General features: G+C 37.8%; 4 protein-coding genes, 1 long non-coding RNA gene and 1 other non-coding gene across 9 annotated transcripts; all 6 read right to left on the bottom strand.

The window, feature by feature from the left end:
• Window positions 1–30,418: 30,418 nt before the first annotated feature.
• On the bottom strand, window positions 30,419–31,181 carry LOC113323969 (floral homeotic protein PMADS 1-like). Its single transcript, XM_026572313.1, has 4 exons — window positions 30,994–31,181; window positions 30,844–30,910; window positions 30,676–30,737; window positions 30,419–30,554 (listed from the first exon to the last, which is right to left on the bottom strand). The coding sequence occupies exons 1-4, from the start codon at window positions 31,179–31,181 to the stop codon at window positions 30,419–30,421; spliced, it is 453 nt and encodes a 150-aa protein (XP_026428098.1).
• A 7,163-nt stretch (window positions 31,182–38,344) lies between these two features.
• LOC113323968 lies at window positions 38,345–40,196 on the bottom strand. Its single transcript, XM_026572312.1, has 4 exons — window positions 39,456–40,196; window positions 39,248–39,390; window positions 38,717–39,050; window positions 38,345–38,638 (listed from the first exon to the last, which is right to left on the bottom strand). Exons 1-4 carry the CDS (start codon window positions 40,194–40,196, stop codon window positions 38,345–38,347), a joined length of 1,512 nt encoding a protein of 503 aa, XP_026428097.1.
• Window positions 40,197–46,120: 5,924 nt separating this feature from the next.
• LOC113321614 lies at window positions 46,121–49,699 on the bottom strand. 4 transcript variants are annotated; one of them, XR_003346798.1, is made up of 5 exons: window positions 49,670–49,699; window positions 48,231–49,530; window positions 48,026–48,115; window positions 47,190–47,805; window positions 46,121–46,467 (listed from the first exon to the last, which is right to left on the bottom strand). XR_003346798.1 is itself a non-coding variant. In XM_026569513.1 (3 exons), exon 2 carries the CDS (start codon window positions 49,497–49,499, stop codon window positions 48,261–48,263), a length of 1,239 nt encoding a protein of 412 aa, XP_026425298.1. In that variant the 5' UTR covers window positions 49,500–49,530; window positions 49,670–49,699; the 3' UTR covers window positions 47,813–48,115; window positions 48,231–48,260. The 4 variants fall into 4 exon arrangements, 1 of the variants encoding a protein (XP_026425298.1); XR_003346799.1 differs by lacking the exon at window positions 47,190–47,805; XR_003346797.1 differs by lacking the exon at window positions 46,121–46,467 and having other exon boundaries at window positions 47,108–47,805.
• On the bottom strand, window positions 49,615–49,686 carry TRNAD-GUC. The gene has a single exon. It is a non-coding gene; the product is annotated as a tRNA-Asp (tRNA).
• Window positions 49,700–50,311: 612 nt separating the features above from the next.
• On the bottom strand, window positions 50,312–51,880 carry LOC113320617. Its single transcript, XR_003346204.1, has 5 exons — window positions 51,552–51,880; window positions 51,360–51,450; window positions 51,170–51,231; window positions 50,970–51,072; window positions 50,312–50,813 (listed from the first exon to the last, which is right to left on the bottom strand). It is a non-coding gene; the product is annotated as an uncharacterized LOC113320617 (long non-coding RNA).
• Window positions 51,881–52,326: 446 nt separating this feature from the next.
• Window positions 52,327–55,748, bottom strand: LOC113323299. Its single transcript, XM_026571587.1, has 3 exons — window positions 55,181–55,748; window positions 53,673–53,774; window positions 52,327–52,925 (listed from the first exon to the last, which is right to left on the bottom strand). The coding sequence occupies exon 1, from the start codon at window positions 55,595–55,597 to the stop codon at window positions 55,202–55,204; it is 396 nt and encodes a 131-aa protein (XP_026427372.1). The 5' UTR covers window positions 55,598–55,748; the 3' UTR covers window positions 52,327–52,925; window positions 53,673–53,774; window positions 55,181–55,201.
• Window positions 55,749–72,089: the final 16,341 nt, after the last annotated feature.

Here is a 72,089-nt window from a genome sequence, read left to right as displayed (position 1 = left end):
TTTTATGTCTTTGTAGGTGTTTTTGGAGAAATAAGCTTTTGCGGCGAAATTGGCTAAAAAGTGGTTTTTGCGCTCGTGGGAGAAAATTACTATACGGACTCTCACTTTGGATAAGGGGTAACCTAATTACTAAGGGGCACCCCATTTCAGGGTATGTACTAAAGAGACGCCAGAACTGGATAGGGGGAGATCATCTTCAAAGTTTCAAAACTGGATTTTGGCGGAAAAAAAGGCAGCAGCGTCAACAGTTTTGGATCAAGGATTTGAGCGACCTAGGAGGCGATTCAATGGGCAAATTTGGTACCCACGGACTCTACAAGACATAAGGGACCTGTTAGAAGCGATTAGACCCATCTAATTGGGCTGGATAAGTCAGAAAATCCACACAAAGTCAAGACAGTGCACACGGTTTCTGTTTAGGGTTTGAGATTAGTTTGAGAGATTTATGGGATATCTTGCGTGGGATATACATCAAAACAGTTGGGTAAAAGTCCTAGAAGATATTTGAGACGAGAGAATAGCTAGAAACAGCCTGTAACGCAACAAGAAGAAGATTATTCTTCAAACAACCCGTAAAGAATAATGGAGATTTCCAAGGGGTTTGATCGAGTTTCAAGGGGATTTAAAGCCTATAAATAGTTGGTTTTATGTCAGAGAAGGGGGATGAAGAGTTTGGGGGTCTATACAGAGCCAGGAGGAGCGAAGAAGAAGGAGTAGCAGCAATGTTCACCTGCTGCTGCTGCTGCCATTAAAAAGCTTCAAGAACACGAAGAACAGACTCTCCAGGACAGTCTTATTTTCAGCAACTTCAGAACAGTCTTATTTTCAGCAGCTCAACAGCAGAAGGTAGGTGTCGCAGTGCGCTTCAGTTTTCCGTTGTCGTTCTTTTCTGGACGTGTTTTGTGAGTCTCAGAACTACTATTTTATAACTTTTGACTCTTTTAATCACACTTTGAGCTTTGAATTAATATGTTGAGTGTGTGATTGATATGAATAGCTAAACCCCAATACTGGGATGATGGATGAAGCCATATTTTACACATATAAAAATTATATTTAATTCTTTTATGACTTCTTGCATTTTTATTAAATGTTTTATGATTTTTTCTTAATTGATTGTCATTTCTTTTGATGGTTTATGCTTGGTCTTAGTACTTTTGATATGCCATGCTTTCGATTTACAGTTAATCTTCTAAAAATCTACCTTGGCAAGAATTAGAGTCCCTATTTTTATGTGAGCTATAATTGTTTTGGAAATAAATATATTAATTATATGAATGATTATGGTGGAATCCTGAGTCCTAGTGTCTCTTGATCCTGTGAAAATTTTGTATATATTTTTGCTTTAAAAATCTTTTCAAGTCCGAGCATCGAATCCTTATTTACCGCAATCTTAATACTACAACAGATGGGTAGATGGTTTCTCTTTTGAAATAATACATTGGAACATAAATATGATAAATGTTCTTGTTCAAACTAATTCTGAATCTAAGAAATGGTTGTCTAAAGATGGGTAGATGGTTTCTCTTTTTTACCCTATAAAAAAACTGATAGTCAATACCATCAAAATATTTTGTCTAAAGATGGTCTTTTAGATTTAGGCTTTAAAGGTTATGAATTTACTTGGAATAATCATAGAGAGGATGTGGATAATATCTAAGAGAGACTTGACAGAGTTTTTGCTAACTTAGAATGGAATACTAATTTCCCTAATAGTGAACTCTCTTATCTTGTGGAAGCTGTTTCTGACCACTGCCCTATAGCCTTAAACTTAGATACTAATTGCACCAAAATTACTTATACCTTTAAATTCTATGACACTTGTCAAAAGGAAAGCTCTTGTGTCCAAACTATTAAAGAGTCTTGGAACCATGTTATTATGGAGAATCCTACTAATTCCTTGAGTATGAATCTCCAATCTTTGCAAACCAACTTAGATTTTCGGAAGAAAAATATCTTTTGTCTCCCTTCTAAACAAATCAAAAGAATCCTGTACCAAATTGATAATCTGAACAATTCCAGTTATGTGTACCAAAAAGAAGATAAAATTAAGGATAAGCTCTCTCAACTAGAAAACCTATATGCAACTCAAGAAGCCATAGTAAAACAACAATGTAGAGATAATTTGGTCCAACTAGGAGAAAAAATACTAAATTTTCATACTAAGACTATGAAAAGAAGAAAATGGAATAACATAGAATATCTCAAGAGGAGTGATAATGAAATAACTTTCAAAAGATCTGAAATTCAAGAAACTCTGTCAGACTATTTCTTGAATCTTTTTTCAGCTCCTTCTCCTCCTCCCTCTCTTAATCATTTACTTTTCAGAATATTCATCCTTGCATCTCTTCTGAAGAGAATACTACTTTAAACTATGTTGCTTCTGCTGAGAAAATTTGGTTAGTTATAAAAAAACTTAAGCAAAACAAATCACCAGGACCAGATCACAAGTAGTTTCTACCATTCAACATTTCTTTGAATCTGGTGTGCTTCACCCCGAATTCAATAAAACTTTTCTTTTCCTTATTCCTAAAAGCAGGCATCCTAAAGATCCTAGTGGTTTTATACCGATTGGTCTTTGAAATACAATGTATAAAATCATAGAAAAATTTTTAGCCAATAGGATGAAACCGTTACTTAATTCTATAATTTCCCCTTTCCAGGATGCCTTCCTCTCAAAAAGGCAAATCTTTGACAATATTATTATTGCTCAAGAGATAATTCACTCCTTTAAGAAAAAAGAAAGTGAAACATGCTGGAATGGGAATCAAAATTGATATGTCCAAGGCCTTTGATAGAGTAGATTGGGATTTCTTGATCACTACAATGAAGGCTTTTGGGTTTGACAACAGTTTTTGCAAACTTATCCATCAATGCATATCAACTTCCTCCATAGTAGTTTTGCTCAATGGGAGCCCAGGGGAGTATTTCAATCCATTTAGGGGGCTTAGGCAAGGGGACCCTTTATCCCCTTATTTGTTCATCATCTGCATGGAGATTTTCTCCAGATTACTTTTAACTAGTGAAGATGAGAAACTAATCAATGGTATCAAAATTACCCCTAAGAACAGTCTTACATGTCACCTTTTTTTTGCTGATGACTGTCTCCTCTTCATTAGAGCTGATCTCAGAGAGTGTCATAACTTTCTTGCTCTGATTGAATATTTTGGTAAAGCTTCAGGGCAGTTAATAAACTTTGATAAATCAGGGGTTTTCTTTAGTAAACAATTTCAACCAAAACTTCAGAGAATAATTAGGAAACTACTGAAAATAAAAAAAATGAACCCTCAAGACTCTTATTTAGGAACTCCCCTTTTTATTAGTAAGGCAAAAATAAAAGTCTTTGAAGGAATGGTTGAAAAGATGGAACATAAAATACAAGGATGGATGGACAAAATCTTAGCTCAGACTAGTAAAATGGTACTTAATAAGGAAACTTTGGCAAGCATGGCCAGCTATCAAATGAGCTGTTTTATCTTACCAAAGAAAATTACAAAAATAGATGATCTACAAAGAGATTTCTCATGGGGTAAGGAATCTGATTACAAGGGATATTACCCTAAATCCTACTCTTGTCTTTGTAAACCTATAAATAAAGGTGGACTAGGATTCAGAAATGCTCAAAAATTTAACTTAGTAATGATAATTAAATTATCCTGGAGGTTGTTAACTGAACAGAACCCCTTTGGGTGTCCAAATTAAAGCCTGGATACTTCAGAAACTCCTCTGTTTTTAAGGCTAAAACCCCAACAACTGGTTCTTGGATTTGGAAATGCATAAGTAGGTGATGGTAACAACACTAATATTTGGGATGATATATGGATACCCACAATAGAAAATAATCTTAGTAGTTTTAGGACAACTACTAGCAATATAACACTTGTGAAGGATCTAATTGATCCAATCACTAAGAAGTGGAACTCAGTCTTAATTTTTGAAATGTTTTCCGAACGAATTGCTAGGAAAATCAACAATGCTAGAATATCCAGAGACAAATCAGATACTCTTAGATGGCTTCTTACAAAATCTGGTGTTTTCACTGTGAAGTCCATGTATAACAAACTTACTGAAAGAACTGTGAACCATTACAACTTAGGACAGCCCGATTCCTTTTGGAACAATTTATGGAATCTAAATGTGTCTCAAAGAATTAAAAAAATTTCTTGGAAGTGTTTACATAATGCTATTTCTACAAATCTGAAACTATCTAAATCTATGGAGGATATTCATCCTAACTGCTCTTATGGCTGTAATGTAGTAGAATCCATATAACATTTATTGCTATTTTGTCCATTTTCCAAGTCTGTCTGGGTTGCAGAGCCTTTCCATGTAGAGCTAGACTTTGACAGATCCATAACTTTCTTGGACATCTGTAAGGCTAAGTAATATGGGATAGATTGAGCTGCTAGATTGGCAGCTAGATTAGCAATCCACGTCATCTAGGGAAACCTCGTAAGTCCTAAGGGAGTGCTAATCTAACAGCTAGATTAGCAGTCCACGTCAACTTGTACCACTGTCTAGCGTTGTTTGGTTCAGCGTTTTAAATTTCAGCCGTCAGATCAAATTTTGTGATTTTTGTGAGCGGTGAACCATTCAGCGTTATGGTCACTTTTTGAGCGTTGAACCATTCAACGCTTTAAATTTCAGTCGTCAGATCAAATTTTGTGATTTTTTTGATCCGTGTGATTTTTGTGAGCGCTGAACCATTAATATTCAGCGCTTCAATCTCACTTCTAGTTCAACTGCGAGCAAATGCTAGGAGAGAGAACTAGTGTTAACTTTTAGACCACATTTTTTTTTATTTGCAACACTTAACTGCCAATCTAGCAGCTCAATCTAGCCCATAGGACTTAGCCTAAGGAATGGATAGGGAAAAAAGACCCTACTATACCCATAGAAATAATCTTGACAAAAGCATGATTCATATGGAAGGAAAGATGTAACAGAGTCTTTGAAAAAAACAGCAGACTAGTGCTCAATTAAGTTAAGAAATACAAAGATTTTTAGATTTTTGGCATAAGGATAATATCTCAATTAGACAAATATCAACAGACAGATATGAAACTCACAAATGGTCCCCTCCTAAGGGAGAACAGTTGAAACTCAATATAGATGCTGCTTGGATTTTTGTGGATATACCTGCAGGTTTCTCTTTAATTCTCAGGAATGATGCAGGAGTTTTGAACAAGGCAGAGCAGGACCATTCACGGCTTCTACCTCTGAAGAAGCGGAAGCCGTATGACAATTGCAGGGAGCTAAATGGGCAGTAGAAAGAGGATTGTCCAACTTTGCAGTGGAAGGTGACTGCAAGAACCTTTTTGATTATCTGAATGGGAAAGCGTCTCAAATTTCCTGGCAAAATCAGACTATCACTACACCATTTTAAGGGATTAGCAACTCAGATTAGCAACAACACTAGCGCCTATGCGAATTTTCTGTTGCTAATGTTTTGCAACGACGAGTCCCTATTGCTAATTTCGCAACCGCGAACATTCTGTTGCTACTAGCAAGTGCGGAGTATTTATGCGTGCGGTCAGACCGTGTGGCTGGTAACACCTGGTTTGATACTTTGACTTGACTTTAACATGTGTAAGATATGTGTGTGAGAATACTTAAAACCCTAATTCTAATATTCATTTACCGGTTAGACCGTGTGGCTGGTAACACCTGGTTTGATACTTTGACTTGACTTTAACATGTGTAAGATATGTGTGTGAGGATACTTAAAACCCTAATTCTGATATTCATTTACCCTCTCTCTGTCTAGTCTTGTCCCTCTATCAATCCCTGCCGCTGCTTCTTCTTCTTCTTCTTTTACTGCTATTCTTCTTCATCAAAAAAAATATAAAAAACACGAAGATTCGTTAATGAAATCCATAAAAAACATAAGTTCTTCCCTATTCTATTCATCAATACCAACTGATAACGAAGATTCACCAACAAAATCCATCAACAACATCATTTCTTTAAGATTTGTTTTGAATCGATGAAGAACAGTCGATGAGGATCATCAACGATAATCACATTACGTCTCTTCTTTGGTATGTCGTTGGTGAGGAAAACCCTAGTTTTGTTTCTGCTTTAATTGATGCTGTTGGTGATGTTTATTTTAGGGATTTTATCAAATAAGAAAATTTTTGTAGTTTACATCTTTTTTTTCGATAAACCAAGATCTCTAGAAATCAAACTCAGTCTCTCAAAATTGAGAGATATCTTTTCTAAACGCTCATCTAATAAATCGAAACCCAAATGTGAGAAGTCAAACCTAGGTTTACAACTTTGGGATGTTGTGTTTTATTTCTCTTCCTATGGAAATACTATCTTCAAAGACGATGTTGGTAGCGATCTTTCTGGTAAAGATTTGTGTTATTTGTAATTTAAAAGCATGGGTAAATTTTAATTTCAGTTCTATGAATTCTTAGGTTTGAGGTTTTGCTACTTCAGTGGGTGGAGATTTTGTTGATGGAGGTTGGATTCCGGTATTAGTGGCTTTCTTTTTTTGTTGTTTGTGGTGTAGTTTTATGGTGCAACTGGTGGTTCTACAGTTGTTGGCGTTATGGGTGGCTGAATGGATTGAATGATTTGAGTTAGTCTATTTATTTATTTCACTTCATTATTCTCTTTATTGTCCCTCTTTACTGTCCTTTCGATCCTTGTTCTGCCTCTCTCAATTTTATAATGTCTTGTACCGAAGAAAGTCCCTTATAGCTCTGGGAATGCTGTATGAGACATTTGGTTTTAGTTGTGGTCTGCAGGCACTGCCGCACTGATGCAAGGCTGCTTTTTTCGTGCTAAATTTAAATTGGAATACATCACATTTACAGGTATACCTTTTATTTTCATCTTATCTAGATAATAACTTCAGCACTGTTTAAAGTTAAGTTACTAATGACATTTATTCATCCAGGCACTCGACAAAAAATACTAGCTCTGTGTGTGGTTAATGTGTATGCATCGGCACTATAAATTCTTTGAGGTTGTTACAGGAGCAGCAAAGAAACAACTATATGACACAACAAGTTGTCAATTTTTAATAACAAAAATGACAAAATCCAAGACGATTTCCAACAAGGTAAACCTCAATTTCAATTTGTGTTGTCAAATTCGATCGACGAATGTTTTTTTTTTGGTAGGTAATGGTAAATGTCCTGGGAGTCAAATAGTTCACTTATTTGTATTGGTTAGTGTTAAAGGGAACAAAATCATAAAATATCTCAGATATCAATTTCCTTAAATGAATTGTGATTTCTCAAAATATTCTTGTTTGATAAAAGAATGCAACGTCTTTGTTATGAAATATAAATAGATTTATATGGACAAAACCTGTAGTTTTACATTATTTGAATGCCTTTATACAATTATATGCAGAACATGGTTGTTTATTGTTATCTGTTATGTACATTGTCGTTAGGGTTCAAAAGTTGTAGGGTGATGATATTATAATGTGTTGAATGCGTATAGTGTCATTCGGAATTACCTGGCATGTAGACTTCAGGTTCGAGAGGTCTTAGGACACCTTTTGTCTTGTTCCTGTTTTGTAATATATAATAGCCGTAACACCAGAATGTATGTGTAAGTTTTTAAGATTAGCATATAGGTCTAATAGAAAAGGGATTTTAAGAAAAGGAAAAAACTACGACTATTCGGTGGTACCAGGGCTCCAATGGCTGCGGTAATTCCAACAGTGACATCCATGGCTATAGTAGTTTTCCCATTCTTAATCCTTCCAAATTCCAATAGAGAGGATTGATGCTTTTTTGTCGGCCATATGGAAATTCTATCTCCACTTCATGATGCAAAAGCACCATGCTGATTCATCATAGGACTTCAGGCGCAGGCAGGTTATGTAAAATGCACTATGGCAGGAAACATGGATTTCAGTTTGTTAATGAAGTCCCAAAAACCTGATCAATCATGAATTAGTATGTCAGTGGCACCATCTAGGAGCTACTTAAGTTAGCAGTGATACCGAGTTTTGAATAATAACTATAAAGAAGAGAAATGATAAGAAAATGTCTAAATGAAATTTGACGTGGTCTCTATAGTTTTGGCTGCACAAGCTCTTTCTTTGTTTCTTGTGGTAGCTTCGGTGTTACTGGAGGTGAAGGTGGTGTGCTACCTAGGCTTGCCAAGTTTTTATTTTTGTTTTGCAGGTCTTTCACAAATCCACCCTTATCAAATCCCCTCCTTACCTTATCTTCTTACTTTTAAGATTTTCATAGTTACCTCTTATATTCTCTGATATCCTTTCTTGTTTTTGTCTCTGTGTTGTGTCAGGTAGTTGTTGATGATGCTAGACAGAGATGAAATTTGCATACTACTGGAGAGGTTAGTTTTCATAGATAATGTTTTCATTTACTTTATTATTCAACCTAGTTCGTTCTGGTTTTATGGGTTTCGTATAAGTTTTTTGTTCTTTGTTTGTTTTCCTGAAACTAATTTTTGGTCTGATCTTCTCTTGGGTTTCACTTCACAGGTTGGTTACTACTGGGAAGAAACCCATGGTATGACATGGAAAACTCTACCCTGGATTTTGATTTCTAGATTTCTACTACCACTAATAGTCTGCCGCGACCATCTTACCATATTCTTTCAGTATTCTCTTAAACAATTGGGCCAATGGTTTCTTGTTTTGTGTTCTATAATGTAATTTCAGATTCTTGATGATGATGATGATATGCATAGATGAGGATTACTACAACTTTGAGGTTAGTTTTTGATTGACATTTTCATAAACATCTAATCTATGGACTGAATCTCTTATATCTTGATTTTTTTTTTGTTTAGTTGTGCAATGATATTCAGCCTAAGGAGGATGGGGTTTTCAGTTCCAAGAGCAGCTGGTTTTACTTAATTCTTCAAGGATTTTGTGGGTAATTGCTAATTTTTCCTTTCCTTGTCAATATTTATACAACCAATATATGTTATAATTTTTTATGCTATAGTTAACTCTGTAGTTTTGTTGCTTATTCATTTTGACCAGTCTTACTTTTACTGTACTCTCTCTCTTTTTTATGTAAAACCAAAATTTGGGGTTTCTTTTTTATCATCTTCTCCCTCTCTCCCACTAATTCTTCTTCTTATGTTTTGGTTTTTGCAGAACAGAGATAGATAGATTGAGTTGGTGTTGTTAATCTACCTATGATTTGTGGAGGAAATTGGTTAAGCAAGCGGAGTCTTGTGATACTTCTGGTGGGTTTCAATCTTCCTACTCATTTATTAGTCTTTCTTTCCCTGTTTTTCAATGCCTCTGTCAGTTGGCACAAACTAGGTTACCCATCCATTTATGAACATCAACATAGATCGAATATTTTATGTCAGTTACAAAATTGTAGGTTCAGTAAGTTTACTTGTGTACATTTGTAGCAATTGAAGAATCCTTTCTTTTATAATATTATCTGGTGGTGATTCTCAACAATACAGTTTTCCATCGCCATTGTACTTTCTGTGTCTGTGTGGATGTTGAATATGGGGAACTGGGTAATTGCAGGGGGAAAATAAATTTGACTAAGTCAATAAACATAGACTTGATCTTTTTTTGCTGTTGCAAAAAATTAGCAACGTTTTATTTCTGTTGCTAAACTGGAACCAGAACCAATAAATTAAAACCAGTACCAACAGTTTCTAGTTCTGGGTGAGGGTATTCCTTTAGTAGCAACAGATTAGCAACAGAGTGCCGTTGTTGCTAATAAAAAGATTCGCAACGGTGTTTTGTTGCTGACCGAGATTAGCAACAGATCCAGTGCCGTTACTAAAACTTGCGACACCGTATTTAGCAACGCCAAAGCCTGTTGCGACCCAGTTTAGCAACACCTACAACCGGTTGCTAATACCTTGAAATGGTGTAGTGTACAATGGATGAAGTGAAAAAGAAAGTTTGATCTCTGTCACAATTTTTTGGGTTTTTATTATTTGCCAAGAACAGCAAACAATGTAGCTAATGTATTGGCAAAGGAAGCCAAATCTTTCAGAAACATCCTTAATTGGAGGAATGAACCTCCATCCTGTATTAATTTTGCTTTAGAAGTAGATAAATCAAATGTTAGGATTGAATCTAATAGCCCAACATTTGATGGCTCTACTGATATTGATGCAAGGATTACTAACTCGCTAAGTTAGTCTTTTGAATGCATTTAACTTACCAAAAAAAAAATACAACCCATGTATTAACTATTTACTATCCTTGAGTAAAAATCAAAATATTTAGTAACCTTGGTTGTGTTGGTGATAAAACCCACATATATACTTACATTTATCAATGGCCGAGTTTCTTCACCTTCTCCTAGCTTTTCCAAAAAAAAAATTGAGGCGTCTGGTTATTGATCTTGCCTATCGGGTTAGTGATGGAATAATTTGCAACTATTTTTTCATCTTGTTAAAGCTATAAAAACATATCATTCAAAGGATAAAAATCAAAACCAACCGAAACCCTAACAAATCATATTTATTTATGCGTTTGGCCCATTTATTGCAGGTTTAGGATTTTTCTACAGAAATCAGATTGATGTCATTTCACATTTGAATAACTCTTTTTTTTTTGCTTTAATCATTGAAAATCATATTAGTATTAGATAATCTTAAGTTGTCAAAATTAAACTTTATTTGTGCATGATGGCGATTGTGAAAGAGATAACCTCGTGTGGTTGTTTTTCCCAATGGTGGCCAACCCAAGTGACTCCACCAGCTGCAGTATTCCACCATCCCCCTCTATAGAGAGGTTTCTTCAGATCAACTTTGACTCTAGCCATAATCATACTTCCACCTCCTGGTCTACAATTTTCAGGGTTAGTCCATACTTTTGGACCTAGTTCTATGAGAGCTTCATCAATGACTTGAACAGAATGTTCAAGGAGAAGATTCTTGAATTGAACCTTCCAATCCTTCTGAGTAAATTGTTGATCTTTAACAACAATAGTCGCATCATATTTTTTCAGATTTAACACACTTATTAACATTCCAAGGACTTTTCCTTATGATAGCGTCAACCACTTCCACCGAGTTGACTTTGAAGATAAAAATATGTTTATCTAGTGCTCTGACTTCTTTTATCCTGTACTGCTTCCACAGAAGGGTGACTTCCTTTCTTACAACATCGGTTTCAGTTGGTTCTTTGCAGAAAAGCTTGCCAAAAAGGGTATTCCTCCATTCATCTATAGCAACTGAGATTGCTGTCGGAGTACCAACTTGACGACGAATCTGTCTAGCACTGAAGTCTCGGATCTTAGCATTCTTCATTTGAGAGGTGATTTCAGAGACTTGATTGGTTGAAGAAGATGCCATGGGTTTAGGGTTTAGATGAAACAGATATGATGTAGAAAGGCTTGACTCTGGAGATTTTAGTATTTGTTTCTTATAGGGAAGAGAATATCTTTTGTAACTATAATTAGTTACACCCGAGTAAAAATGGTTGGATATAAGAGGAAAGAATATATGTTGATAATTAAGAGAATTATTCATGCGAGAGATTGACGACATAGTCAACTGAAACATAATTGAATAAAACTGCATGGCCACCAATTACGCTTCATTCTAGGGAGAAAGTTTGATTTTTGAAATTTAAATAATGCTCTTCAATGTACTGAATCGTCGTCTCTGAGCCTTGACTAGTTAACTCAAAATTAACATAGCGATCAAATATATCATCAAAACCGTAATACTGGAACATACTGTTAAGGACTACCATATTGGTAGTTTGCAATACTTCTTCAAAAAGTGTTGTTGAGACAACATGAGGCTGCAGCAAAACCATTTACAGAAGAAAATAAGATTGGACAAAAGTCCAAAACTGAATGCCTTCCATGGTAGGATTTAGGCCCTACACAAAGAATTAGCAGATCATTATAAGACTATATATCAAAGAATATATGTGTGCAAGAAGGCATAAGAGAAACTGAAAAAAACTAAATCTAGTTAGAAAAAATTCGAGGCAAGAATAAAAACTAGGAAAAAAATTTTAGGCGGAATAGAACTTTGAAAGGATCATAATTAACATTTCAGAAATTAAAAAAACATGAACAGAGATGGAGAATATATTGGAAAATGGAAGAACTTAATTAAAGAATCATGGAAAACCTAAGAAAGATTTTCTACTGAGTTAACTCAGTAATCTCCGATTTGCAGAGCTTCCATATATACCGAATTACCGAGCCCTTCCATTAAATGATGGGTTTTTAATACATAAAAAAAAGCTGAATGGGCTACAAATATTTTTTCCCAGTAATAAATCGAATTAAGGTGTTGATTTAAATGATATGATCTAAATATATTTCAATTCTAATAATATTAGAGATGTTGTAATTGCAAAAAAAAAAAGAGTCATTTAAAAAAAATGATATGGTTATGCTATCCTAATACGCGTCAAACCTCTAAAGTAATATTTATTCCACTTCTACACATCGTTCAAACTTATTGGTCAAGATCATTTGGTCCTCCTTTCGGTTTTTAAAACCGATGCACAAATCGTCAGAAATCCCTGATTTGTTTAAGAGTTTAAAGACCTCTTCAGTTTGTAAATTTTTTAATTTAGATACCGGATCCCATTTATGAGGAGTGTGTCAGATCAGGTTGAAATTTTGTAACCACGACTGTGCATAAAATCGATTTCCACCAACATCTCAATTATCTATTTCCTATCAAGCATGTACATGTACCCATACGTGTTATTGAAGATCAAAATTAGATACACTTTATAAGCCTTTTTACATCTAGAGGAGGATCCGGAAACAAACAAAATCAGAATGAGAAGCAAGTGATGTTTATCCATAAATCAAACGAAACGAAAATGTGTATCACATTTATTAAACGAGCTTACAGAAGTCCATGATAGCTGAGCCAGCAACATGCACACCATGCACGCTGCAGCATACATCGTATACAAGACCGACGGTAAGATTTTCCTGCCCTGAAGGCGGCACCAAAATTGTTGCCCCATTTCACAGCTCTTAAAGCATGAGCAAGTTCACCATATTATTGTTTTTTTAACAAAAGAGGTTATATTAATCAAAAAAGGATGAGTACAGCCAAGGAGCTAAGCTTCCAATACGAGAAAAGGAACAACCGAGGTGATAACAAAGACAAGGCAGATTATCACGTGGGACAATAAGAAGATAACTGACTGCAGAGACCGCAGATAATAGGTACCAATAAATTATTATTGGAAGTATTATTAGAAAGATTAAACGAAACCAAATCCATATTGGGAAAAACTGTTAGACATTTGAGAAAATTACAAACAAATATCATTCAGTCTAATGGAGTTTCTAGGCGTGCAGTAGTGAAATAAAAATGATGCCTAACTTTCGATAGTCCGCTCTTTGTTACAAGATTTAACCTCAGCTGCACAGGGAATATGATACATGATATCCATTTTCCTCTGTACTCTTGATGTTTCTGAATTTGTTAATGAAAAATGAGATCTTCCTAAAATTAAAATTAGTGCACTTTGGGTTCTGCTAACTAACAGTCTCACATAACTGTTTTCAATAATTATACTTGCCCTTTTGATGGTATTACTCGATTTTGATTAGTTGTGTAACATTAACATGACGATTAATCACGATGACATAACAAATGCAATTACTTTTGTATGAAACATTTTGGTACCACGGAGTAGGAAAACATTTTTGGAATTGGAACAATGGTGAATGATTTTTACACTGCTGTATTGGTTTACAATAACAAAGTTGGTTATGGAATATTTATAAACAGAACAACTACTTTTTGTAGGAGCCCTTAATTCATCAAAGCTCTTTATTTACTATCTTTTTAGTAGTTGGTCGATTGGCAAAGCAGGCAACAACTGCATTGGCTGTTAATTCTAACGCAACAGCTAACTCCAATTTTCAGGATTATCCTCCTACTTATATTTTTAATATGCTGAACAAAGATAGGTTGTGCAACCATCCTCAAAGGACCAACATGATGTTTATTTTGCCTTTTAATTTTATAATATTTGTGAACACACGGATCAGTATCATCTGAGTACTCACAAACAATGCGTGCAGACTCATGACAATACAGTAAATAGGCTGTGCCTGAAGGGAATGAATTGGTTATGTCGAATCCTTGACTCAGAGTTCTATACTCTTCCTCGTCTCATCAACTACAATCATTGTCCTTAGCTCATACAATAAGATAAATAGTGGATGAAGTATAAAATATACGAACATGATATATCATAAGTATCAAATTGTACATATAAAGTATAAATGTATGAACATAGACGAAAATAATAACTTATATGATTCTCACTCAGATCTCTGTCACCGGGATTGGGTTTTTCATTATATGTGTGAGGGTTACAGAAATAGTCGAATGACTTTGAGACCAATATAAGCCTGCGTAGCAGGAGGAACCTCACTTACACTTTCTCCATCTCTCTGTCTCTCTCCTATTCTCTTCTCAATGTTTTCTGCCCCCTCTTCACTTGGAAGAGAGGGGTATTTATAGGGTGGTTACGTGAGGTCCACTTCTGAAGCCCGTTTATAACCTTATCCTCTTGTGCCGCTTACGCAGAGGTCTTCGTGTTCTCGGTTCTCTCTGCGTGTTCCGCTTGAATATTCAGTGCTATCTGCGCTTCCTCCACAGGCTGACTGACACGTATGCTGTTTGAGGGTATTTAATGCGGGTAGTTGAGATGTCTGTCCGCGGTAGACAGCTGTCCTCTGCCCCTGTCTTGTCTGTGTCAGTCTGACTACCCCCAGCTGTAGATCTTAGATCTTTCTGGGGATAGGATAAAGTGACTCTTGGGTTATTCTCCAGCGCTTCGCAGTGTTCTAGTATTTCTGTCTTCCTCGATCCTCTACCGTTGGATCTGGTGGGTGGCGACGCTATCTTGACAGGGCGCGTCTCTTGGTTGTCCACGTGTGATATCATATCTTGATGGTCTCAGCCGCATGTCCTCCACGTGTGTCTTTGTGGACACGTGGCGGAAGATGAAATGTGTACCTACAATTTGCCCCTTTTCATCCTACTGGGCGGTTAGTCGAAGTGGGAAGAAAAAACGTGTTACTCTCTTCATCTTCTCTTTATTATTTTCCCAGATTTTAGGGCACATTCCCCACTATTTGCAATAACTTCTTCTTGGGTAGTGGGGCGGTTTTATTTCTCTTTGTTACTCTCTTCATCTTCTCTTTATTATTTTCCTAGATTTTAGGGTACGTTCCCCACTATTTGCAATAACTTCTTCTTGGGTAGTGGGGCGGTTTTATTTCTCTTTGTACATATATATGAGAAGGAATATGAAAATTCTCTAGTCATAAATTTCATTCCTTCTCTTTCCTCAGAACTTTTGTTCTCTGCTTTTGTTTCCTTGTTATTAATTGTTGCTGCTGCTACTGTTGTTTTTGTCTTTGTTGCTGCAGATGTTGTCGTTCCTCGGAGCTTTTCTGATGTTGTTGTTGTTGTTCCTCGAAGCTTTCTTTACGACCCTGATTTTTCCTTTATAGGTAAGTGGTTCTACTATGTTTGATTATCTTTTGAAAAATATATTCGTTTTCTGTTGTTGCTATATGTGTTTGTGATGAAGAACATATATATAGATATGTGTATGATTGCCCCTGTTCGTCATTATAAACAGTAATGATATCTTCCTTCGTGCATGGTTGCCCCTATTTGTTATTTCCCCTTTTTATTTAGGTTTTGTTCTTATTTTCCATCTGGTTCATGATTATGAAGAACTGGATGAAATTGAGTTTTTTGATTTTTGTTTTGTATCCGTGGAAATCTGAAACTTGTTTGTGTACTACGCAGACATGGCTGACCATCCGTGGGTTTCTTATCAAACTCCACCGCCTAGTCCGCGTAGATCTCCTCCGCGTAAGGATCCTGATGTTTCTCTGCCTGGTGGAGGTTCGTCTAAATCTTCCGAAGGTGATGCCCGCGTTCATAGGGTTTCGTCTTCTGCTGGTCAGAGGCGCTTAACTTCTAAGTGGGGTGAGTCGCATAGAGGGAATACGCAGAAGGGAGACCGGCCAAAAGAGGCTCCTGGCTCCCGGTATGCCGTTTCTCGTCCCTTAGTTAATCCGCGTGATGATCCTAAGAGAACGCGAGATGTCCTACCTCTTCGGTCCGTGGCGCCTCCTTCCGCGTCTCATCAACATCCTTTACCTCCCCCTCCAGTTTCTCAACCCAAGGGGAGGTCTTCGAAAGAAGTGGTTTCAAATACTGATGTATCTAAGATTCATCTTAAGAGAAAAGCTTTCGATAGAAACCCTTCGAAGGATTCTGCGCCTGATCCCGTGGAGGAGGAGGATATTTCTCAGGAGATACGCAGCGTCGTTGTTGGGGATAAGAAAGTGACCTTCAAACATATTGATCTGGAGGTTTTCAAGGAAAAGCATGGTCTTCAGCTATTCGATGTTCGTTTTTACGCTGCTGATGATGATATTACTTATGAGATGATATCGACGTATAAGTTTGATGAATTTCATCTGCTGACCACGGTGGGGGCCTTTGAAGCGGGTCTTATGTTGCCTTTGTACAAGTCTGGGAATTCTTTTTATTATGATGTGCCGACTGGTCGAGAGGGTTCTTCGAAGAACACACACTGTCGCTCTATTTCCCAACTTCATGGGAATTATCTTCGTGCACTGAGGGAGTGTTATCTTCGGAGCAAAGGAGAGACAATGATGACTCTTTATGTTCCCAACCCTGAGGAAAGGGAGTGGTATACGCCTGAGAATTTTAACAAGTCTTTCGGTGACTATGTTAACAGTAGGAATCGTAAACCGTGGAGTATGAGTCTTCGGAATATTTCCGCTCCTCGTGGTGAGGTCCGCCTTCTGAGTGAAGCAAGTGGTGCTAAGGTGAAGTACGTCCCGGGTACAGAGAATTCTACTAACAAACTGGTGTTTCATACTCGTGAGCGGATCAAGCGTGATCATGACTATGAATGGCACACAACTGTTATTGAGGTTGTTGGTCCCTGGGTTTGGGGGTGGGTTCCAGGTCCGCAAGGATGGCATCCTACCGCAGATAGCCAGATACGTACGTCTCCTCCTGCTCGTTATGGGAATTTACGTCCTTGGAATTTGAATTTTGAGGGAATGAATTTCCAATATGCCCTCGATGTTGTTGATGGAGATGACGAAGAGAGTTCCGATGCTGATATTCAGGCGAAAAGTGCTTCGGTTGTCAAGGTAAGATTTCCATATGCCTTGTCCTTTAGTTGAGGCAGTTATAATTCTTTCCTAAGTCAGGGATTTTTAATCTTGTGCCTTGTCTTTTTAGGCGACGAAGAAGAGGAGGATAAATCCCAAGCAGTCCACCTCCGCTACAATCGAGGAGGCGGAGGTTTATGAAGAAGTTAACAGTCCTGTGACTGAGCTTGGCGAGGATGAAGATGTGTCTGACATAGAAGAGCGTACTGATACATCCCCTCCCGGTAATGATGATGATGAATTTGTTGAAGGGAATACTACCGCTGGTGGCAGCGGTATTGGTGGTGAAATTAATCCCGCAGGGTGTCATGATGTTGGTGCCGAAGCTAATCCCGCGGGTTGCAGTGATGCTGGTGATGATAGAACTGGCCTTGGTGATGAGGGTGTTGGTGGTGAAATTCTTGCTATGTCTCAGGAGTTTTCCTTTGGTCGGATTTACTCTGCGGAGGATGGTTTTGACATAAACGCTGCCCTGAGCCTGGCTTCTGAGTTCAACCTGCTTTCCCCCAACGATGATTGGGATGTGCTTGGTAATTCTAACAAGGTTGACGGGAAGGGCAAGGGAGTCGTGGATGCTAGTGATGTTCCAGAGGGGAGCGGTGCTAGAGACCTTCCAGATTTGGACGTGGGAGTAGCCTCGAACTCTCCGGGTGCTAAATTCACGGACATGGATAAGGCCTCGGTTAGGTCTTATGGAGATGATCTTCCTCAGTCACTGATCCTTGGGGGTGATGATGCCATATTAGCTTGGTTTAAGAAGAAGAACTTGATGTTCGTACCCAATCCAGCTCTTGTGGTGGAGGGTGAGAAGAAATCTGATGCCTATACCCGTAAGATGATGCAATTGTCTCCCGATGACCAGGTTGCAGTAGCGTGGGATAAGAATCTTCGGGCCTCGAAGGCTTCTCTAGTAGTCGACGCTCCCTCGACTGTTGCTGATATGATGGCGTTGGCTGATGGCTATCAGTATGGATTTACCCAACAGCGGATGTTAGAGGTGAGTTCTCTTATCATTTTGCATGGTATCAGTTTTTAGCAATTTTTAGAGTTAGGGTGTTCTAATCTTCTGATTCGCAGATGATGAGGAGTGAGCATTTAAATCACATGTTGTACCAGGTTTTTAAGGCCAAATCCCTTAAGTTGGAGGCTAAGCTTCATCTTCGGGAAGAGGAGCTTACTGCGGCTGAGACTGTCATTGCTGATAGGGATAGGGAGATATGTGAATTGAAAAGTTTCCTCAAGGCTAAAGAGAAACAAGGCAAGGAGGAGGAGAAGCTTCGCATGGATCTTGATATGGCTCGTAGTGAGTTGGAGGAGGCCAAGAAGAATTCTTCGGCTGTCACAGGTTTGATTATCTGTTCTCTTCCTTGTTGTTGTCCTTTACTGTAATTAGTGTTCTGTCTGAGTCTTCCTCCCCCACCCTATCTTCAGTGGGTGGAGTTCCTGAGTTAGTATGGCTTCGGAAAGAGCGGCAACGTCAGAAATCTCGCATCGCAGAGTTGGTAGAGAAGATAAAGAGCGAGGCTGATAAGTGGAATGCTCGTGCCGACGAACATAATGCTCTGGCAGAGAAGTGGCGGGTCATACGAGTCCAAATGATTGATTTGCAGAACCAATATAACAATGATCGTCGTTTGTTTGATGGAACGTTGTTGTGTACGCGTGATAATCTTCGTGAATCCGGAGAACAGGTCTCATCATTGGAAGCTAAAATCAATCTCTTGGAAGAAGAATTGCGTCAAGCTCGTTCTTCTCAGTCTACTGATGTTAAAGATTATCTTCAGCGTCTTGCTAGGGAGAGAGATGACGCTAGAGCTGAGGCTGGTGCTCTTAGCAAAGCTTTAGCTGCGTCTAGGGCTGATGTGGTATGCCAAGCTGAGGCTGTGAGAAATCTTGAAGTAAATATGTATCGACTCAACAAGGGTCTGGAGGGATTAAATAATGATGTCAATCATCTTCGTCACTGGATTCAATGAAACAGGTAGAATTAGATGCGAGTCAGTACGCCCTTTCAACCCTTCAAGCGGATTATAAAAAGTTGTCAGATGAGTATGATTTTCTTGGTGAAGCCCGTGATGCTGCTGTTAACGAATATGAAATAGCTTCGGAGAGAGTCGAAGGTATATGTTTATATTATCGAGTGTGATTCTACAATTTCCTGGACCTAACCATCTGCGTTTTTCTTTTCCTTGCAGAGCTCCAGGGACAGCTTCACACTGCAAATGAAGATCTTGCGGAGGCTCAATCTCAATTAGTGCATCAGGAAAGTCAGATTAATTATCATAAAGGTTTAACTACAGCAAGGGACGAGGCTGCCCAAGCCTCTTCGAAGGAAGTGAGTCGCCTTTCCTCGTTGTTGTCAAAGGCTGAGATGATGAATACTGTTATTGCGTACAAGGCTCGGTGTCAACTAGTGGAAGAGACTAACAAAATTCTGGATAGTATTGAGTATGATCTTAAGACCGAGCATGGCCTTATCAAGAGCTATCCGCACCGCGAGAAACCCCCGCCCCTACATCTGGTTCTTCAGGCCCTTCCTCGAGTGGGAGCGTACCTTCAACGCAGAAGGGGAAGATTGCTAAACCTTCTGGCGGGGTTGAACCACCCAAGTAGATTTTTGTAGAGAGTTGATCTTTGTTGATTATGAGGCTTCGTGAGATTCCTTTTGTATTTTCTTGTTTCCGCGTATCATTGCCAAGCCTGTAATCAACTTTTAATGAATTGATTATTGTTATGGTTAATTTGGAATATAACTTACTGTAATCAGGGATAGTAAAGTATTTGGGTGCGAACCCGAAGATATGTGTATCTTCGTGAACGTCTTGAGACCTGTCACCCCGCTGGCTAATCCTGGGCAGAGGATTCCCAGATGGTGGGGGTCGGGGCAGCGTTCTAGGATATGAGTTGTTTGGAATGTATGTTCATTCCGTCAACCCGCTGCCATAAGATTGGTTGGGTATCTCTTTCTGCTGGATGCCTTCACCATGGTCCTACACTTATAGACGCTGATAGGGGAGTCCCGAGAGATTGTTGGTGACTACTTTCCCCAAGTAAAATAGAAAAACAATTAACACCAGTGTTTACGTGGTTCGACAGCAGAGTGTCTACGTCCACGGGTGAAAGAGGGTTAAAGTGTCTATTCAGTTTGTTGAGTTACATTTAAAATAATTCCATTGATGGAACCTTTGAGGTAGTAAATAGTAAAAAATAGGAGGATGAAGGAGGTTGTATTTACAGGTGTAGGGTTCTCGTGAGGTGTTATATTTACACGCAGTCGTTTTGTTACTATGTTGCTCCATGTATTGACTATTTTTTGCCAAAAGTTGGCTTGATTGATAGGTTGAGGTTTGCTATTCCTCTCTCAGAGATAGAAGCATGTCGATCGCAAGCGTCGTTTTCTTCTTCTGGCGCTCTTCACGTAGATGCAGGTCTTCGTTGCCCTCTACCGGTAGTATGGCTTGAGATATTTTGCATTCCATGGGTGTTTGAGGATCTCCCCTTTTAGGTTGCGCAGATAATAAGACCCATTTCCTGCAACATCATGTATGACGAAGGGTCCCCCCCATGTTGGTGCTAATTTGCCCCACTTCTTTTCTCGTTGGTATTGGGGAATGGTCCTTAGCACATACTGCCCTTCTACGAAATTTCTAAGCTTAACCCTCTTATTATACTCCTTTTATAGTTTTCTTTGATAGTTTTCCATTTTTTGTAATGTTGCGTCCCTCTTCTCTTCTAGATCATCCAACCTTTCCAACATCATGTCCGCTGTGAGGTTCTTTTCCCATGCTTCAGTCTTCGTGGTTGGCATGATTATTTCTGTTGGGATAATAGCTCGGCTCCATAGGTGAGTAATAATGGGGATTCTCCCGTGGTTGATCTTCGAGTTGTCCTATAATCCCATAAAACGTTGTGTAGTTGCTCACACCGACGCTTCTTGTATTCGTCCAACTGCTTTTTGAGGATGAGTGCGAGGGTTTTGTTTGTGGCTTCTGCCTGACCATTGCTTTGAGGGTAAATTGGTGTTGACTTTTTCTTTCGAATTTTGAAAGTATCGAAGAGTAAGTCGATGTTTTTTCCCCTGGAATTGCTTGCCATTGTCAGATTCAATCTCAGCTGGTATGCCAAACCTGCAAATGATGTTTTGAAAAATGAATGTGAAGACATCTGCATCTCGAATCCTTGCCAGGGCTTTAGCCTTTGCCCATTTGCTGAAATAGTCCGTGGCCACTATCAAGAATCTTCTCTTCCCTGATCCTTCGATTAGGGGACCCACGATGTCTATGACCCATTTTGAGAATGGCCAAGGGCTGTCTACTGGGTTAATATTGTTGCGGGTGCGTGGATTTTTTTGGCGAAACGCTGGCATTCTTCGCATCTTCATGACGTTCTTGCAGCGTCTCGTATCATTGTTGGCCAGTAATATTCTTGAGTTTTCGCCTTATCTGCTAGGGATCTCATTCCGATGTGATTGCCTGCGTCGCCGCGGTGTATGTCTTTCAAAATCAAATGTCCTTCGGATCTGGATATGCAACATAATAATGGTCCGAGAAAAGATTTTTGTACAAAATTTCGTTTCTCAGATCATATCTTCCTTACTTTGACTGTATTTTTCTGGCTTGCTTTAGATCTGAGGGTAGAATTCTTTCTTTTAGGAAAAGATGAATCTCAGATCTCCAATCTTCTTCTTTGCTGCAGTCTTCATCTTGATCTGCCTTAGACGTGATGTCGTCTTCTTGGAAATCATCCGCGATGAATTCTCCCACGTCATCATTTGCAATAACTTCTTCTGCGTGGTTCCTCTGTTGTGCAGCGCAGAGTTCTTGAATATCAATTGAAGGCTCGTCAATCCTGGTTACTTTGATTGCTTTGACGTCCTCGTTTCTGAGCATCGGTGATATGTTGGCCAGGGCATCCGCGTTCTTGAGTTCCTTCCTTGCCAGGTGTCGTAATTTGATGTTTGGGATTTGTGATGCCAGTGTTTGCACCAATTCCATGTGTGCTGACAATGTTCTGTCATAAACATTATATTGCAACCCTATTTGTCGGATGACTAGATGTGAATCGCTTGTCAGACGCACGTCAGTTATGCCCATTTCTATTATCAACTGAAGGGCATGCACCACTGCTTCATATTCAACTATGTTGTTGGTATGCCCCTTGAATTCTAACCTGAAAGCATGTATGATCCTGTCTCCTGTTGGGGTGGTGATTACGATGCCTATCCCCGCCCATTCTTTATTTTTCGACCCATCTACGAAGACTTCCCATTGCCTAGGATTTTTTGGTTCCAAGATGTCTATATGGTCTTTACCTTCGTCCATCTCTGGTAGTCCTGCTGTCTTTCATCCTTCGATGATGCCAGTGTTTGCACCAATTCCATGTGTGATGACAATGTTCTGTCATAAACATTATATTGCAACCCTATTTGTCGGATGACTAGCTGTGAATCGCTTGTCAGACGCACGTCAGTTATGCCCATTTCTATTATCAACTGAAGGGCATGCACCACTGCTTCATATTCAACTATATTGTTGGTATGCCCCTTGAATTCTAACCTGAAAACATGTATGATCCAGTGTTTGCACCAATTCCATAGGGTCTTTACCTTTGTGATGCTAGTGTCTTTACCTGATGACTTCTTCGCAGTTATCCAATGGTAAGTCTGCTAGGAAATCTGCTAATACTTGTGACTTCTGAGAGTGTTGTAGTTCATGGATGATATTGAATTGATCTAGGTGAGTATTCCATTTTGCAATTCTGCCTACCTTTCCTGCGTTTTTAAGGACTGCTTCTAGCGGAGCTTTGCATGGGACGCAGACATAGTGAGTCAAAAAGTAAGTTCTGAGTTTCAGGGTTGCCCATACTAACGCCAAGATGAGTTGCTCGATCTTCGTGTAGTTTCATTCTGCTGCGTTCAGAGTCTTGCTGATGTAATAGATGGGCTGCTCTATCTTCGTGTTGGTTTTAACCAATACTGCGCTGACTGCATCTTCTGTTGCTGCTATGTATAGTGCCAACACTTCATCAGGGTATGGTTTTTGTAATATAGGGATCTCAGCCAGGTATTCTTTGATATTTCTAAAAGCTTCCTCACACTCTGCCGTCCATTCGAATTTGCTTCCTTTTTTGAGAATATTAAAAAAGTGCTTACATCTGTCCGAGGACCTGGATATGAACCTCCCCGGCACAGCCAGCGAACCATTGAGTTTCTGAACCTCTTTTAAATTCTTTGGGGATGGCATTCTTACGATGGCTTCAATTTTAGCGGGATCGACTTCAATGCCCCTTTCCGTCACCAAATATCCGAGGAACTTTCTGGAAGTGACACCAAAAGTGCAATTCTCTGGGTTTACCTTCATGTTGTGCACTCTCATTGCTTGGAAAATATCTTTTAGGTTTTGGTGATGATCTTTGCGCAGCTTTCTTTTAACGAGCATATCATCCACATATACTTCCAGCGTACTTCCAATCCATGGTTTGAAAATTGCATCCACCATTCTTTAGTAGGTTTCCCCTGCGTTTTGCAATCCAAAGGGCATTCTTACATAGCAATAGAGGTCGTGTGGTGTGTAGAATGCTGTATGTTGTTGATCTTCTTCTGCTAGGAATAATTGATTGTATCCAGAGTATCCATCCATGAATGACATTTCTTCGTATCCTTCAACTGCCTCAACAAGTTGGTCAATGCTTGGCAGTGGGTAGCTATCTTTAGGGCAAGCTTTATTGAGGTTGGTGAAGTCGATGCATATCCTTACTCCGCCATTTTTCTTCGGTACGATGACCATGTTAAAGATCCATGTTGGGTACTTAACTTCTTTGATGAATCCTGCGTCCAGTAGTTTGCGGAGTTCCAATTCAACTTCTCGATGGTATTCTGGAGCTACTTTGCGCACCTTCTTCCTAAAAGGGGGGTACCTGGTTTTATTCGAAGTTCATGATGAACTAACTTTGGGTCAATTCCCGGCATGTCCCCTAATTTCCAAGCAAAGATGCCCGCGTATTCCTTTAGAAGTTTGATTAGCGAGGCTTATCTTTCTTCATCCATTAAGGTGCCTATTCTGATAATCTTCGGATTTCCCTCAGTACCTATGTTGACTTCTTTAGCTGCTTCGACAGGCGTAAACGTGGGTTTTGGTTCCCCCAAGAGAGGAACATTCATTGATTGCTATTTGGTGGGCTCTCCGTCTTCTTTTGTCGCGGAGGTGCTGGCTTTTGCGCTACCAGTGGTGCTTACGTTCAGAAGGCTTTTTCCGGAAATTTCTTCCAGATATGTATCTATGGTTATTTCCTTATTTTTGGCTCTTCAGGACTGGTGCTTTTCTTCCCGCTCATTATTGATATGATTCTATAAGGTCTGACATTCCCGCGCAGTTACTTGGTCACCTTTAATTTCCATGAATCCCTGGGGTGTTGGGAATCTGAGATATTGATGGTAGGTTGCCGCTACTCCCTTGAGCTTGTGAACCCATCTTCTTCCGATGATGGCATTGTAAGGTGAAGGTGCATCTACGACACTGAATCGAGTGTCCACTTTCATGGGCCCTGCGTCTACTTGTAAGAAAATGTCCTCTAGGGGCTTTGTAGCTGCGCCGTTGAATCCGTAGATGGTGTAGTAAGACGACATCAGTTTCTCGTCGTTGAGTTCCATACGTTTGAACGTTTCATAGAACAGGACGTTGACTGAGTTTCCTCAATCGATGAGAATTTTCTTGACATTGTACCCTGCTATTGGGAGTGTGAGGACTAGAGGATCATTATGGTCTTCCATGTCTTCTTCCACATCGTCTGCATCGAAAGTCATGGGCGCGTCCATCCATTGTTCATGCTCGTTTACCTCTTTCCCATCGATCTTATAAACCTCACAATAATCTTCGAATTGTTTTCTCAATCTCTTCCCAATTTGGGAGGTTAGGGATGGTCCTTGAATCTCTGAACATGAATCGTGTTGAGGGTGCGGTTGCCTTCTGGTAATTGAACATGCTTGCCTCTCTTGGTTCTATCTTCGTTATCAATCTTCCGTATATATTGCTTCAGGTCTCCTGCGTCGATTAGTTTTTGAATCATTATCTTGAGATTTTTGCACTTTTCTGTTTGATGACCGTTGAAACAGTGGTATTCACAGTATTCCTTGGATTTTTCTGATCTAGGAGGTTGCTTTCCCTTGGACCATGGCCAATCGAAATTCTCCCTCCCTTTGATCTCCCCCAGGATGCGCAAATAACTGGTATTCAGCTTGGTATAGACTTGATCTTCAAATTTTCGATCATCTCTTCGTCTATCATCCCTTCGTTCTTTCCTTTCAGCGTTGGGATGCTCTTCTGTGATTCCTCTTTTGGACCCGCTGGCTTGATCCACGGAATTTGTGCGTGTGGGACGTTGAGTATGAGCTCTGGGATTTTCACGCTGAATTTCTTCTAACCTTGCATGCTTTTCAATGATTATCCGGAGATCTCCTTCGGTGGTAGGGATGGTCCCGTGGATCTCCACAAACAAAGGACTCATCCTGTCCATCCCCCATTTGTAGCAGTGGATATTAACCACAGGATCTACGTTGCCAATAGCTTGGCAAATCTTGTGCCATCTATCAGTATATTCTCTGATGGTCTTTTTGTATTTCATCTCCAGTGAGAATAGCTTGTCGATGCCGGTATTGACAACCTTGTTGTACATGTATGTTGCTAGAAATTTTTCTGTGAGTTGGTCGTAGGAATCGATGGAGTTTGATGGCAGGTTATCGAACCATGATAACGCGGACCCTTTTAAACTTGATGGAAAGTATCTGCACAGTATGGAGTCTTCGTTATCCCAACGGGCCATCATTCGATTATAATATCGAAGATGAGCCGCAGGATCAGTTGACCCGTCATAGCAATCGAAAGCAGGAACCGAACATTTCTGCGGTATGAAATCCCTGGCCAAGTGTGGGGTCAGCGGGGTAGTGTTTGCTTCCTTCATCACTTGCTCTAGTCTTCCGCCTCCTTGCCTAGTCTTTAGCTCCTTGATTTCTTCCAGCATCTCAGCACACAGATTTTCCATTGCGATCTGGTGCTCTTTACGAATGGTAGATTTTTCTCTTAGGAGGGTGGTACCGTCGTAGTAGTCCGAGTTCTCGGGATTGTAATCAGGGTCTGATCTTTGGCTTCTCCTTGCTCCTCTTCGGTTCAATGGAATCGTGTTGTTTGTGATCACCATTCTTCTATCTTGATTAGGTGCTACAGCCTTGGAGTTAGCTTCGTCGCGTTGGTTTTCTACCTCTGCGCTATGGATGATTCTTTCCTTGAGTGTTTGGTTCTCTTGTTCTAATATCGCCACAACATTTGCGTATGCCTTCTGGTTCTTCCTTAATTCTGCCAGCTCGGCGATCATCTGAGCGGAATGATTTGACCCTTGATTTGGTGTTCCTGCCCGCAATTGCTCATCAGCGACTATGGTTTGTTCCTCATACACGATCTGTATTACTGGCTCTGGTGGATCTAACCGTGCACCCTGGGACCCCGACGATTGTTGTGAGGGTTGACCTGCTATTAGAAGCGGTTGCCTGGTCGGAAAAGGTATGTTCTGTTTGTTGGTTAAGGGCATCCCATCGTGGGGTTGTCGTATTCCTGACTCTGCTAAGACTTCCTGATGTTCCTGTAGTTGAGCGTTGGTTACTCTGGGAGCTCCAACTTTGGATATGCCAGCTCTAGCTTCTGTGTTTGGCTGCCGCGACGTTTACTGCGTTTGCTGCGATGATGTTGGCATTGATGGGGGCCGTGCTTTCCGCATTATCCTGCGCCCTATCCGCTGCCTTCAGCTTTCCACCTCTCTGCTTACTCCTAGTTACCACTGGGGTTGTCCTTGGCATCTCTTTTGATGAATCTTTTGCCTTCCCGATATCTTTGCTTTTCTCCATCTTTTAAAAATTCCCTGAAAAAAAGAGAAAAATTCACGAAGACAAATGGGTCCCACGTGACATCTATTAGCGTTTTGAGTTTTCAAAGGTGTAAAATCTTGAAGATACGAAAGGCGCCCATCTACATAGATGACTGCAGATCTGTTCGAAGTTTTGATTTTCAAAGACGTGAAAACTTAGAAAATGCATGAAAAATCAGATCTACTTAGATAAACGCGGATTTGTTCATAATTTTAGTTTTCAAAGGTGTGAAAACTTAGAAAATGCATGAAGAATCAGATCTACTTAGATAAACGCGGATCTATTCATAATTTTAGTTTTCAAAGGCGTGAAAACTTAGAAAATGCATGAAGAATCAGATCTACTTAGATAAACGCGGATCTGTTCATAATTTTGGTTTTTGAAATCACGAAAGGAAAAAACCGTAGTGTTCCATACATCGTTATTTTCAGGAAACGAAGCCTGAAACAAGTCACAGGAGAAGATAAATCTTTTACCGGGATGAAAATCCATGTTTCTAGCGCCAGATTGTGAACACACGGATCAGTGTCATCTGAGTATTCACAAACAATGCGCGCAGACTCATGACAATACAGTAAATAGGCTGCGCCTGAAGGGAATGGATTGGTTATGTCGAATCCTTGACTCAGAGTTCTAATACTCTTCCTCGTCTCATCAACTACAATCATTGTCCTTAGCTCATATAATAAGATAAATAGTGGATGAAGTATAAAATATACGAACATGATATATCATAAGTATCGACTTGTACATATAAAGTATAAATGTATGAACATAGACGAAACGATTAACTTATATGATTCTCCCTCAGATCTCTGTCCCCGGGATTGGGTTTTTCATTATATGTGTGAGGGTTACAGAAATAGTCGAATGACTTTGAGATCAATATAAGCCTGCGTAGCAGGAGGAACCTCACTTACACTTTCTCCATCTCTTTGTCTCTCTCCTATTCTCTTCTCAATGTTTTCCGCCCCCTCTTCACTTGGGAGAGAGGGGTATTTATAGGGTGGTTACGTGAGGTCCACTTCTGAAGCTCGTTTATAACCTTATCCTCTTGTGTCTTGTACCGCTTACGCAGAGGTCTTCGTGTTCTCGGTTCTCTCTGCGTGTTCCGCTTGAATATTCAGTGCTATCTGCGCTTCCTCCACAGGCTGACTGACACGTATGTTGTTTGAGGGTATTTAATGTGGGTAGTTGAGATGTCTGTCCGCGGTAGACGGCTGTTCTCTGCCCCTGTCTTGTCTATGTCAGTCTGACTATCCCCAGCCGTAGATCTTAGATCTTTCTGGGGATAAGATAAAGTGACTCTTGGGTTATCCTCCAGTGCTTCGCAGTGTTCTAGTGTTTCCGTCTTCCTCGATCCTCTACCGTTGGATTTGGTGGGTGGCGACGCTATCTTGACAGGGCGCGTCTCTTGGCTGTCCACATGTGATATCATATCTTGATGTTCTCAGTCGCATGTCCTCCACGTGTGTCTTTGTGGACATGTGGCGGAAGATGAAATGTGTACCTACAATATTTTTGGCTTTCTTGTAAAAAAAGAAAAGGAGAAAAAGTTACTGTTTTCACAAAAGATCGGACACGAGGCACCTATTGGCCGGGGTAAAGCGTCCTTTTAGAAGTTACTCCGGTCCTCGGTGGACATATGAGAATAAAACTAATCTTTTTAACGGTTGGGCGACAAAATCTCGCTATATTTTTAAAGCTTCAACACTAATATTCGTTGGATATTTTCAGCGCACATCTCTAGACCATACATCTAACTATATGATACACTAAGGTATGCTTAGATAAAAAAATACTGTAGAAGAAGAAAACGAGTTTCAGTTCAGTTCAAAATTGGTGCCCGAATCATCTTATGGTTTACAAATCTATCATACTTGTGAAATTATACTTTACTAGAGGGAGGAATTAAAGAGAAGTCATGGATGGTAAAATGGATTTCTTCACCTAATTATCAATTTTTCTACAAATTTTTTTCAATTTTTTTTTTCAGTTTTACTCTACAGTTGTTAAAATTGAATATTTGTAGGTCTAAATTGATGGGTTTTGGTTTTTGTTTCAGTTGATTCAGAGCCATCAATGGAGGAAACCATTTTGGTAGGTGATGATTTAATGACAGGACCACCATCACCTATCATACCTCCTGAAATTGCTTCACATGACGATTCTTAGGAATTTCTTTTTATGCAAGTTTTTTCAAATGATTCAGTAAACTGTTGATAATCTTGATTTTAGGGGTTTAGGGTTTAAGGCTAATTGCAAATTGCAAATTGTCTTTCTCTAGGTTTGCAAATCAATGATATTGAACCATTTTGTTCAGAAAGAAAATCTCTGGAAACATAAATGGATCGGCACTTACATATTCAGGACAAGGGTCTCCTTCATTCTCAGCAGGAACTGGATAGTAGGGTTCGACTTTTATAGCCTAAGACCAATAACACAAGAATTAATATGATTCACCAAGTTAGAACTTTTAATCAACCACACTAGTGAATGATGATTTTATAGTACTAAGCCTGCATGTTGTAGTTCGAAACTAAGGAGCTATTGTATCGGAGAACATATATATTATTGTTGAGTTTGAAAGTTACATGTATTGAGCGTAGGAGATGTTTGCGTGCTTCCTCTAGGCATCTAACCTGCAAAACAGAGCAACATGGTGCAACTCCTTGAAGCGAAGGAAACCATATATGAACGAAATCAATGAGAGAAATGAAGAAAATTCCTTTACTATACTTAGTTTTTTGGGAGGACTGGTCAACACATGCTGCTGTTACTCAACAACGACGGATCAAACTAGTTAGCTTAAATTATGACACAATAAGTTGAGAATTTGAATGAAAAAGCAAGTTAAGTAATCTGAACTCTGAAGTATGTACACACAACAACTCTAGCATTGTTCATGTTCACAACGAGTCAATTACCCAACTCAAGTACTGAAAGCTATCAATTCATCAGGCAAACAAAAAACCAATTTTGGATTGAATAGATTACGAACATTAGATGGCAATTCATATCAAAATGTTCACTATCTAGGCGAAATCAATGAAGTGCAGCTGAACACATATACCCCTTATGCAAGATGATGGTTATGGTGTTAAATCCCATTTCTATATGCTTTGTCGAGTATGAGACGTTGAGCACGATATCGATACAGAATGTATAAGTAAAACCTCTATACCCGAATATAGCTCCATCGTTATGAATGTTCGAATTAATTGGTGAAAACAGAACAACTGAGGTATTAAGGGACAAAGTCAAGAATTGGTGAATTGCAGCTAGAGGCATATAACATATAAGAAAATCCCCTACAAAAAATCAATATGAGACTTTTGGAAGTACACTAGGATAGCATTGCAGATGACATTACATTTACCTTCCTTTCCCGAAGGATTTTCAAACACCTAGCCAAATCTTTCTCAAGGCCGCCCAGTTCTTCAATGCTGAATTCACTCAAGTCGTCTTGTCCAGTCCTCTGCCTATTCCAAACCACATACCCACAAGTAATGAATATAATTCATAATGAACTAGAAACTAGAAAGCAAATACATATATATCAAGGGTCAAAATAAGAAGTTGTACAATCCATCCATCATTTACCTGATCTCTTTCTTTAGTCTACTTCCAATCTCCTGCTGTGTTTTCAATTCTTCTTCCAATGCCTATGCAGCCGGATTACAAACGATTAGTTAAACATATAAACAAGCAAAAACAAAAACAAAAACAAAAACAAAAACAAAAACAAAGAGGTTAGAGTATAGTAATAACCTCAAGTTCAGCTTCCCATATATCTGTACAAGTCTCCCTTTGATACCTATCAAAAAACTTCTTTAATCTACAAACAAAATAAAAGAAAATCACAATCATGTATAGAAGGATATTCATGAAGTTGATGGATGAATGAGTGAATGGACTTACGTATTAGAAGGACTAACATATACATGAAGTTTTCCAGTATTAGAGAACATGATGACACAAACTTGAGCATCGCAAAGAATGGTTAGATCATTAGCTTTCTTCATAATCCCTGACCTTCTCTTGCAGTAAGTTACTTGTCTATTAGGTGTGTTCTCTATAAACTTTATCTCTATCTTTGCTCTACCCATCTTTCTAGTCTCGATAGCTAGATCTCTGAAGCAAGCTAGAATGAGAAAACTAGGCTAGGGTTATGGAATGAAGCGCCTCCTTTGAAAACACAGGATGTCGAGGGTGGAGACTGTATGAAAGGAAGGGGTATATATGGATGAGAAGATGAGGAAAACACAAGATTTACATATTTGGTGAGCGGGGAAAAAAGTTGTTTGTATAGTTTCTAAGTTGGGAGTATTTTGTTGTGATCATCTGAGCACATTACACAGAAAGCAGGCAAGGTACGTAGTGGTGGACTGGCGGTGTATTTGGCGCAGTGCGCAGAGTCTACAGACGTTACAGGCGTACGTATTTAATTTCATTAGACCCGTATAGTACTCTTTAGACACAAATATTCCAAAAGTTAACTGATTTTGTTGTACACCCATAAGACAAAGACTTGAGGGAATTCAGAAAAGACAGTGAAGCGCAGTATAAAGCTAAGAGCTAATCTACTAACTATACTGATTTAGTTATGTCATTGAACCCCTTGAAGTTTTTAATAAAATCTTATGAATTAGCTAAAATTATTATACCATTGAAAAGCTTATCAAGGTTGGCAAGGTTTTGAATTACGGTAATTTACCTTTTGCAAATGAATCAAATCAACTGTCTTACGAAAATATGAGGAAGCATATTTTGAATTTTATTCCTTACATGTGACATAAAATGTTAACAATGATTAGTATCCAAAGTTCTTAAAATAAGGCTCGAAAAGTATTCAAATTTCGGTTAGATTTTTTTTTAATGCGAGAATTTAACATGAAATTTATCCTGTAACAAACGCAAAAAGCAGACATCCAAAAGCTCAACATTATATTAACATTCTGAGGTAACTTCAATCTCAATATCCCACTATCCCATTAACACTTCCATGGAACATGCATCTATTGTTAGTACGTAGATGTTTTGCCAAAAAAATGAAAAATAGAACATACGTGGTGAAGCGATCATTTTAAATGAACAGTGTCTTTTCTTTTACGTCTATAAATAGTATTTTCAATCTCGTTTGCATGCATCATAAAAACACTCAGTTCCAGGAAAATGAAATATTTTTCTGGAAGCATTGGTAAACCATCAAGTATGACCAGTAATAATATTGAAAAAGTATGACATTAATTAAAGTTAAACCTTAACGTGCAAAGTACCTAACTTTTGAGGAGCTGTTTGCTAATCACGGACTAAAAAAACGAAATTTCTGTTGTAGGGCCTTTGGCCCATGTGTTTAGCCCATCTATATACATGAAAATCCCGTTATAGGGCCTTTGATCCATTTGTACAGCCCATCTATATGTAACCAGGGCTAACACTCTAGCCTATAAATAGAAAGTCTTATTCTTATGTAATAAGACATTGAGATCTAATGAATAAGATCTCTCTCCTTTATATTTCTCCTTATACACGTTATCAAGCACGATTCATATGTGGATTGTTTAGAGTATGAACCGATTCTTATGTTGATTGATTTAGAGTTAACATGATTTAGAGTTTGATTTTTGATCATGTCTCTTATAAGCTACCAAGTAATTCTATTACACTACACCAAATTTTGGGATTAAAAACAGAATCAAACCGTTACAACTCGGGGTTGTAACGACCCTCGCCTGTTTCAAAAGGGCGTATTACAATTTTTTCGCAACGGCAATGGGGCCGTTACGAATTTTGTGTCGCAACGGCGTTCGTAACAGAGCTGAGCCGTTACGACTTTTTTGTAACAACCCAGTCGTAACATGTAGGAGCCGTTACTACGTGGCAGTTTAGTAACAGACCAAAACCGTTACGACTCAGAAAGTTGAAACAGGTTTTAGCCGTTACGAACTTTTTTGTAACATCAAAAAATTACTGCCAGGCAACTTTGACCTGGTCAAAATAGGTCAATATTGACCAAGTTTGACCAGGTCAAGGCTAACTGGCAGTTCATTTTCCGCCGGAAATAAACCGGAATTCTAAATGCAATACCATGCATACACCTTTCAATATATTCATCATCCACACTCAACAATCTATTCATATCACATTCATATAAAAAAATAATTGAAATTTTTGTAAGTACCAAATTTTACTGAAATTTCTCTAAGTACCAATTTTTTTTTTTTTTTGTTAAGTATCAGATTTCTAAGGGAATACATGGAAGGTTCCAAATTTCTAATGGAAAACAGAAACTTACTAACTGCCTACAAAACTTGAATAACTGTAACTTACAAATCTTGAAGCTGCTTTGTTCTCCACCCTTTCTGATCAAATAGAGCATAATTCGATTAACCACAACTAAGCTATATATCCTTTGCAGGCTTGGTTTGTTGAAAGCTTGGGCATCAAAAAACTCGATGTAGGCAGTAGGCAATCCTGCATAATACAACAGGTTGCGTTATTATGACAAGTAAACTGGAAGAAATAATGTTCAAAATACGCAGCAAGTAAATGCAAACAAGCATAGGTGTAACAGCAGATAGAAAATTTACTAACCACTGGAAAAGGTTGGAAACAAGATTCTCATTATCGCCCATCCACTTTGAGACAAGATACTAGAAGCTTCTCATAAAAATTATCGTCAGTTGAGCCAGGCAACTCGCAAAGTCTGCAATTACAAAGTCAATTACAAATAAAATGCAGACAATGAGTGCTAAAACTACAAAACAATGAGTCAATAACATAAATATAGTAAATAATTGCACAGGACAATGAGTTGCCAAATCAGTGATACAAAAGTCAATAGATATAAGAGAAATAATATATAGTTCAATTTATACTTACTCCATCTGATGCCAACCCAACTGAAGTTCACTTCCTACCAGCGCAATACCTTGCAAGTATAAACTGAGTGTCAAATCCACAAATTTAAACTTAATACTACAAAATTTAACTAAGTGAAGTACTTACCAGGGATTGATATTCTCCCGGCTGGCTAGTACTGCTTCAACTGACCTTGTATGAAGTCCCTGCGCATTCACATATAACATAACACAAACCACCTACAAATATATACAAAAAAATGATGAACTGATTGAAAATATATGTTCATAAGTCGTTTTGTGTTCACATATATAGAAAAAAGTTACATTGGACCAAAAAAATTTGCTTCAGGTAAAGCTCTTCTTATGCATAGCTGCATAAGAGTATGCGCATCAGTCAGCATACTTACAAAAGTGTGAACTACCAAAAAAAAAAAAAAAAAAAAAAAAAAAAAAAGATCTTTGTTATGCACAGCTGCATAAGAGTATGCGCATCAGTCAGCATACATACAAAAGTGTGAACTACCAAAAAAATCAAAAAAATATCATTTATATGCACAACTGCATAAGAGTATGCGCATCAGTCAGCACACGTACAAAAGTTTGAAATGCACAGGTATAACAAAAAGATCCATTTAAGTAGAGGCAGATATTACGCGATTCTCAAAAAGGATGAGATCTATTAGCTCAAAAAGAAACAGATGGGGTGTCTTTGTTCGAGAGGCACATCTTTGGATGAAGAACATATCCTCCAATTCCAACATCTCCGAAGGTCGCTGCATACTTGTTAGCTCTCACAGTGTTTGCATCTGGCTTAAGAATATCATCGATACATATCTTGGCAATATGTATAGGTATAGGATCTCCATGAAACTGATTAGATAAAGAACCAGTACATAGCTCACCAGTTGCAACCACTTCACCCTCGTAGTCCAGTAATGAACAAAGCGGAAAACCACGTACTCTTGATGAAGCTGGTGATTGAGTATTCCCAACAGGTGAACTTATCGCAGCTGGTGATACAGTATTCCCAACAGGTGAACTTGTCGCAGCATGTGAACCTATTTGAGGTGAAGCAGAAACACCGCATGGGGTATGCGAGGCTACATCTCTTGAGATGTTGGGCACGTTCGAGCCCACTGATACTGGAATTACAGATTTAATTTCATCCACTACGTGGCACAATTTCACAAAGCCATCAATCATAACACCCACCTTGCCACCTATTTCTTCCACCATCTCACCAAGACAACCCTCCTTCGTTTTCAGTTCATTAACCTTGTGACGCGCTGGAGCAGAAAGGTTGATTTGCGTACGAGATATAGGACCAACATCACGAATCCTTCCTCTAGAATCCGCCCCAAAAGCCTTGGTCATTGCACAAGGTTGTTCTACTAGAAGACCTGCATCCAGTTTTTCTTTGATCTCATCTTGGGAATTTTTGAGCTTCTCCTGTAGTGTTGAGCATAACAACCGATTAAATTTCAATATCTTAACTACCTAGTACGTAGTTTTAGAAGAGTTAAAATAATTGTAAAGTAAACTGACTCACAGCGAATGGCGCCGCGCTAGGTAAAATAGAACCACCTTCTTGTGTATGAGATTTAAGCCACACATCCTCAGGAGTGATCACTGCACCAGGATTTGCGGCCTCCTAAGTTTACAAATACAATGTGAATCATATACTTGGTCATAAGAGGTTGAGGTAAGTTGTCGACATAATCGAGTTTCAGGTAAGTTGTGAATATAACAAAGTTTGAGGTAAGTTGAAAAGATATGTACCAGTTCAGCTCTCACCATAGCATGAGTTTTGCGACCAGTACAATGTGTGTAGCCATATTGTTCTCTTTTCCTCTTATGGTCAATTCTACTTTGCGCTGCCTTTTCTTCTCTTTCATTTTCGAAAATTTTTATCCAATCCTCTGATTTGACGCTTGGTGGAACATTTAGAATCCTTTCTTCATGAGTAGGGAGCAAATCGTAGTAGACAGAGCGCAACTCAGACTTGAATCTCCTCCATGGACCAGCAGCTGTCTTCAGATAATTTTCCTTTGATGTCTCAGGTACACCAAATTCATCCTGGAAAGAAATAACAAATTAATGCCTTACTGATATGCAACAATCATAAAAGAAGTTCAGTATTGTTCCTTAAGGGTTTTCCAAATATCCTCCTTATACTTTTGAGGCACAACATTCCATCTTTTGTATGAAATAGACACATGTGTATGAGCCAAGGCGCCTTTCCGGTGACCTAATACTGTTGCGTTCCTGGAAAATGGTTGTCCATATTCATTGACCTCTACTTCTGCCATACCATGTGTAATTCAAACATCAAAATAGGGAAAACCAAACAAAGCTAAAAGAGAGCATCCACGTACACCAAAGATAGGTACCTAACACCTCAAAAATAAGTGATCAGACAAATAAAACCAAAAAATTCATGAAAAGAGAGCATTCATGGTATATGTTGTCGGGTAAGGTAAAACACATCGCAACTGTTTCAGTTCAAAATATAGAATCAGTAATGAGCAGCTTTCTCAAATTCTCGTTGTCAGTCAGAACTGACTGAAAAGATATAGGAACTTCAAATTTATCTACTGCAGACGTTAATCGCTTTCATGAGTGCAACACCACGGACCATCCCTCTTCAGTAAGATCCTTCGAGTAGAACACTTGAGTAGCTTCAGATGCAAGGATAAACGTCTCATCCACCACTGTATTTATGCTTCTCATTTTAGACAAGTTGACCTTTACAACCTTGGAAACTGCATCAACTTTGCAAGCATTCTTATCTCCAACACTAACCCAATCACAATAAAAAACAGTTTCTTCAAAGTCAATATAGTTCAAGTTGATGATCTCTTTAATTACGCCATAATAAGTTATTTCTGCTTCTTCGGTCGACTTCGCATGAAACCTTGTAACAGCTTTCATTGACACACCGCTGTTCTGTGATACATTCTTCACCCCAGAATTGAGTTTGCTAAAAGTAAACCCATTGACTTGGTACTTCTTATATGATTGTGCCTTGAAGATTGGTCCTTGCAGGAGTCTCCAAAGTGTTGAATAAGTTTCTTTGTCCTTTAACAACTGTAATAAAGCATGGCAGGGTCAGTACCATAACCAAAACCATAAAAAGTTGTACTCAAACCACTAGTGAAAACTTTACAGTAACATATTACCTCGTTGTGCAACCATAGATGAAAACTGTTTGAGCTCTGACCGTTAGACTTGTCACCGTTAACATAAACATCATACTTCCTACACCCAAATACCAATTCAAAGACTATCAAAGTTAAGTTTCTCATAACTAATTACAAAGATGAAATCATGGCATCACTTCATCGATACGCAATTCAGTTCAACGCCATTCAGTTAAGTTATGGGTATTTTCATTTATGCTAAAATGAACTAAAATGCACTAAGTCAGAACTGTGCTACTATCCTTTAACACGGATATTTTCATTTATGATGAGGAGGACTAAAAAAAATTCAGAATTGAGTGAGGCATAAGTAAAATTTACCTTTGCCAGTCATCTATTCCAATATACTTGGATAGGATCCAGTTGCGGCATTTTTCAAATTGTGCTTGAGTTAGAGTCATCGGGGTTGCAGTACTTAGAGGCATCTCATCGGCATCATCATAGTCATCATCCAAAAAAGCATGTCGAGTATTTGTATGAGTACCATCACCATCATTAGATATGTCCTCCATAAGGTATAATCTAGCTTCTCGCAACGCATACCCTCTTGCAATGCACCCCTCAATGTACCTTTTATTGCACACCAATCCTTTAAATCCTTTCATTAACCTACATAGAAAAATTAAAAGATCAGAAAAGTTCAAAGATCAGGAAAGTTAAAAGATCATTAACCTACAAAATCTCAACTTAAAAAATTAAACAAGAACATTAGGGGCTGTATTTACCTCTCAAAGGGGTACATCCACCTAAATCTGGCCGACCCACAGATTAAAGCTTCATCGGCCAGATGAATCATTAGGTGGATACTTATAACAAAAAAAGATGGTGGCAAATATTTTTCCATAACACACATTGCTTCCACCAGACTAGCTTTTGCTTGTACAAGTTCGTCTCTGTTGATAACCTTTGCGCACAAAATGTTGAAAAATATATTAATACGGAGAAGAGAAACTCGCAGATCTTTAGGAAATGAAGTCGCAGTATAAACTAACAATGAAAATAGAGATTGCATCATCACATGGTAGTCGTGAGACTTTAAATTATTCAACTCCGGTAGACTAATGCTCACACAGTTGCGAAGATTGGAACAGAAGCTAGAAGGAACCCTTATATTCTTCAGCACTATACAAAAAGATACCTTTTCCTCTTTTGTTAAGGCAAAAGATCTGTCCTCCATTGTTGTCTTACCAGTTGCACTATCCTCTTTCAACCATAATCCTTCTTAATACCCATAGCTTCCATATCTTTCTGTGCATTTACACCATCTTTTGACTTACTGTTACCCATGACAGTGTTAATGATATGCTCAGTTATATTCTTCTTTGTATGCATAACATATGTACAATGACGGACTATGTTTGATCCCCAATTCGGCAAATCATGAAGAATGGAACTTCGAGAAAAGAGTGAGTGGTCAGAAACATCTTCATCGGCTCCCTGTTGCAAACTATCACCTTCTGATCCTCTTTTACGTTTCTTTGCTGGTGGTTTACCCTTACCCTATTTGCTTCTCATATCCTTCAACATTTCTTGAATTTGCAATCCTGTTAGTGGCCATGGAGCTTTACCATGTTTTACCCCTCCACCGAAGTTTGTCTTGTAATCTCTGTACTTGTGTTTGGATGGCAGCCATCTTCGATGTCTCATATAACATATTTTCTTACTATACGGCAGCCACTCAGAAACTGTTTCTTCATCACAGGTAGGACACACATAATATCCATGAGTCACACATCCGGACAGAGTTCCTAATGCCGTAAAATCATGAATGACCCATAACAACCTTGCCTTCAACAGAAATTCAGACTTTGTGAAACTGTCGAATGTCATAACACCATCATACCATAACTCTTTCAACTCATCTATCAATGGTTGTAAGTACACATCAATGTCTTTACTGGTGCTCTTGGGCCTGATATCAACAAACATAACATGGAGAATTCGCTTTTCATACACATTGAAGGTGGAAGGTTGTACGGACACAGTATCACCGGAAAACAGCTATAATTGAGACCAAAACATCCATTTGGGTTGAAGCCATCAGTTGCTATCCCAAGAGTAACATTCCGTGCTACCTTAGCAAATTCAGGACAAAAGTTATCCGCATACCGCGTAGCTGTAGAATCAACCGGATGACGCATTATATTGACATCTTTCTGTGCTCTAGAATTCCAAAGCATCGCCTCTGCTATCCATGATATACTGTAAAGTCTTTTCAGCCTTGCAATTATTGGAAAATGCCTTAAAGTCTTCTGCCAACTTGTGTAAGTTTTCTCTCATCATTAAAAACTCTTACATACTGAGGTTCTTGACATACCGGACATTTCACCAATGAACTATTATCCTTCCAATAAAGTACACAGTCATTTATACAAGCATCATAAGTGACATAGTCCATCCCCAGCTCTTTAATAATCTTCTTGATATCTGGAAACTTGGATGGAAGGGTGTTACCTTCGGGAAGTAACTCTTTCATCAACTCTAACATTGATGTAACACCTTTGTCTGAAATTCCAAACTGAGTCTTTATGTTGTTCATCATAGTCGTAGCGTACATTGCTAACTTTCCTTTAGGACGTGAAGGATATAATGGTTCTCTTGCCTGCTCAGCCGCTTTCTTTTTCTGATAACACCTGCTGGTTCCAACATTCACATCAACACCTGCTTCTGCATTCTTATCAACACCTTCTTCCCCATTCTCATCCATCCCTGACCTAACATTTTCATCCACATCTGCCGTAATACTCTCATTCAAAACTGTTGTGACATCATTATCAGCTACATATTCAGTTGTAGTGTCACGTGCTACTTCTAAACTTTCCCCATGAAAGCGCCATGTTGTGTGCATCTCTTGCATACCATATTTCAGCAGATGAAATGATATCTCACTCAGGGTAATTAAACCTTTAGTATTCATACAACGACGACAAGGGCATGAAAACAAAGTACACCCACCACCATTAATCCTGGCAAACTCTATGAATGACTTCACACCTTGTCTGTAATCTATCGACTTACGGGGACACTTCATCCATTTCTTATCCACATAATTTGACATATTACCCTTCAAACATCAAACAAAATCACTTAGTCCTAGTGGTACAGGGTTGCCGAAGCCCTGCAAGTTAGCGACAGAAACATCCCCTCAAAGAAGTGAGCATGAGCTACAAATAGCTTTTGCGAATATCCACCAGGACTGTTATCATATTTCCCATTGAGAATCACTCAATATCAAAACAAAAATTCCTAACTATAGTTCATTTAAACTTAAAAAACTACCTTAACATGAAACTAAAGTTCAAATCATGATGAACATATTTATGGAACAACTAGCTGGCTATGTTCTCAGTTCAAAACTTCCTAACTTTAGTTCGTTTAAGCTTAAAATTTACCTTAACATAAAAACTAAATTTCAAATCATGATGAGCATATTTATGGAACAACTAAACATGGTAGTTCATAAAACACACATACCCCAGCTACGTTCTCAGTTTCAACTTGGACAAAAGATCTTCAAAGTTCAATAGTTGATGAGCAGCAACAAACCCTAAAGTCATAAAAGAAACACCCATGTTAGAAAAATAAACCTAAAATCAGTTCATATTTTCATTTGACTTCCATTTACTAAAAGCCATCAATGGACACATTAAATCAAAATCACCACCTCTACATTGTACAACTATTTAAATTGAATTGACTGTTATTATTAATAGCATAAAAGAATCACAAGTTATCCTAATTCATAAGCCCCATTACCTATCAGAAACTAGCAGTTCATTTAATGAGTATATACTTTAACTTTGTCAAATCAATAAGTTATTGCAGTTTATAAAAGATTTAGTACAGCCAAATAGAAAGGAATTAAGTAACCAGTAACCCAAAATCACAAATCACTGCAACAATATTATCTATTATGTGTATAATCATGGATAAAAAACTATCAGTGACTTATAGTATGTAACTAATTTCAAGTGAACCTAATGATGTCAATCAGCACCCATAGCTTATAAACTATAAATAGAAATTTTCGAAACTAACATAAAACCCTAAAATCATTTAATTTTTCGAATCTTATACCTTCTAAGTCTTCAAAATTCTTCAATCTTCAAGTCTTCAAACCCTAACAGGAAATTAGAAAAAAAAATCGAATTAGATTTATCTGAAGAAGATTAACAAAACATAACTCATATGGAACAAATATTTTTAGATTCACGGATTAAAAAATGGAAAAAGTAAAAATAAAAATGAAATGAAGCCCTAAATAACATATCAATTAAAAAAAAAATATGAAACCCTAAAAATTGAAAAACTTATAACGATTGACACTTACACAGATCAATGATTGAAAGGTATTGAAAAGATTAAAGAGATTTCTGTGATGTTTCTCGGCTAATACGATCTCTGTGATGAAACTAGGGTTTCATTGCCTGAGAGGAGAGAAAAAGCAGATGCAGAAGCAGAAGAGAGGAGAGAAAAAAGAATAAGGATAATAAATCTCGATCTGTTATACTACTGATATCACGTCAATGGCACACTCGTGGGCGGTAATATCCTCTCATATAACTAATCGTGGGTGGAAATATATATTGCTAGGCGTTTGAGTCGCAGGCGCACATAGTCAAGGTGTGACGACCCAAGTGTGACCAAGCGTGTGAGTGGCATGCCTACAAAAAATTTCGTAACGGCTCAAAAAATTCGTAACGGCTTAGACCTGTTACTAATTTTTAAAATTTAGTAACGGCTCCAGCCTGTTACGAAATATTTGTAACGGCCATTTGTAACAGGAAATTTGTAACGGCCCGTAAGCCGTTATGAATCCTTGTTACTATTCCAGGAATTTGGTGTAGTGTTACGTTAGGGGGTTGGGGTTCCGAACCCCTGGCTCATTCTCAACTGATATTTATGCAGGGCTTCGGTATTCCAACCTCCTGTTGTCAGTCGCTTGGTGGTTAATGTTGCTTGATTTTTTATTGTTTCAATAGATATATGTATGAGATATTTGGTGGTTAAGGATTGATGAGAGCTAGAGCACTCTCTTTCTTATGAGCGAGACAATTGCTTCATTCTTAAGCAATCAACTTACTCATAAGAAAGTGAGTGCACCAGCTCATTTAAAAATCCTTATAATTTGGTATCAATATAATGTTTTCTTGATGTTTGCTAGATTATATGTGGGTGTTCCAATTATGCCAGATGAATTATGTATTGGTGGTCCAATTATGTATGAAGAATTTTGATGTTTTTGGTTTCTAATTTTGGACTTTTTAATTCTGTTTTTGCAGTAGTTGTACGTGTGGATCAAAAATGGTGAAGAACAATTTGGTGCGGGTTACCAAGGAAACCAAGACCAAAAACTCTGTTCCAACTCCAAAGAAGAAGTTAAAGACTTGTCGTCAACATATAATTCTTTGTTTAGTGTAATGATTTTATTTACCATCTTCTTTTGTTTGACCTATTCTAGGTTATGTTGCAGATTAAAAAGGAAGCAAAAACTATCCAGTCTGTCCCATTACCAAAGAATAAGGTATTAAGACATCTCTTATAGTTTACCAAACTATATTGATTCATTTTCTTTTATTTGTATAACTCAATTTATTTACCAAACTCCTGTTATTAACTTATACTTATTTAAGTTGCAGATCATTTTGAAAAAGAAGCAGAGTTCGCAGCCTTCAAAGTCTGAAATCAAACAAAAAACTCCTAACAAGAAGAAGAGTTCAGGGCAACCTGCAATCCAAGAATCTCCAAGTAATTCACCAACTAAACGTGAAAATACACCAAGAAGGACATCCCCTAGGTGTAAGAACAGGTTAGATGAACGAGATCATATTGCTGAAAAGAGTACTGCAACACGATCATCACCTAGGAAAAGGAAAGGTTTAGTTGAACCAGAAAGCGCCGCACAATCTGAACCAGTCCAGTCCACATCAGGATCATCTCAAATTGCACGCTCCAAGGAAGTTATTGAGAAGGAAAGGACAGTGAAGCGGAAATTGTACCAACCAGGCCCATGTCCGAATGTGCAAATCAGGAATCCGAATGATACGTTCTCTGATATGGTTGAAGAAGAAGAAGAACATGAAGATAAAGAGGAACCAGAGAATACTGTTACTACTGAAGAGAGGGAAGGTGAAGACAAGGAAATGGAGAATGATAAAAAGAACTACATCGCAGCAAATGAAAATGAAAAACGAGATGAGGTATAACTCTTTGTGTCGCTGATTTAATTTAAGTTGTATCTTTATGATAGTTTTTTAATCCTTGTTTAACTCTTTTACTTGATAACTGTGATAACACTTAGATTGTACAAGGAGAAGAGAAGAGAAAGCGTGTTCCTCGTGGCCCAACACGGGTGCTTCATTAGGGCTAACAGATAACAAAACAAAAAAGTTAGACAATTTCACTGTTAGCTTTAACAATAAAGATCAGCCCGTTAGTGACCCTTCTGTGCAACTTGCAAGTGTGTTGGGAGTTTTAGTTAGGCGAAACATTCCATTAACTTTCAAGGACTGGAGAGTGGTCCCTAAAGAATCCAAAGCTAATGTATGGAAGATTGTCCAGGTAATTTCTTAACTCTTCAACTCTTTACCTCTTTAGCTCTTTTAACCTTCAATATTAATCTCAACTCCTTCACTGTCATTTGCAGATGAGGTTCATTGTTGGTGATTTCTACAAAAATTACTATTATGGGAAGATGGGTTGTTTTCTCAAGGAGGCTAGGTCTCGGAAAGCAGGCAAGATATTATCCCTTGATGAGTTGGAAGAAGAAGAAATAGAGAAGAGGATAAAAGCACTTAAACCACAGAACATGTCAGACAATGAGTGGGAGGAGTTCGTTGAAACTGTTTGCTCGGAGGAATTCAGAGTAAGTTTTTATATTATATAATTTTTTAAGTTAAGTCCTTCTAAAGTCATTTTATTGGTTATGTCTTGTTACTTGACGACATTCCATTACTTTGTCAGGACAAAAGACTCGAAATGCAGGAAATCCGGAAGAAGCATACCACCCCACACACAATCAGTAGGAAAGGTTATGCTCGTCTGGAAGAGAAAATGGTATGTTCATTATCTGTTTGCTAGTATGAATGTTTAAAAACCATGTGTTGATTTTTTAACCAACTGAATTTACATTTTGTTTGCAGCAAAAGGAGAGGAACATTACTGAAGAGATTGATAGATTTGAATTGTTTTTGAAGCTTTTGTGAGGACCCAAGAGATAGAGTGGATCACTATTGCAAAAGGCCAGTCCAAATGTAAGTCTGTTTACTTGTTTCTTCTTTGCATTTTGGCATTTTTTTCTCTTTTCTTTATGTAAATTTCTCTTGTAACTGTGGTATGTTTTCTGTAGTCTGGAAATGCCAGTAACAACCATGCTAGTGCTAGCATTGTCCGTGAAAATGGCAGTCCATTGAGCAGAACAAATGTGGTGCCACAGCCAGTGGGATTGCCAGAGAAGAATAGAGCTTGAAAGTTACTCAGTTGGTACACTGAGGGCGAGATTGTGGCTGATGCAGTTATTGCTGAAACAAATCCAATCCATGGAATGCCAATAGGTTTTGCAGCTTACAAGGTATCTGTGAAAGCTTCTCGTTTGGATGATGCTCTTCTTTACAGGCAAACCAATGAGTTAAAGTGTATCCATGATGCTATAGGAACTTACATCTCATGGGCCAAGGATCGATATCTGATATTGCTTGACTACCCATCTGACTTCTTAATCTTCTTTGGGAGTGTTTCAGGAAACTTTCTTCTTTTGCTGCTCTTTTTTTGTGTCACTGGATATTTTGAATGGTCTAATGATTTAGTGTTTGAATGGTCTAAAACCGGTTATGTGTTTGAGGAGTTTAAGTGTTTGAATGAATGCTGGTAGTTTATGACAACTCTTTTCGGAAGTAGTTTATCACTGTTTTTCCCATAGTGATAGGACAGAGGGGACTAGGATTGTTGACTCTTACACTTGTGTATCAACATTTATATTTAAGATAATCAGAAATTAGAAATAAAACTTAAAACATAATTTTGTTCTTTATTCTTCAATTTTCTCCACCACCTCACAAATGTAAGATAGAAATTCAAAACAGGAACCCGAGATGAAACCATTATTAATTAACAATTACATTAATATCTATTGTGTCATTTCTATAAATAGTATTTTCAATCTTCTCATCATCAAAATACAGCGAGTCTAAGAAAGATTGTGTCTTTTGCTATTTATTAGCCATAAATGAAATATTTGTCTACACAGTAACCAACACTGAAAGCCAAATTGTGTGATCACGGAAGGAAAAGGATAATTTGAATCCAAAAGGCATGACTTGAAGTTTGTAAGAAGGGCAATTCAAATTTTATTAATCCGCAAGTGAGGTAGAAGAGACAGATATATGTATTATAAGGTTAAAATTGATATGGTTTACATAAATTTCCTCCATTTTTTATGCATCTTTTGTGATGGTTTGCATCAATTTATCCATATGTTATGTATAATTTGTGGTGGTTTGCACCAATTTTCCCATGTATTATGCATTCTTTGTGGTGCTTTGCATAATAGCTATGCATTAAATTTTAAAAGTCACTATCGAATTTTTCGTACAACCACTAAATTTTATATTGTTGTTTGAACTCGTTGTGTAGATTTTTTAAAATCCTTTCCAATTGTACAAAATTTGTAGAATTTTAAGGCACGGATTTTTAAATATGTTATATTAAAGTTTGATTGCCAATTATACCCCTGAAAAAATAGGATGTACAATGAGTTATAATAATTAAACTAAAATGAGGGACATTTTAGGTTTTTCATGTCCCAAAGATTACCACCAAATTCATTTTATGAACATTTTTGTTAGATTTCAATTTACAAAAAAGTGGCCATAAAAGGGACTCCCTCTCTACGAGCCCTTCAGGCCCTCCGGTCGGTCTACCAACGAACTACTATACTACAACGACCAGAGTTGCTCGGTTAGTCCCATGATTAACTTAGTAACCAAAAGGATCCCGTCCTTGACACTCAAGTTTTTTTTGTACCAAACTCTGTCCCTGGATTAAATCACCTCTCAAAAACAAATTTATAATGTTAATACTTAATAAGTAAGACCAGCCAAATTGGCAAAAATCGACTGAATGAAGGAACCCCAAAAAGGGCACCCACAAAAGAACCACCCTTGTAAATTGGGTAAAATCAGAGGAACAAGAAAAAAACCCAGAATTTAAAGTACTGTTGATGAGGTTACTCTAAACTTGCCAGGTATGAAGGTCTGTAATCATCTCACCTCTTGCCAAAACAACCACCCTTGTTTTGCTAATTTGTCTGCGAGTATCTGACTCCCCTGAAACTGTGAACAAACTCCATTTCAGTCAAGCTGTCAGCCTATCACAAATCCTATTCTATCTAGCAGCAACAGACCAAGGCACATTATTGCAAAAGAATGAAGCACCGTTCTAAAATCAAAATGAAAGCACACTTGAGTGGACTGATTCCTAACTTCCATTGCTCATCCCTCAATACTGCACACATTTCGGCAATATAGCTGGTGGCAATCCCCAACCCTCCCGATACAGCAGTTAAGAATCACCATCACTACTTCTAGTCAGAAATCCATAACAAGCATTTGTTGGAATGGCATAGCATTGCAACTTCCATAACCTGATTACGTAACTGATTTCTAACTCTATCAACATAACTGAACGGTAACTTCCTAATTCAAACATATATTCTAACACCATCACCAGGATTTCCTTTTGAAGCACCATTACAGAAGAAAAGGAATTTAGTCTTTAAAGGGTCGATTGCTTGCCATTAGAGAGGAGAGACAGAACTAAGGAGAAGTAAGGTCACATACAAACTTCATTGAAACAGACTTCTCAGACAATATAATCATATTGTCCGTAAATAAGAGGAAACATAACTTCCATTTTGCTTATAATTATAACAAAACAGGCATAACCAAGCGTAGCGCTAAAATGTAAGAGGAAAGGCTAATTTATCAAAAAGTATTTTCTATGAAAGGCAGGAATAAAGCAAAATACAGTGAAATTTGAGAAGGTAGATAATTACTGCATATTCGGCTCATCAAATCCTTCAGTTCTGCAAGGGGTCCTGGTAATTCAGCTGACCATGGAATACCTCCATTCGTTCAAAAACCTTTAGCTCATACTGTTTTAAAAAAGACTTGTCCACCATTACTGAAAGTGAACTTATAGGAGTGTTTTCCTTAATCAGACATCTGGAGGCCGAAATACTGATAACAGAACAAGTTGGGATAAGCCTCTTCTACTGGGGATTCGGCAATTAAAAACTACTGGGGTTCAGCAATGCTAATAATGTTCATAATCGCCATAATGTTCTCATTAGAAATGCTAATAAATCTGAGATTTTCCTTAGCTGTTGTACGAATATGATATTCGAACCAACCGTATCTCTTTAAAAGTATCATTTTTTTTAAAGGAAAACGAGCCATTGGCTTTGTCTCGTTTTAGTTTCTTGCCTACCAAGGTTTCGTAAAGAAGTAAGTGTTGAGATCAATATTGGCTTCACCAGCAACAACCTACAGTTACTAAAAATCTGCTGTTCAGATTCGTTCCTGCCTGACTCATGCAGGAACAAGAGTAATAGGGAACTACAAAAATATTTAATGGACCATGTATGCAGTTCCACAGATACTTCTTTTCTTCTGCCAACCACAAATAAAAGAGTAAGAGAGAAATGAAAAAAATTCTCGTGCTTCAAAATTTCAGGCACAAGAGAGACGCATTCTAAAGCAACTTTTTTTCACATTTCCAATCATACATTCCTTAGTTTGTACTAGATCAGATTACTATAGGATAATTTTATAGAATTCTAACTTACTTGAGAAAAACGAACAGCCAGTTGTAACAAAAATCTACACATACCGTGCCAAAATATACTTTCTTCGGAACTAGTACTCCATGACATATATTCTTCAATTTATTCAAACGTACGAAGCATTCCGATATTCATAACTGAAATAGCAATACAAGCACAAACAAGAGCAGAGCTATAATATAAAAGAGAAGCAGGAACCAACATAAATGGGAAAGACAAGGTACACTATAATTTGAGATTATGGATAATTACCGTGTATTCATCTAACTGAATCCTTCAGTTTTAAAGTAGGTCTTGGTAATTCAGCTGACATTGGAATACCTTCATTAGTCCAGGAACTTCTTGCTCATATTTCGTCACAAATTTTTCCAGAAAAGACTTGTCCACAATTGTTATGAATGAATTAATACAAAAATCTTTCTGAATCAGACCCTTGGAGACTAAAATCTTGACAACAGAACACCTAGGGTTGATCCTACCCTTGAAGCTATAGCAAAAAACTTTTGAGGCTTCAGAAATACTTAACGTATTATAACCCATTTCGTTCACAAGAAAATTCATAACCGCCATAATCTTCTTCTCGGACGCCGCCATACAATGAGGATGTTTCCTAAATGCAGTACGAATGTGATCTTCAGACCAACCCCATCTCTTGTAAACATCCATCTTTTTTCTCCAATTGGCTTCGGTCATTGATGTCAATCCATGTATAGCCTTAAGAAATATGGTTTGTAAGTGATGGAACCTCATTTCTTTAACCCTTTCTACAATCTCTTTAAATCTATTGGCACTCTGGGTATATACTCTTGGTTGGGAGCTTAATCCCGTACGTATATTAGTTTCAGGGACACCTTCATTTCTCAAAAGCTCTAGGTTGACAATCACTTTTTTAACTTCGTTTGGACCGAGAATCCAACAGTTTCGTTTAATTATTTTAATGACGCATTCATCAGACTTAACAATGCTCTTAAGAATACCAAATGATGGGATTACGCTTCTATTTAAACTACGCCTCAGGACTGTAGGGTCATTTGAGATGAAGTTGGCAAGGTCAATTCCACAAAACCCTTTGGATTTGAAAAAATCAAATCTAGGTTTTAGGGTTTTATCTGGTTTGAATGAGAGGATGAATGGAAACTTAGTGACTAGTTTAGTAATGTGGGATTCAGTAAATCCGTGAGCTCTAAGTAAAGTTAAGACTGAATCGGGATTAGATGTGGTTTTGAATTTGAGTTTTTTAGAAGCAGTAATTGCTTTACCTTGTGACAATCCACATGAATTAATCAAATAAGAAACTATAAATTCAGAATCAGGAGAAGTAAGCTTAGTTTTATCACTAGTAGTAGTAGAGAAGGAAGAGAAAGTGGAAGTAACAACCCTAGAATTTTGATTTTGTATTCTGGAAAAATACTTAGCTGGTGGTGGTGCTAATGAGGATGTAGAAGAAGATTCTCCATTGATGGTGATGGCAGTCGTCCTCTTCAGATTAACTCCCAATTGAAACCACAAATATCGATACATTTTGCCCTAGGAATCACCAGAAAGCAGCAGCCTGGGAGAGTGAATTTTATCTTTTAAGGGAATTAAACCAAAAAACAAAAACCTTTTAAGGGAAAATCAACAAAAGGATATAAAACGCCGTTGCCGGGGATCGAACCCGGGTCACCCGCGTGACAGGCGGGAATACTTACCACTATACTACAACGACGTGATTTGCTAGGTTTTTCCTGATCGTCATTCAAGTTCAATTTGCAATGAAGTTCCAGCTTGACTGCGATTAGGGACTTGGGATGTGGGAGACACCAGTAACAGGCTAAGTATAATCTTGGAAGGATTATCCAAAGTAATTAAGCATCAGAGTAATTCATAGTTGGGTCTTTTTTTTTGCTTAATCGAACTTTTGCTAATTTGTTTGCCGAATAGTTGATTTCTCTAAAACTGTGAACAAACTCCGTTTCTGTTAAGCTATCACTAATTCAAGGCACATCACCAGTTGCAAAAGCATTAAGCACCATTTTTTCAACAAGTTCATTTTTTCAGCACCAATTTGTTCATTCAATGGGGTCCAATTAACACCTGACCTCCCAGATGGGAGGTGATGACGGCATTTAGCAACCATTTATGCATATTTCGGTATTGGAACTGACCTCTAGCTTCCATGGCATATGCAAACCTTAAAAACACTAGTATCATACTTGACGATCATTCTTACAGCATTCGCAATGTGTGTCCTGTAATGGCATTGGCAATGTGTGCAGAAACATGATTCGAGCTACAACAACACTTGTAAATTTTTCGTCACATTTCATCAAAATTTAAACAAAATCGAATCGGAAAATACTACAAAAGACTTCTTTCTTGATATTAATTTCATTAACAGTTTTAAACCATCAACTTCCTGCAGTGCTCTCAGCACAGCAACGCCAAGAGCTCCCAACAGCCAAAAAGCATGTTACTCCACACAATAGGAGTGCTAAACATGGCCACAACAAACCTATAACCTAAATACTTAATCAAGAAAAACCAATGATAGATACGATACGAAAATACCAATTTGGAGTCATAAGGGTGAAACATCCATTCGCATAATGCGTAGTACTAGCTCAAAGTGCAATTTCCGAACCTAAACTCACAGTCACACAATCTAACACTTTGGGTGAGTACTACTGGATCATTGGTAGAGTACTAGACCAAACTGTTAGAATTGGAGTATTCTCCTCCTGCTGCAACATCATGAAGATTGGGCTGGCTTGATTGCAGTTGGAAAGTAACTTGAGAAGGAACTGCATTGAGAGGATTGAGATGAGACCCTTGGTCCTCTCTATTAGCCTAAGACTACAGATCAAATTAAACAGTTAATTAGCTTAGAATGAATAGCTAATACATAAAAAGCAACATGAGTGTTGGAACTACAACTGAGAGTATCAAAGCAGATTCGAGGGATGGAACTACAAATAAAAAGTATCGAATCAGATCCTAATATTATGTTACCTTATGATGTCTAACGCTTGCCAAAGAATGATTCAAATCTTCCTCGAGAACACACAGTTGGCCATAGCTAAATTCCCTCAATTCCTCTTGTCCAGAACTCCGCCTGTTCCAACCATACGCAACCAATAAATACCGTTCATCATGAGATTGCAAGCATAACATATAGCTATTACAATTAGTATCTAATCAGCCATTATTACCTGATCCCTTTCCTTAGTATACTGTCAATCAGCTCCTATTTTCTCAATTCATTTTGCAAAGTCTATACATACAAACAAACAAGCATTAATTAACCAGTAAAAACATAGAAAAGAAAGAACTAGATCATATTCAGAAGAAGATAGATCCACATTAGCATATCAAACATCAAAAATCAAAAGGCACTAGTACCTTTAAGAGATCCACATTAGCAATCTCATATTCGGAAGCCGATAGATCTACGTTAGTATTCTTTTCATACCTATCAAAAATGTCCTTCATCCTAAACCAAAAACAAAAATAAAAAAAATAAACAAAATGTAAAGAGATGTTGCAGGTGTTCGTATGCAGAAAATTGAGCAGTATCTGAATGAATGAACTTACGTGGTTGAAGGACTGATATATTCATCAAGTTTTCCAGTATCAGAAAAGATGATGAGACAAACTTGAACATCACAAAGAATGGAGAGTTCTTTAGCTTTCTTAAGAATCCCTGACTGTCTCTTGGCGTAAGTTACTCGCCTATTAGTTTTGTTCTCTATATACTTTATCTCTATCTTACTGACCATGTTTGTTTTTGGTATCTAGATCTCTACTGAGTGAGTTTGCAAGTAGTTCTGTCTCAGGATCTTCAGGAAAATATGCAAAGTCTAAACCCTTGCAACAACCAAACTAGTCACCACTCTCATAAAGGGGAAAACACCATGGCAATAAATACCCCAACTTCATTCACGATGTTTTTGGATTTTTATAACCTATCTGCAAGTTTGGAAGTCTGCAAGCCTGCAACACTTTTTTTTTTTTGGTTGCACTAAAGAGAGCAATTTTCTGGTGCTTATCCCAACGCGAATGAATATATGAGCTCCACGCAGTTGGTAACCAAGATCTTTGGCCATGATTTCAGGCAAAGTAGAGAATATGGATGAGTCATGAGACAAAATCGTTATCAATGTAGCTGTCTTAGGTAAGTTGACTGATCCACCAGCACATGCCTTTGTCTGTCGGTTTTCAAAAATCCGACAAAAACCTCACCAACTTTTTGTTAGAATACTTGGAGAACAAGAGAGTCAAGTTGTGATGAACACTAGAAGAGAAGATTTGGCGTTCAAACTTGATGCGGTTGTTGGCCATTAGATAAATAGAGATTCGTTCAGTTTTGTGATTAGAAAATGTTACAGGCTTTCAATACACTCACAAAATTACATCCAAGACATCGGGGAATCGAGAATAAATGAATAAGGATCGTCAAAATCCTTGCAGATACGCTCACAAAACGAATTGCTCATGCCTACTAAGTTCAGTCTATGATAAGGGCTAGGATATTCACAGTTTGGTGCTTTTAATTTGGTCGGACAACTTATGTACACCAAATCTACAGATGAATTTTGGGTGTGGTAATGTGAATCATTATTGAACAGATGACTCGTGAAGAAGTTGAAAACTCTCACGAACATCAATATTTAGGAAAACCTGCATTTTTTGCTGTGGTATACAGATGCATCTTCCTTGCGCTTGAATGAGCCAGCACACTTGTACTGTTCAGCTAAATGGGCAGCTTTCACTCGGCTGCACTTGAGCACACAAAATCTTGAATATGGTAAAGGTGTTTCTCTGATTAACTATTTGGACCGGAGAAGTGCATTCTCCATCCCCTCACGGTTGTAGGGATGCACAAACTGTGGTACAGCACATCGCCACTCATCCGCAAGCAAAGCTGAGTCACGTCATAGATCCAAGTTTTGGCAGTCATTGTTGTAGCTGAAAAGAAGGAAGAAATTAGAACAGAGCATAGTTCAATAAAATACCCATAAAACAAGGTCTGAAAGTGCAACTGGAAAGATCCAATCCAAAATTAGACCAGAAAACAATTTCATACTGCAAACCCCGGAGAAAAACCAGAGGGCAACTAGAAGAACCAATTAACCACAACCAGACGATGAGTTTCACACTCACAGAAACCAGAAATCACCCAGGTAATAAAGTGAAAAGAAAAATGAAGCTACTCCGATCTCTAACAATCCATATCGATTCCTTGAAAAGAAACCTATATTTTAATTTTTACGCTGCACAACTCATTTTGTAGGAAATTTCCCCAACCACCACAATAAATTAAAACCTCTTAGCTGATTTTCAGTAAAAGAACAGTACATTTCCCTTTTTTAATTCCTATTTGTAATTGGAGTAAACAAAAAGCAAAAATCATGAAGAATTATCCAGGACACAACGTGTTAGTACTATGTCCTAATGTTTTATGTTTTGATTGGTTTTTTTATACAAAGCAAAGATCATGACGACTCATCCAGGACACAGACAGACAACCATGACTGAGGGTTCTTTCAAGCATTACAGGTTAGCGAATAAAATTTGACTCTGGTGAAGGTGAAGGTGCCCCAGCTAAATCAGGTCTTGAAAACCAGCTGACAACTTAATGCAAAATGTCCCTAAGGAAAACCATATGCATCAAAGTATCAATGAAATAAGAGTAGCATCTACTTTCATTTTTACCTGTAAATCACGTTTAGTAAGGTGAGCAGAGGGGTTTCGAAACTCTGCTACTGGATCAAACTCCCTCACAAGGACAAATTTTCAGAGGTTCCTTCTCAGCACCTGTGAGAAGAGATATGAGTCAAGTAATATTGCTTTATCCAATCAATAAGTATAACAGAATTTCCAAGGAAACAGAAAACTATAAATGCGCATTACCACAGCGTTATGTTGAACACCACAGTCAAGAGCAAGTATATATTAAGTATCCAAACAGGTGACAACAAGGAATGTTGGTGTTCAGGAATTAAGAAATTTCATTCGAACCCACAACCACAATCCACAACGTTTCATACCAAGGTTGGAAGTAGTTCAGGTATATATGCAATGTCTAAACCCTTGCAACAATCAAACTAGTCTCTCCTAAATGCAGATATCCAACTTCCTTCAAGATAGACTACACTAGAGACAAATCATCTAGCTGTAATTGATGTCTCCAGTGACTGGAACAAAATATAACCAACGACTGCAAGTCAGCAACACATTCTTTTTGTTGCACAAAAGAGCAAATTCTCTCATGCTTATCCCAAGAGGAATGGATATATGAGCTCTAAGCAGTTGGCAACTAACATCTATGGCCATAATTTCAGGTGGGATAGTTTAGCCTACTTAGATGCTAGTGCTCGTTATGAACGTACAGAATAAGGATGAGATAAAACAAATAACCAATCACTGATCAATCTAGCTGTCTTGGATTAGTTGACTGATAGCAAATAAATTAATATATGTGTTGTACATGTATGGATTGCAGTAATAACAGCTTTTCTACTTTGGTCTGCCAAATTTGCGAAAGCCGAATTTCAAATAATTATTGTCATTCCTCGCTAAAGTTGCTTACAGTACAATCAAAATTAAGGGTTCCAACAAATTGTGTGCTGACACACTAACTAAGTAACAAGGTAATATATCAAAGCTTCTTTGTCGTTTGAGACCGATAATAACCAAACACATTCAGTTCCAGACATTTATAGAACTAAGCAATGTTACCTGCTTTTGGCATTGCCCCTCCCAGATCTCAAACGCAAAGCAAACATTAGGTTCCACAATCAAGATTTCTCATGATTCTTTATTTAAATCTTGAATGGTAATCAGAGAAATTTCACAATGTTTTATCAAAATAATCAGAACATCTTTGAAAAGGTCTGAACTAATTTTAAGGTTTCGATATTTCATCTGATATGTATCTCGTTAAAATTGCTTCAATTTCAGGGTTTTTTTCATTCAAACCCCCTAAATCCATCAAACCACAAACAAGCTATAACAATGTTCCAACTATGTTATAAGGTAATTGCTCAAACTACTTTACAAAACCTAATTTTCCATCTCAAATACCCCCAATCAATCCAACCACAAACAAGTAGTATGAAAAATCAAAAAATCTATTATATTCAAAGATCAAAAGAATCACAAGACATTTCACAGCCAAAGTATATTATCTTGTCTACAAAACCAATTAAATTCAGAAATACCTGAAATCAATCAAATGCTCCTCAAAATAGACCGAACAATAGAGAAAACCCTAAAAGAATAAGCCAAACAATGTGTACCAAGAGAAGAGCTTGACCAGAAATAGGGACAGCATTGCCACTACCACCATTACCACCAATTTCACAGAACCCCAATTTAGCAACTTGGGTACCAGCACAATAAGCATCAGCACAACCACACCAATAGGTTACACCATCAACACCACAAACTGGATCAGCACGAAAACAATTGACTGGACAAGATTGTGGAACCTCTGATTTTTTGCATAACCCAACTTCTTCTTCTTCAGAAGGTAATCGAATTAAAGTGTTATCTTCTTCTTTTACTGATCGTATTTGAGGAAAACAATTGCATAACATTATGAATATAACCACCGCAGAAAATAATGATGATGACATTTTTGTAAGGTTTTTCAGGCTAGCTATGAGAATTCGCTAGCCTTTTACCTCTGAAGGAGGAAATTTGGTTCAGGTTATTAATGGAATTTCATTGAAAGAGAAGAAACCACACAGAAAAAGAATTGAATTCTGAATGTTACCAGGAAGAGGAAAGTGTTATTGTTTTTGGATAGTTTTCTCGCTGGATTCGGGTTTGGGTAAAAAAGAGTCCTCATTTGTAGTTAGGCGGCGCATGTTAAGAGCAACTTCACTAGGACGGGCAAACAAGCACATTTACCCGTCATGCACCTAGGGCTGCACAACGGGTAGGGTGGGTAGGATATGGTCTATACCCGCCACCTTACCCGTTTACCAACGGTTAAGAAAATCTTTACCCGCCACCCTACCCGCCAAATAATGGATAGGGTAGGATACGGTTAAAAAACTGGCGGGTAGGATAGGGTTGGCGGGTAGGAGTAGGATATGTGCACTTCTAGGTAGGGTGGGTAGGATATGGCCTATACCCGCCATCCTACCCGTTTACTGGCGGTTAAGAAAATCTTTACCCGCCACCCTACCCGCCAAATAGTGGATAGGATAGGATACGGTTAAAAAAATGGCGGGTAGGGTAGGGTTGGCGGGTATGGGTAGGGTATGTACACCCCTACATGCACCTCTAGTGGGGCGGGCAAATAAATAAAATGGACGCACGAACCTTTGAATAAAAATGTTTGTCAAACACGTCTCAGGTAGATTTGTTCGAATTCCTGTTGGGCTTAGAAACAAGAAAATGTCTCTCTCCTCGTACGACTCTCTCTCTCCCTCCAACCCATCTGATCCCCTCTTCTCTCCTCCTTCTCCGGCCAATTCTAGCCGTTTTCTTTGGACTCTTGATTCCTAACGGTCTTCTAACAGCTACTTCTTCCGGAGCTAATGCCAGAAAATTCCTAAATCAGCTGAATCCTTCTCCTTTCCTTGTTTTTTATCTCTAATTCTCTTTTCACCATGACTAACAACAGTTATGAAATCCATCAGGAAATCACAGAAATCATAAATCACACAATTAGCACCAATTCCATATTTAACTCAAGAATCACCAACAACAATGGAGATCATGAAATCAATGGAGATATTACCACCACAACAATCACTACTCTCACGGTAAGTTTGTCTACTACAGACACTTCATCCATTCATCCTAGATATCAGAAATATACATCCTTTACTTACCACCCTGAACCAATCTATGCTAATCATTCAAACCCCATTACCTATCTTGGCACTGAAAAATTATATGGCAATACCAAGAATGCTTATCAACCTCAAATTTCTACTACTTTTGTTGTTGTTTCTCAGTTGTTATGTATACAAGCAGTTCATCTCAATCAATGGGAAATTATAACATCAAAATCATTCAATCCCATCATAGCATTCACAATTCAGAAATAGATTACTACCAATACTACTATTATCCATACAAAAGAAATACTCAAAACTTTGAAATCATAAAATATCCAAACCAATGTCAAATTATACGATCAAGACACTTAAACTACCACAAATATACCATTAGAAGTTCGACAAAGCCTCACTCTCAAAACAACTTTAAACCCAAATTTCAATATGAGAGCAAGATTAAACAAGAGAAACTGGAAACTCTCTTACTGAGAAGAAGCACGAGTCTTGCTCCGAGTCCCTTGGCTGACACTCCGAGTTCGACTACGAGTAATACGAATGTTGGGTATCATGAATCGTCTATTTGGTGCTGGAGTTTGAGGCATAGGCTCAGAAGTTTCATCCCTTGCACTACCACCACTTGGTTCATCGTCTACTACAATCTATGGATCCACAACACCAGTATCTTCAGCATAGCCTTCAGGATTGCCTTGGAAATCACCAGCACTAGTAGCAGGTACACCCTCTTGACTAACCACTCCTATAAAAATAGCACGACCAATCTTACCAGAAGTTGTACAAAGAGCATCCATAAATGGAAATTGCAAAGGAGTATTTTCAGGCCATATCTGTCCAGCCAACTGACGAACAATGACTCTCATCTGCTGCAAGTGTTAGAGCATTCCTCGGTCGAACTTGCATGCGTTGCTATCTCAAGCATGTTTGTCAATGTTACTGATCAAAACTATAAGTCTTGATTTCTAGTCTATTATAGCTAAGTCTTGGACTATGATAGAAAGTGTAGTTGAGCTTAAGGAATTCATGGTGATTCATCATACAAGTAGAAGAACCACTCAAGGAACCGGTGGAACTTCTCGACAAAAAGGTATGTGAAGACTTGAACTTATCTATCACTCAAAAGTCTATCTACTCTATCTCCTACTCTTTGAGACAAGAAGTCGTATGCTATATATATAGACTTTGATTATAGATATTTGGTATTTCGATCCGAGTATACCTCGCCTATCTATATCTCGAAATATGTGTTGGTAAGCTTTTCGCATCGATCAAGTTTATCTTTACCATGTGACGAAAGTTATGATATGTTTCAATCATCTTGAAAATTGCTTTGACGAGAAATGGTGTAACAACTATATAACGTCATCTAAGAATGTTTCAGTGATTGAAATGAGAGTTTAGATTACATAACCAATGGTGGAAATAAGCATTGTTGTGGAAACACATTTATGTATAAGTCTTATTCATTGAGCCAAAGTTTGCGAACTTTGTTGATCAAGAGAACCGGAAGAATGGCGTAAGCCAAGTTGGCGAACTCAGTCCGCAAACTTCCGAAGTTCTCAAACCCGAGAATTTCTGCTGGAGTTGACAAACTACTTGCGTGAAGCTAAGTCCACGAACTCATTCCGCGAACCCAGTCCACGAAGCAGCGAAGTTCTCATACCCGAGAATTTCTGCTGGAGTTTGTAAACTCTGCCCGGTAATTTAAGTCCGCGAACCTAGTCTACGAACTTGAGAAAGTTATATATCTGAAAATGATTTCTGAACTTAAACTTAAAAGACTAAGGAATGCAATTTGCAATCGTGGATATAAAAGTTCATGAACCGATTCAAGTGAATCAAATCATCTTTGCTTCAATTGTGTCTTGTGTAGTACATGAGATTTCCTTGCAATTGAACAACTCTCTAACTAGTTCATCTTGAAGTCATTTGAACTAGTTATTGTGATGAAGAACATGGTTGATATGAAACGCTCATATGGCTAACCTTTTGGTTAACTATTTTTGAACCAACAAGTGCATATGTTTGGGTACGGTTAACAAACCTAGAAGCGTGCATTGTCAAGTGTGTGTAACAAGCTAAGTTTTCGATCTAACGTTTGAGAAATATTAGCTTGAATCTAAATCAGGTTTTCATCTAACGATGAATATTGAATGCTTTGTTACTAAGCTAACATTGATTGCAAACCCTGATTTAAAAGACTATATAAAGGAGACATCTAGTATTGTGCAAAACTAATCCCCACACCTTAGGTATGATACTAGTTTGCGTGCTAGAGTCGATTCTCCTTTAACCTTTGGTTTTCTTCTTCTAAAACCAGGTGAACGACTTAAAGACTTCATTGGGATTGTGAAGCCATACCGATGTTACTTTTATCGTAGTTGTGTGATCTGATCTTGCATCTTCTATCGTACGAGTACAATTAGATTGATTGGCTTTATATTGATATCTCCGATAGGAAAGATATAAAAACTAATCACAAACATCTTCGTCTCATTGTTTGTGATTCCGCAACATCTTGTTTCGCTACCATACGATTAAGATTGTTGTGAGGTGATTGATAACTCCAGGCTGTTCTTCGGGAATATAAGACAGGATTATCAATTGGTTCCTGTTCACCTTGACTGTTATCAAAAGACGGAACAAAACCTTTAGGGTTTATCTGTGGGAGACAGATTGATCCTTTGATAGACTTGTCTGTGGGAGACATATTTGTTTATTTTCAAAGCCTGCGATTTTGGGTCGTAGCAACTCTTAGTTGTGGGTGAGCTCAGCTAAGGGAATCAAGTGCACAGTATCCTGCTGGGATCAGAGGCGTAGGGAGTAAAACTGTACCTTGGATCAATGGGAGATTGATTAGGGTTCAACTACAGTCCAGTCCTAAGTTACCTTGGAGTAGGCTAGTGTCTGTAACGGATTAATACAGTGTGTGTTCAATATGGACTAGGTCTCGGGGTTTTTCTGCATTTGCAGTTTCCTCGTTAACAAAATTTCTGGTGTCTGTGTTATTTCAATTTCCACATTATATTGTTTTATCTTTATAATTGAAATTATACAGGTTGTGCGTTAGATCATCAATTGAGTAATCCGACCTTTGGTTGTTGATTGTCATTGATTGATCTTAGGATATTGGTCTTTGTTACCATCCAAGTTATTCCTTTTGTTTGATTAAAGACTCGCTGATTTCTATTAGCTCGAGTAAATCAAAAAAAGAGAGAGATATGAACTTCTTAAGATACTTTTACCTAGATTGAGTCTGACTGTCTAGTTAATTCTCTAGAAATTATTTAGAAGTTAGTCCATACAGATTGCTAAGGGAAATATTGGGTGGTGTTGTTGGACCCCCGCTTTTTCAATTGGTATCAGAGCAGGAAAACACTTTCAATACCTTACAAGTCTGTGTTTGTAGCGATATGACTCTATGGACGATAAAATCTCTATGATCGTCTCACCAGGAATAAACCACAATCTCAGGGAATGTTCTAAAACCCCTGGCCTTTTCAAAAGGAATATTGATAAAACTCTAAGAGACCCCTTATAGGAAAATGCAATAAATGAAGAGTTAACTCAGTTCCAAGGACAAGAAGTATGGAATCTTGTATCTTGTCCTGCAAATGAAAAAGTAAAAATTATTGATCATAATTCTGTTCAAACCTTTGCATTCAATACTGTTTCCGACACAAGTGATACTTCTAGCTTGTCTTGGGATGATGAATATTTCTCTAATGGTGATTGGTTTGACAAACCTTTAATGACAGAAAGAATCAAAGAATTTGTGAAAAGGAGCCTTAGATGTGACATACATCTTTCGTCAGCATTTACCGCTAATGATTCTGTAAAGGAAAAATCTTTAAGTGTCAACGAGTTGAATACGTCTGATGGATGTGATGAACCCTCAGCTCTTGCAACCGAAACATACTCATACTCGAGTCTTCAGAATTTGAGTCTGACACAAAGATTTCTGAATTCTTGAATAGATAGGTTCTTGAAGAAAATCTTCAATTAAAAGCTTCATTGAAGAAACTTGAATTATTAATCCAGGTGAAAACTCTTGAGATAGATCGTCTCAATGATGAACACACCAGAACCATTGCTCTAAAGGAAAAATAAATTAACACTCTTAAAGATGATCTACAAAGATTGTCTTGAATCTCTGAAAAAATTTCAGCAATACTATTTGGTCAGAAGTCCTTTGGAAACACAAATGGTTTAGGATTTAAAGGCAAACCTGCTGGCATTGTCAACCCTATTGCTTCTATTAATCATGGATTAAAGGTTGACAGTTGTGATAAACAGAAGGTACTTGGACAAGACTAAGGATCTCTGATGTGTTTGTTTTTTGGAAATGCAAATCATGTTCAAAGCACGTGCTGGAGATTCAAAAATAACAATAAGAAAATAACCAAACTGCAGAAGAACATGGAAAAGATGAATCTGGATAATCAACAGGGAACTCATAAAACCAGTGCTTCCAGATTCAGAATAGGTAGGAAATCTTTTTACACAATAAACCTTGGTAAACCACTATGTGGAAAACAAGGGGAGCGTTTGGCTCATAACGTCTCTGTCTAGTTCCAGAGACGTTCACATCCTCATCTTTAACTTGAAAAAATGGGGTGTTGCGTTTTTTTGTCTCAAGTATTGTATTTATTTTTGTTAAGAAAATATTCTCCTAACAATATAGATAATGGATCACTAAACTACAAAAGACTTGTTCTTCTAGGGTTTAGACGTTCATAAGTCCGCCTTTATTCTTTTGTAGACCTTCTTCTTCCTAAAAATAAAATTTCATGGCTCCTGTAACTAGAAGTACTACAAGCAGGGATGCAGTCGAGGCAGCAAAAGTGTATTTGTATAAAGGAATCCTCCTCAAGGGTGAAGAAAGTGAAGACTTCAAACATTGGAGAAGGTTTTTCTTCTAACTTTCTCTTATATATATGTCATCCTTATAATGATGTTAGAGGCATGGTGAAAGTTTTTATCAACAAGATAAATAATTTAAAATCTCAAATTGTTTCCTCTTTGGAAAAAATAACTCACTATGAACATGAGTTGTCTATAACCAAGAACACCTTGCGTGATCTAAAAAGAGAACTCAGTGAGTTAACTGATATTTCTGAAGACTTAGTGGAATTGAATGATCCCATAATCAACAGGTTCTTTTATAATCAGAAGGAATTCTCAGTAGAGGCCTTGAGAAAGCTCTATGTTTCCTAGTATATCTTCTTTTTGGTTTAGTTGAAAGAATAACTAGTGCTTGAATAGTAATGATTGTGACTACACATATCTATTATTTTCATCTTCTTGTTTTTGTTCTCTTTTAGGTTTATTGGTTTAAATTCTAAAAATATTTGGAGGATGATATTTTGCAGTATTTAATCTCTATGATTTGTTATATCTCAATTTGTTATGGGATTGGTGTTTACGTCCGTGAACTATATTTGTCCCACACTTTGTCAAAAGTAAAGTCGTTCGTGGTCGGTATTCACGTACTGGTAAAAGAATGAATGGACTTTTGACAAACACAAAAGTTAAGCCTATATTGTCAATCTTTGATGGAAGATAGGTTAAAATCTTTTGTTTTCAAGGATTATATCTATTAATTGTCATTATACAAATAGTGATTGACGATAGAATGAATCCTTGTATATTCCAAAGTATTGATCATCCCTGATCCATATTTTATGTATTACTGTGAGGATCCGTAATATATCTTATGTTGAGCATTATACAACCAAGTTTATTTTCTTAACTTAGTTGTTGTTCTGTGAGATATGTTATGTCGAGCATATTGAACTAAATTAATCATCTTGTTTGGTTATTTAGTTATTGCTCCGTAAGTATTCTTATGTCGAGCAAAACAAATAACAATTAAATTGATTACTTTTGTAATTAGTTTGGTTGTGCATTCCAATTAGATTAATTATGGGTTCTCTTGTAATTAATCTAGTTGAGTATTTTCGTGACTCCATGAGGTTTTCTTGTGTTGAGTATATGAACGGTTAAGCTAATCATTATCTTATGGTTAACTTAGTCGTAGCTCCGTAAGTTATCTTATGTTGAGCACAATCAATTCAATTGATCACTTTTTGTGTTTAATTTGGTTGCGTATTCCGATTAAATTAATCATGGGTTTACTTGTGATTAATTTGATTGAGTTTTTGGATATAGAAAATCGTTCTCATGGTTTCTGGTGTCCAATGAAATCCTTCTTTTATTTTGAAATTAAGGTCGCTCTTGTTGTTCTTTCGGGAATGACATCAAATGGGGGAGAGTTATTTTGAACTTGTCCTTAATGGTCATATCTTGAGGGGTGTGCGGATGTGAAATTTTTGAGGGGTTATCTTTGTATCTTTAAACTCCTTGATGAATGCATTTTGCTTCGGCTTTATGATTGTATCAAAATTAGTTGGTATTTTTTTTCCTTTTGTCATGAAATGTCTCTCTCGTAAATTTCATTATGATCCCGTTCTTGTACCTTTGCCAATTTTATTGACAAAAAGGAGGAGAATGAATATGTAGTTCATACTACAAATAAATATGGTTTTCAGATCATTATGTAAGGGGGAGTGGTTTCCATGTGAGATGGAGTATCGACTAAGGAGGAGTGATACATATCACCATAGTATTATTGTTGAAGTTGTGATACAATTGAACTTTGACGTTGTGTAATAATACTATGGCACTGTATAACAATGATCAAGAACTATGTTTTCTCATTGTTATAGCTACGGATCTTCAACAACAGTGATGCTAAACTTACAACCTTTTGGATCATTGGAGTACTTGGAAGTGACGAAGATTTCGAGGAATGTCAAAGATTAAACATGTGGAATATGAGCTACTAAAGTTTCTTTACCTTTTTTATGTATTCCATATGTATTGATAGTTTTGTAACTAAAATTGATAAAGGGGGAGATTGTTAGAGCATTGCTCGGTCGAACTCGCATGCGTTGCTATCTCAAGCATGTTTGTCAATGTTAGTGATCAAAACTATAAGTCTTGATTTCTAGTCTATTATAGCTAAGTCTCGGACTAGGATAGAAAGTGTAATTGAGCTCAAAGATTTCATGGAGATTCGTCCTACAAGTAGAAGAACTACTCAAGGAACCGGTGGAACTTCTCGACAAAAAGGTATATGAAGACTTGAACTTATCTATCACTCAAAAATCTATCTACTCTATCTCCTACTCTTTGATACAAGAAGTCGTATATATATATATATATATATATATATATATATATATACTTGGATTACATACATTTGGTATTTCGAGCCGAGTATACCTCGCCTATCTATATCTCGAAATATGTGTTGGTAAACTTTTCACTTCGATCAAGTTTATCTTTACCATGTGACAAAAGTCATGATATGTCTCAATCATCTTGAAAAGTGCTTTGACGAGAAATGGTGTAACAACTATATAACGTACACTAAGAATGTTTCAATGATTGAAAAGAGAGTTTAGATTACATAACCAATGGTGGACATAAGCATTGTTGTGGAAACACATTTATGTATAAGTCCTATTCCTTGAACCAAAGTTTGCGAACTTTTTTGATCAAGAGAACCGGAAGAATGACGTAAGCCAAGTCCGCGAATGCAGTCCGCGAACTGCCGAAGTTCTCAAACCCAAGAATTTATGCTGGAGTTGTGATGGTTTATCAAATAGTGATTGTAGTAGTAGTGGTAAAAAGGGGTCTTTTCAGACTTGTGAAGAAAACAATTTTTTTTAGATTTAAATTAAACACACAAATAAATAAAATAGTTCAAACCTTTAGAGAAAAACACCAAGACTTGGATTCCACCATTGACCCATTATTTGATAAATTCTAATAATTAATATTCATGCAATTTTTCTTTTAGAGTGATTCTAATATTATGCCTTTTGTAGATTTTTGAAGTAATAAATGTAAACACCAAGCATGAAACATCAAGAGTCTTAAACTAAGCATGCTCCATCAAAATGAATCACAATTATTCAATAAAAATCAATTTTTCAATTAAAATTCCATGCAAATAATCATGTAATAATATTGCAAATAAATAATAAAGTTAGAATTATACCATAAATAAGGACCAATGGCTTCCTCCGTCGCCTTGGCTAATGGGTTTAGCTCCTCATCCCAAAAACACACTCACAAGATAAATTCATGGCTAAAATAGGTGTTCTTATTGATGAATATAAGATGAAAAAGGAATTTGCAACGCTGTAGTGGTGTTACAGCGCCACTGTTACAATAGAGTATGGTAATTTAAGACTGCTGTAAACGATAACTATCTACTGCTGTGAAACAACGACAGTGGTATGAAAATAAGTCTGCTGAAGAACGACTGACTCTGCGAGTCTGTTCTTCGTGTTCTTCAGAAGCTTTAATGGCAGCAGCAGCAGCAACGTTGTCTCCTCTATAATTGCTTCTCCTAGGCTCTCATCGACTCTAAACTCTCTCCTAAAGGTTTCTAACCCTTCTATGACTTGAACCCTCTCTTATATAGTCTTTTAATCCCCAAATATCTCTACTGAATCCGACTTTTTCTTTTCTTTTTCTTCTCGGCGCTGTTGAGAGAATAATCACCTCTTCAGTGTTTGTACGCGTCTGTTAGCTATAAAATAGGTACCAAACTCTTCTTAAGACGTGAACAAGACTAAATACATTAATTTCCAGCGTCAAACTCTCCCAAATATCTCTCACAAATCTTTGAAACTTGAACAGAAAGTACGTGTCCTGTTTGAACTTTGATTACGTCTCCCGGACATTCCAGCCCAATTGGTTGGGTCCAATTGATTGTATCAGGCCTGTTTAGTCATGCAGAGTCCATACGTACCAAATACAGCAATTGAATCTCCTAAAATCACGTCCAAAATTCGATCTTCAAATCTGCCAGACGCTGCATGCATTTTCCCGCCATTTTTTTAATTCAAAACGTGAAGAAGGTGGGTGCCCTTATGCTGTGCTGTTCTCCCTTTAGCAGCTGCCTGGAAATAGGTCACCCCTTAGTAATTAGGTTACCCCTTATCCAAAATCAAGGGTCCGTATAGCAAGTGTCCTCTGAGGCATTTTACGCACTTTTTTCGGGATTCCTCCGGGGTATTTCTGGGATACTTCTGGTACACTTCTGAGGCGCTTCCGGTACGTTATCAACGGAGGTCCAGATGCCACATTTTTAGCCAAATTCGCCGCAAGAGATTATTTTCCAAAAAACACCTACAAATACATAAAATAACCAAATAAGTACAATATCGAGTACTAACAATATATACAAATGAGCTATATTAGACACATAAATGCGTCTATCAAATACCCCCAAACTTATTATTTTCTAGTCCCGAGCAAATCAAATAGAAAATAAAATCCTAACTCACTGTCGCAGGCGTCGTCGATTGCATTTAGCGTATGCAATAAGCCTTTAAACCCCTAGGTGGCCCTAGTGGCCGAGTTATAGTCTCGGGAGGGCTTACCAGAGATATACCCACAAAACCTTAATACTCCAGACCTTAGCTATCTACGCAAAACCTTGGAAGGCACTAAAGAATCTCCTTGGTTGGCATACTTATTGACTACAGGAAGAAGTACCCTGATGAGAAATTCCAATTATTGTACACGAGTTTGCACTCAAGCATACTAAAATTCATATAAAGTGACAGAGCTCTACTCAGATAGTTGCACTATGGACATCGTATTCGGAGTCAAAACTAATCACATGGATAGATCAAGAAGATGGATATAGAAAACATAGATGGTTTTGATGTTTACTAAGTGAACGACGTTTCCCATATCTGTCTGAAGGCCTCCGCCAAAATGAACCTATCCTAATGGATTGAGATACTAGTCTGACTAACATCAACACACTGGCATATACAAGGGTACCATTGGTCGATAACCTAACTCTAGGTCAACACAACTGGCATATACAAGGGTACCAGTGGTCGACTTTATTGAATTATTCCTTTTGGTCAAATGGTCTGGTCTCAATTTCTTTCTTTCTTTCTTTCTTTTTTTTTTTTCATCTCTTTTTTTTTTTTTTTTTTTTTTTTTTTTTCATGGTATCTCAATCACTCTAATTCACCCTAGCATTGGTAACAACTTGAATCGTGGGCCCCACCTATCACTTAGAGAAACATAGTTTAAAAACAAAATAAAATAAAAATAGAAGTGAAAAGGACTCAACGAGATATGGTGAAACTATCATGTTATTTCTAACACTGAGCTCTGTGCTTTTATGAATAGACTCTTTAGATGTTTCCATCTAATCAGATTGGTTCCTCAAACTCCTACAATCAAAATGCTTCCATCCACTTAGATTAGTTAGTGCAATCCTCAATAGGCATAAATTTCTAGGCTCTGGAGTTTATTTATTGCAAAAAGGTGACAAAAAGTGTTTCTTCCCCCCACAAACTTAAATCTTACATTGTCCTCAATGTTCTAAGATGAAATTAAAAGCATGAACAAGGAGAAACTATTACCACTGGAGGGAAAAGAAATAAGGAAGGATATTACCGTATCACATGAACGCGGGAGCCTCCCAGTAAATGCTAAATTTATAGTCATTAGCTAGACATCAAATACCTCAAAAAGAATTTTCACCTTCCAAAGTCGTATACCAATAGTCGAAATAATTGTGGGTCCATAAGACCAAATAGAACTGCCACAATAGGAGACAAATGCTCAAGATCAGAAAAATGAGCAGATAGAGCACAACCTGATCTAAAGTTTCTCGCAAGACAACTGGATTTATCTGAGGTGCCCACTTGGGCTTCATATGAGTGTCTCGGCAAACAGATTCATCCGAAAAACGGGTCTCTAATATGGATTTTTCCTGGACATTATCAGGAGGATCAGGTTGTGGAGTCTGAATAACTCAAGGATACCTCACTAGGCTTGAGTCCCAAGTTAGGGACTTCTATTGGGGATAATTGACAATCTCTACCCCCAAACTTAGAATTTTGGGTGCCTCTACAATGACTAGTCACAATGTTCCTAATTTCTAGACCATCGGGTTCTTGAAAAAGGTCAATTGCTTTCTCTAAGTCATAATCAGGTGGTTCATCCTCAGCTTGCTTCATATCTTCTATGGTCCACTCTAAGGCTTCCTTATTTTCTTGAAGCACGGTCTCTGGACTACTTTCCTGATCACTATCCAAATCGGAGGCTATAATCACAGGGAAAGACTCGGGTGGGCCTAAAAATGTATAATTAGACTCCAACTCAGGAGGCTCTTTTAAATAAGGTATTAAGATAGACTCAGAAGCTAGTAATGGTTCGAACCTATCTTTCCATATATCAATATCTAACATAGGAACAGAATCCAACAGAGCATTTACTTGTTCAATGTTACTATCATCGTCGAAATCCAGGCTAAAATGGGATAAACAACTCTCCAATGTATTTTCCGGTACGATGTTTGGTAATGACTCCTGAACTAAGGTTCCTATCATGTTCACCTCTTCAATACATGTGCTATCTAGCTCAGAATGTAGCTTGTTTACATTAAAAATATTCAGCTCAATAGTCATATTACCAAAAGATAGATTCATAATACCATTTCGACAGTTTATGATCGCATTAGACGTAGCTAAGAATGGGCGACCTAAAATCACAGGTATTTGGTTCTCTGGGTCGGGGACAGGTTGGGTATCTAGGACCACGAAATCCACTGGATAAATAAACTTGTCGACCTCAATAAGAACATCCTCGATCACACCACGAGGGATTTTAACGGACCTATCAGCTAACTGGAGTGTTATCTGGGTAGGTTTCATCTCACCAAGTCCTAGCTTAAGGTACACATGGTATGGCAGTAAGTTCACACTGGCTCCTAAGTCAAGCAACGCTTTCTCAACACGGTACTTACCTATTGTACAAGAAATGGTAGGGGACCCTGGGTCTTTATACTTAGGAGTAGTGGTATTCTGAATAATAGAACTCACATGACTAGCTATGAAGGCTTTCTTCTGGACACTGAGCTTACGCTTTCGCGTACACAAGTCCTTAAGGAACTTGGCATAAGAGGGAATCTGCCTAATTGCATCTAATAATGGAAGGTTGATATTAACCTGCTTAAAAACCTCCAATATATCATTAAAGTTGGACTCCCTCTTAGTCGGAACTAGCAGCTGGGGAAACGGGGCTCTGGGAACAAAGTGAGGCTCAACAGGACCCTCATTGGTCTCTTTGGAGACTCTATCAGTCTCCTCATTTTCTGGCTCAGCAGGGTGAACTACAGCATGTTCACTATCAGGCATGGCGACCTTGTTGTCAACTTTCTTTCCACTTCTTAGGGTTGTGACAGCATTCACATGATTGTACGATTTCTCTCCTCTAGGGTTAGGATCAGTATGACTAGGGAACCTTCCATTTCTCTCTCACTTATAAACTTAGCTATTTGTCCTACTTGAAGTTCTAATTGGCAAGACTCTGGGAATTATTCTTCAATTCTTGCCTAGTTTCTTGTTGAAAGCTCATGTGGTTCTTTGATAGCATTTCATGGTTATTTGCTAACATAGTGAGAGTTCCTCTAAGGTAGAGATCTTTTTCTCGGAAGTGTTCTGAAACTGGGTTTGACCTGAAGAGTTCTTAAAACCAAAACCTGGGGGAGGCTGAGAATTGCTAGACTGGCCTTGACTCTGGCCCTTAGACCAAGAGAAATTAGGATGGTTTCTCCAACCAGGGTTGTAGGTTTCTGAGTATGGGTCAAACTTCTGACGGTTCTCAAACCTAGAGTTGTTATAGACAGCATGGGCTTGTTCTTCACTAACTGACCTTCCCAAAATGAATTATCGGGCTCTATTCCACAACTAGAGACTTGAGAGGCTCTATTAGGTTCAACAAGGGACCTATTTTTAGACTGACCCATTTCTAAAGCTTCTAACCTTCTGGATAAAGCAGCAAACTTAGCATCTGACGCAAAACTCGTATCTACCATATTGGTGCTACTTCTATTGACCAAGAGTCTTTTAGGGGGTTCAACACAAGATTCCCACTGTTGGGATTTTTCAGCGATAGCTCCTAAGAAGGTAAAAGCATCATCAGCATTTTTACTAGTGAACTCACCAGCGCACATAGACTCAACCATGGCTTTGGTCGAATAGTCTAAACCATCATAAATAATCTGTACAAGTTTCATATTATCAAATCCATGGTGAGGACACTGAGATAGGAGATCATTGAATCGCTCTAAAAACCTATAAGAGACTCTCCCTCTTGTTGCACACTAGCACTAATTTTCTGCCTAACAGCTGCAGTTTTATGCTTAGGGTAGAATTTCATATAGAAGGCAGCGATAAGTTCCTGCCATGTTTCTATGGATTCAGACGGTAGGTTGTTAGCCAGGTCTTGGCTTTATCTCTCAAGGAAAAGGGAAACATCTTAAGTTTCAAGACTTCATCAGTAAGGTCCTTTATCCTAATTGTCCCACAGATTTCCTCAAAGTCCCTAATATGAAAATAAGGGTTCTCATCATCTTTTCCTAAGAATATAGGGATCATTTGAAGAATACTAGGTTTTATCTCGAAATTAGCCGTAGTGGCTGGCAATTTAATGCATGAAGCTCGGTTGGTCCTAGTTGGGAACATGTAATCTTTCAAAGTTGCCATCGCTGGCACAACAGAAGTACTAGGGGTACTATCCTCACAAAGAGACAGATTCTCAAAACAGAAGTTTCCAAAAACAGGGCTCTCAAAGAAGAATCTTCGAGCTCCCTGCTTAAATCAGAAGAACTACTAGGTTTTTCGCTAATCAATCGACCTAGAGTATCTCTTTTCCAAGCCCTAACAAAATCGGGCATACACTAAAAAGAATTCAAAAAGAAATAAAAATCCTAACAGAAGGTTCTAGCAAACACAGCAGGCTGACTCGACTTTACCACAGCAAACCTAAAGATTTCTAGCAAACAACAAGCATGATGGCTCCACTTAGATTGTTTCTAGACCAGCTTCTAATCCTTCGAAAGGGAATTCGTTACAATTTGAGCAAACCCCTCTGGAATCAATCCGAGTTAAAGCAAGTTGAATCGAGGCGAGGGAAGCTCAGTGGAGCTTTGATACCCAAAACCTCACCGATCCAATGCGGCGCAGTCACGCATTCAACTCGCAGAAACCGTCAAGAACTTCGAGGTGTGCTTAAAAGAGTAACCAATATTTTTCGAATGATTGTCCTGTTAAGCTCGATACCCTATAGGTCTCTTTCTAGTCCAAATTTTAGGCTTAGGTTCGCTTTAGGTTTCGTTTTCCTAAGGCGGGCAAGAAGGGAGCGGTGATGAAATCCGAACCCTTATCTTATATGGTCCAGTCCTTGCCCTTTACTAGGAATTTAAAAACAGTCCATATTCAAGTCCTCAGCATATATTCACCTTAAGGAGTCCAGTAACCCGCTTGCAGGAGATTCGCGGGTGTTTAGAATTTTACCTCCCGTACCAGACGGGCGAAGAACCGCTGAAGTCGACTCGGGCCACGACTCCTATGCCGTGTGCGAACCCGAGGGGCCGAGACGATATCGTAATCGTCGTCCTTCCCTGCAAACAGTTTATATTTAAGGATACCCTTCCGTAGGGTTTAAAAATAAAAATAAAATGTCCCAAAATTAATGTCCAAAGTCCATAAAAAAAATACAAAAGAAAAGAAAGTCTAAAAAAAAAATTACAAAAAAAATGTCTCTCTTTTTTTTCTCTCTTTTTACAAAATAAATAAAAAAATCTTCTTCTTTCGCTCCTTTAGCTTTGCTTTTCGCTCCCAAACTTTAAGTAAATCACCACAAGCTTTGGCAAATTTCTTTCGCTCCAATCTTCAAAAATCTGCAAGGAAACAAAAAAAACCAAAAACGTAAAGAAGAACAAAAATAATAAAAAAAAAAATCTAAAAAAAATGCTAACTAAACACAGGTCCGCGTCGGCGGCGCCAAAAATTTGATGGTTTTTCAAATAGTGATTGTAGTAGTGGTAAAAAGGGTCTTTTCAGACTTGTGAAGAAAACAATTTTTTTAGATTTAAATTAAACACAAAAATAAAATAGTTCAAACCTTTAGAGAAAAACACCAAGACTTGGATTCCACCATTGACCCATTATTGAAATTCTAATAATTAATATTCATGCAATTTTTCTTTAGAGTGATTCTAATATGCCTTTTGTAGATTTTTGAAGTAATAAATGTAACAAAAGCATGAAACATCAAGAGTCTTAAACTAAGCATGCTCCATCAAAATGAATCACAATTATTCAATAAAAATCAATTTTCAATTAAAATTCCATGCAAATAATCATGTAATAATATTGCAAATAAATAATAAAGTTAGAATTATACCATAAATAAGGACCAATGGCTT

The sequence above is a fragment of the Papaver somniferum genome, chromosome 11, assembly GCF_003573695.1.
Source record: "Papaver somniferum cultivar HN1 chromosome 11, ASM357369v1, whole genome shotgun sequence".
Taxonomy (NCBI): Eukaryota; Viridiplantae; Streptophyta; class Magnoliopsida; order Ranunculales; family Papaveraceae; genus Papaver; species Papaver somniferum.
The sequence above is the reverse complement of the archived record's forward strand: the minus strand, read 5'-3'. Positions and strand labels throughout refer to the sequence as shown.

Coding starts and splice junctions, on each gene's coding strand:
- LOC113323969 (XM_026572313.1), bottom strand. CDS start 31,181: ATGGGTAGAGCAAAGATAGAGATAAAGTTTATAGAGAACACACCTAAT. Junction 30,738..30,843: donor TATGGGAAGCTGAACTTGAG/GTTATTACTATA, acceptor CCGGCTGCATAG/GCATTGGAAGAAGAATTGAA. Junction 30,555..30,675: donor AGACTAAAGAAAGAGATCAG/GTAAATGATGGA, acceptor GGTTTGGAATAG/GCAGAGGACTGGACAAGACG.
- LOC113323968 (XM_026572312.1), bottom strand. CDS start 40,196: ATGTCAAATTATGTGGATAAGAAATGGATGAAGTGTCCCCGTAAGTCG. Junction 39,051..39,247: donor GTTGATTCTACAGCTACGCG/GTATGCGGATAA, acceptor TGTTGATATCAG/GCCCAAGAGCACCAGTAAAG. Junction 38,639..38,716: donor AGACAAACTTCGGTGGAGGG/GTAAAACATGGT, acceptor AGAAGCAAATAG/GGTAAGGGTAAACCACCAGC.
- LOC113321614 (XM_026569513.1), bottom strand. CDS start 49,499: ATGTATCGATATTTGTGGTTTCAATTGGGAGTTAATCTGAAGAGGACG.
- LOC113323299 (XM_026571587.1), bottom strand. CDS start 55,597: ATGTCATCATCATTATTTTCTGCGGTGGTTATATTCATAATGTTATGC.